This window comes from Crotalus tigris, unplaced genomic scaffold, assembly GCF_016545835.1.
Source record: "Crotalus tigris isolate CLP2741 ecotype Arizona unplaced genomic scaffold, ASM1654583v1 scf7180000021626.135803, whole genome shotgun sequence".
NCBI classification, from domain to species: Eukaryota; Metazoa; Chordata; class Lepidosauria; order Squamata; family Viperidae; genus Crotalus; species Crotalus tigris.
Window position 1 is genome coordinate 2,507 of NW_024098599.1, and position 72,089 is coordinate 74,595.

General features: G+C 39.4%; 1 protein-coding gene across 1 annotated transcript; it reads right to left on the minus strand.

The window, feature by feature from the left end:
* Nucleotides 1–10,224: 10,224 nt before the first annotated feature.
* Nucleotides 10,225–23,691, minus strand: LOC120296850 (vomeronasal type-2 receptor 26-like). The gene is made up of 4 exons (XM_039318877.1): nt 23,614–23,691; nt 15,799–16,026; nt 11,564–11,690; nt 10,225–11,147 (listed from the first exon to the last, which is right to left on the minus strand). Exons 1-4 carry the CDS (start codon nt 23,689–23,691, stop codon nt 10,225–10,227), a joined length of 1,356 nt encoding a protein of 451 aa, XP_039174811.1.
* Between the last annotated feature and the right edge of the window lie 48,398 nt (nt 23,692–72,089).

A 72,089-nucleotide genomic window follows, 5' to 3' on the forward strand; every position in this document is an offset into this window, starting at 1 on the left:
AATTTGAAAAGTCCTGAAGAGGGTCATGGAAGAATCTCTCACAAACTTAATGACCTGTCTTAATTTGACAAATAATAAGAAATAAACTTATATGAGAAATGTTGAATTTCTAAGAATTTTGATTGGTAATGACATCCATATTTAGTCTTCCTCACTTCCTTGAGCTGATGGCAAATATATTCCTTGGTAGCATTTGCTGTCCTTTTTCAATTATCTCTGTGTTGCATTGCCATTGGAGAATGGTGTCCTAATTCTCCATGTATAATAAATGTAGTCACAAATGAAGGCCAATATGTGTGTCCCGGGATAATATTGCAGGATCTAATCTGGGTCATTCTTTGGGACCCGAGGTTGTATTCCAAGCTTTTGGACTTGTGTTGGAACCCATTTTCTAGGAACTTCTCTCTAACACAGTATGTGCTGTTCTGTGTGTGGTATTTATAGTGCCTGTGGTAAGTGGCTTTTTAGATGTTGATGGCTGGCTTTTAAGTCATTAGCGTGTGCTGCCCAGCCCTCACCTTTTAAGTACTAGGCTAAATGTAAATCATCATTCCTAATGAATGATCAGGGGACCGTTCCCAGGCTTCAATCACTTCCCTGGCTATTTTTGTGCCTGCTCGTCCAACAATCTTAAAAGTTGAAAATTGAATGTGTATCCTTGTCCATTGCAGTGTGAGGCTACCAATGAGTTTGGGGCTCCTCATCTGATGAATGTCAGGAATTCATGCAGGAGAAACAGTCCTGCATGAACTAGAACACCATATATTTCATAACTACATATCTAAATTCTGGTACTGCTATGTGGATGAGATATTTGTCCTCATCAAGAGAAATACACTTACAGATTTTCATACCATACTGAACTCCATCCTCCCTAATATACAGTTCACAATGAAGGAAAAACAACTAGGCAATTATGATTTTTAGATGTACTTGTAAACACAGAAGATGGAAGCCTAGAAACTAGAGCTAAATGTCTATGGAGATTCTCGTTATCCAGGTCATAGTAATCCCAAAAATTCTTTTTTACAAGGCAACTGGACTATGCTATTTTTCTTTGAAGATGTTTCACTTCTCATCCAAGAGGCTACTTCAGCTCTTGGATGAGAAGTGAAATGTCTTCAAAGAAAAACAAGAAAGTCCAGTTGCTGCATGAAAAAGCATCTTTGGGATACCTAGAAACCACAGTTTATCACAAGGCCACCAATGTTCCACAATTTTGAATTTTAACAGCAACCATCCACTGTCACACAAAAAGAGTTGCATCATAATACTATAAGGCAAGGTGAAAAGCCACTGGAGTAACCAGCAAGACAAACAGCTGGAGAGCAGGTAGCTACATGAACAATTCAATCAGAATGGGTGCCCACAATCATTTGTCATAAGATTTCTGTGCAACACAATGGGGAGAAAAAGGAAGAAAGAAGGTATAAGACCGACCACATGGCACAGCCTGACATACAGTATATCCAAAGCATTTCATAAGCAGTAGAATGAAGCTTCTGAGATGTGCAAGGGGGCATTCCCACCACAGAGGCTACCATACTAGAACAAATTATACCAATCAAGGAAGCAAATGCAGGTGTGGTGAGTGCAAGACTTGGGGTGATGGTCAGTTTTAGTAGATGTCCAATTAATCTCTCCTATTCTGTGATGAGCAATACAATGGGATAGCACATTCGTTCAATCTTGCCTGTATTTCAAAATGCATAAGCATCAGTGCCTGCTGAAAAGCTATTCACTTCTCTAAAGCAGGAAATTTACTATACTTTTCCAAAGCACATCACTTGAAAAAACCACTGTATCAAAATGGCCAGCAGCTGTCCCCAGATTTTTGAATTGGCTATGGGAAGGAAAAACTGTGAGTGGCAAGAGAAACATGCCCTGCAAAACTCCAGGGAGATGGGATGTGTAGGTTAGGCTGAAGTGGTGAATAGATATGCTGACCGTTTTCATGCTTTGGTTCTGAAACTGATTCAACCATTGACTAAACAGTCAGATAAACCCATTAGTGGGAAAGTCCTCTGGACCCAGATGGTCCATAACCCCAGCCAGCAAAGCTCTCTTTCCCCACAATCTGAAAGTATAATGTAGAATTGAGAATTGCTTCATTTTTCCAGGATACAAAATTGTTCTAACATCATTAGGAAGATTTCAAATGACTTTGGAACCATTCTCAGTTTACTTCTTTAAAATTCCAGAAATTGAGAAAATATCACCATTTTAGTTGTTTTTTTAAAATTCACCTGCTTAAATTTGGGATTCCATACAATGTCAGTTGTATTAATGGTGAGGTCTTCCTTCTGAGAACTCTGAGGTTCAATATGTCCAACTTGGATCTTCTTAAAGGATCGATTGGGGAAAGTAATCAAGTTGATGATATCGTATGCTGCTGCCAGATTTCCATTCTCATTGAAAGCTATTTCTTCCCCAGCACTATTGTTGAAATGGAGTTTTGTCAGAAATAAACGAAGCTAAAAGATAAGAGAGATAAGTGAGAAATTATGCTAATAGTAGGCAATAGGATTTACAGTTCCATTCTGTGATTTACCAAATGGTGCTGAGCTTGATTATTAACATTTGAGTTAATATTTTTTTATGTTCAAAGGCATAATTCTACTTTGCAGGAATATGTTCATATTTTTTAAGTTTAAGTAATTAATACAGATTTTGTCAGATAGATTGCTCTTCCAAATTTTGCATTTCATGAGACAAAAATTATTGCTAAGAAATATAATAGAAAAACAGAATATTAGAATAACAGAATTGGAAAGGACCTTGAAGGTCTTCTACTCCAACCTCTTTCTCAAGTTGGAGACCCTAGATCAATGATGGCGAACCTTTTAGAGACCAAGAGCCTAAATCGAAACCCCAAACCCACTTATTTATCGCAAAGTTCCAGGGGCGCATCAGCATTGTGGTGCCCTGGGGGGGGCAGGTAGACGCTTCTGAGTGCCACCTCTGCCATTCAAAAACCAGTGGCGCAAAAATGGGTCACCGTGGGGCATGGTGCAAAAATGGCCTCTGCCACGCTGCGGGGTACAGATACAAAGTGCTGCACCATGCAAGAATGAGGCAGGGCTAGTGAATATCATGCAGGCACTAGCCACACCTATTTGTAGCACATGCATGCTCACGGCCCCATGCATGCACGCATGCATGTAAAATACTTCCCCCTCCCTTTTCTTCCAGTCCACCAATCGACAATGGTTTGTGACCTCTGTTCTACCACTTCTACTTCAGCTTGCAAGTTGGCTTCTTCGCCTGCTTTGTGCTGGGTGGGGGTCCTGCTCTGGGTGGTGGTGGCAGTCTGATGGACCTGCTGCTGGCATTGGCAGCGTGTGTGCCAACAGAGAGGGCTCTGAGTGCGACCTCTGGCACATGTGCCATAGGTTCGCCACCACTGCCCTAGATCATTTCAGACAAATGCCTGTCCTATACCAGACCTCCCCAAACTTTCCGAGTTGGCAGCCCAGAGGGAAAGGAGGAGCAGAGAAATGTGTGAGTGTGCGTAGGCATGGACAAACAAGCACGTGCATGACAGCGGCACTAGGACCCACACACCTGCAGCCGTGCTGTTTCATGCCATCTGCACGCCTGTGCAAGCAGGATGCTAGGGGCTGCAAATGGGCTGCTAGTGCCCATGCGCATGCACAAATGGGTGGCTAACACTTGCATGCATGCACAAAAGGCCACTAGCACCTGCGTGACACTGGCAGGAGCCCTAGCGCTCCCACATTCGCCAACCATTCCTGCAGTTGGGTGACTCAGAGACCGCAGGCCAGTACCGGGTCATGGACCACAGGTTGGAGACCCCTGTCCTATATTATTTCAGACAAATGGTTGTTCAATATCTTTTTAAAAACCTCCAATGTTGGAGCATCCACAACTTATGGAAGCAAATCATTTCACTGATTAATTGTTCTAAATGTCAGGAAATTACTCCTTAGTTTTAGGGTGCTTCTCTCCTTGATTATTTTCCATCCATTACTTCTTATTCTGCCTTCAGATGCTTTGGAGAATAGGTTTGTGGCAGCACATTATATATAATGGATGTCACCATATTTTTGGGAATTCTGTCCCAGAAAACATGATTAAGAAGTTCCATTGTGGGACTGAAAATATCTACACCAAGCATATCTTAGAGAAAGACAAGTATTTTCATCCTATACTACCCCTGAATCCAACTTTATTCCATTATTATTATTATTATTATTATTATTATTATTATTATTATTATTATTATTATTATTATTATTATTATTATCGATCATCGCACAGACTAATTCTGGCTGCACAAGATCAAGCCTTAAGGACAAATGCATACAAAGTCAAAATTGAGAAGACAGCAACAGACAGTAAGTGCCGCCTATGCAAAGAAGCTGAAGAAACAGTGGACCACTTGGTAAGCTGTTGCAAGAAGATTGCACAGACTGATTACAAGCAACGGCATGACAAAGTAGCAACAATGGTGCATTGGAAGATCTGAAAAAAATATCATTTGCCTGTAAGCAAAAACTGGTGGGATCATAAAATAGAGAAAGTCATAGAAAATGAAAAATTAAACTGCTCTGGGACTTCAGAATTCAAACAGACAAGCACCTGCAACATAACACCCCAGACTTAACAATTGTCGATAAGAAAGACAAAAAAGTCTGGATAGTGGACGTGGCAGTGCCTGGAGACAGCAGAATAGAAGAGAAAGAACTGGAGAAGATACCAAAATACAAAGACCTACAAATAGAAATAGAAAGACTGTGGCAAAAGCAAGCAAGGGTAGTACCAATAGTAATAGGCTCCTTGGGTGCAATCCCAAAACAGCTGGAGCACCACTTGAATACAATTTGCATTGACAAATTCGCTATTAGTCAATTGCAAAAGGCGGCCTTATTAGGAACTGCTTCCATCCTGCGACGATATCTGTAATACCATCAAACATCCCCATCTGCCTATCCCAGGTCCTGGGTAAGGACTCGATAGGTAGACAAAATGCCAAATCCAGTCTGAACATCTGGCTGACTGTGCGATGATCAATAATAATAATAATAAAGTTGGAAGGGAACTTGGAGGTCATCTAGTCCAACCCCCTGCTCAGGCCTTTGCAGTTCGTCCAATTCTGTTTCTGTGAATACTTTATTTCATATTATAAATCTGCATTGAGTTGCTAGTCTCTGTTCTGTTATTTCTGATTCTGGATGTTGTTTTTTCCAGAACTGGTGCATTCGTTTTTGATATCCTCTTCTTGTTGGACTTGATCTGTAGTAACAGATCATTATTTCTTTGTTTTCCATCACTGTGTATCTGCGACGGGTAAACACCTTTTCTTCCAGTAGTTCTGCAGCTGCTGGCCCTGGTTGCTCAGCCAACAATCCTAAGTCCTGTAACCAATTTTTCACCAGATATCCAGGAACTCCAATATCTAGCGTGGACCTTTTTAACCCGGGCAACATCCGAGCCGGTATGGCATTCTGAAATTTACGTCTCACCATATTTTTTAGGGAAGAGACACTCTTTGTCTGACTCCTCTGATGAGACCTGTCCAGTGAGGTTGAACCTCTGGCATAGCTCTCATCTTCCTCAGAGTACACAAGCTCCACAACCACGTCAATGTAGTGCCTCACTGGGGGATTATTATTATTACCCCCCAGTGAGGCACTACCTTGACGTGGTTGTGGGGCTTGTGTACTCTGAGGAAGATGAGAGCTATGCCAGAGGTTCAACCATACTGGACAGGTCTCATCAGAGGAGTCAGACAAAAGAGTGTCTATCCCATAAAAAAAATATGGTGAGACGTAAATTGCAGAATGCCATACCGGCTCGGACATCGCCCGGGTTAACAAGGTCCGCACTAGATATTGGAGTTCCTGGATATCTGGTGAAAAATGGGTTACAGGACTCAGGACTGTTGGCTGAGCAACCAGGGCCAGCAGCTGCAGAACTACTGGAAGAAAAGATTTTACCCGTCGCAGATACACAGTGATCACACAGTGATGGAAAACAAAGAAATAATGATCTGTTACTACAGATCAAGTCCAACAAGAAGAGGATATCTAAAACGAATGCACCAGTTCTGGAAAGAACAACATCCAGAATCCGAAATAACAGAACAGAGACTAGCAGATCAACGCCGATTTATAACACGAAATAAAGTATTCACAGAAACAGAATTGGACAAACTGCAAAGGTTTAACCAAGGCAAAGAAATCAAAGCCTTACCAGAAGTAATTCACAATGTAGAGGCAAATCAGGGGGAGTTGGCAGTGAAGGAATCTAGCAGAGATATACAACTGTTCTCATTTGGAAACCAGGCACCTCTTCCTCGGGAAGAACAAAACCCTCTAACTAAAGAAATAAAAGAATTGAAACAAAGAATAACTGAGCATCTAGATATTAAAATATCATGCTAGATATTTTTGACAAGGGTTCTTTTTCTTTTTACATACAAAATAAAAAAATAGAGGAACAATATTGTTAAAATTAAACTTAGCAGGTTTTATATATGATCAGATTAATTCTTGTGTAGCAACAGCCACATGAAAAAATAGGAATCTACAAGGCTACATTCAACAGCTATATTCTAGCACCTGACTAAGAGAGATTTATAAATAAGAATCATGCCTAAACCAGTTTTGATTCTCATCTACAGTGGAAAAATTTTAATGTGAATCTCTTGAATTCAATCACATTAAAAAAAAACCTGAAAGGTTTCTTTCAAAAGAGTACTTGCTTTCCACGCAAGGATCCTTCTGGGTGTTCCATAAAGTGGAGAAAAGGCAATTCAGGATATATAGTAGACACAAATTCTCCAATGATTATACCATTGGAGAGGACAGGGAAATTAAGCTTAAAATGTCTTTTGTCACCACACATGGGGTTAAAGGTCTTGCTGAAAGAAGCCTGGAGGATAAGGACAGAGAGTAGAAACACATGGCAAAGTCTGTGAGTCCTTTTGAATGCCAAAGGAATTTGGCTTCAATCACAGCAGTGCAGGCACATATTCATCACAGCACTTAGCCTGCAACAATGAAAGAGAGTCTCTTTATGCATAACTAAAGTTGTAGATTACAATAATTATCAACTGAGTGATTCATAATGCAACCTACTGAGCCTCATGAAGTTGTTGTTAATAGTAAAGTTAAACTGTTAAGTGTTTAAGTGTTCTGTGCTTTCCCCCCAAAAGAAGTTTAATTAATTAATTCTGACAATTATGAGGTAGTCAAACCCCTTTCCCAAAGCTACTCAACTATTTTTCCAGTTGAAGAAATTGTATGTTCCAAGCCCATCTCTTGGCTACTCCTCATCAAGCAAGCAAGAAATGATCTTGGGGTCATAACAGATTTGGGGAACCGAGTCTTGCTTTCCCTATCCAAAGAAAGCAATGCTGGTTAGAAGAGGAAGAGATAGTTTAATAGTCAGATAAATTCTCCCTTCTCCTCTCAACAATGTCCTAATTCATAAAAAATACTTATTTCTTCTGCCCATCGCTTTGCTGAAATGGTCATATTGGAAAAAGAAACTCTATAGTTTTATTAGAACTCTCTTCTAATAAAAGGCCAATTGGATGAACTGTGGAGAATGGAGGCCACTTTTTAGGCACCTGCTACTTAACTCATTAAAGTTGGGTGCGGCTGTTCCCTCCCCCTGGACTCCTGGGCAACTTCCTGTCTCCATTTTTTCCTGTTCATTGTTGAAAGAGACAGATAGAGCTGCTGACTACTGCTCTATCATGGTGGCTGAATAGTTGTCTGGAAGGCTTTGATCTTGATGCACTTTGAAAGAGGTGGTGAGTTTTGAGAGAGGGATCTCATGCATCGGTGCCTGAAGCAGTGGAAAAGAAGAGGCTTGGTCCTCTATCAAAACTCACCATCCTCTGTGAAGGATGAGGAACGGCAATTCTTCTTTCAGCTTGAAATTAGGTTCACTATGACTAAACCATATTTCTATAGGTCCATCAGGTTGGTCTTATAGTCACTGTTTTTCTAAAAAAAAAAAAACCTTCTTAAAATGGCAAAGAGATATATTAGGTAGGCACGTTGCTTTATATTATTCCAAACTCTTACATTGCTTTTATTGAAAAAAGAAATACAGAAATTTCAGTGGCTTTAAAAATGGCATATATGGAATAAATCATGCATTAAATACAATAGAAATAATAACATTAAAATAAACCAGTTTAATTTTATCACTCAAAAGCTTAGTGATCATACAGATATAGTTGTATAATTTTTTGCATAGCAGCAAAGTGCTAGTTTGACCAGTCCCTTCTCTTAGGAATTAGTTTCCATGAACGAATGAAGTAAAGTATATAGTGGTACCTTGGTACTCAACTGCTTTCAAACTCATCAAATTTGGTAGTCAATACATTTCGACATGAACATTTTGTGCTGGTATTCATTGTTTGTTTGATGCACAAGCTTGAACTTCTTGGCATTGGCTGCAATTATTCCTTATGAGAAAACATTGTTTGGTACTCGTTGTTTTTAGTCCTCATCATGCTTCCCTGAACAAATTAACAATGATTACTAGGGTACCACTGTATTTGTCAGTTGTTAGTTTGATTTTTTTTGAAGAAATATAAAGAATAATTATCTCTTCTTCTATTCTTTTCATTTTTTGAGAATGCCACTATACTGACACATATTTCCACTTTGTCACGTAAACACTCATTTTATCTTTAACATGTTAGAATGGAAGATTTCAGCATCTTACCAAAAGATAAAGTAGAAGCACAGGAGAGATGTAAAGATGTTCTACAATTTGGCCACATCTAAATAGCTAATGTCATTGAGGGGTATAGTGACCTAGAGGTAGAGCTCTCTTCTCATAATCAGGAGGCTGTGGGTTTGATCCTATGCGTAGTGGCAGATATTTCTCTCTCTGGGCACAATGAGTAATTGTCTGCTGTGAACTCTGCATAGATATCAGGAAGAGCATCTGGCCAGTAAACACTTGAGTTCCATTCAGTTACCTCAACTCAACCCTGATGCAAGGGATTGCAAGGTTGTTAAAAGAAAAAAATTAGCTAATGTCATTATATAGAGCAGGGATGTCAAACTGCCGGCCCCCGGGCCAGATGCATGCTAGCAAAACCGCACCCACCCCATTACCGGCAATGGAAAAATAGTCACAATATGTCATGACATGTCATGTGATGTTGTGAGTTTGACACTGCTGATATAGAGGAAAGATATATTAACTGATTTTAAGATGTTTGTTCTCCAGCTTCATGTTTATATTTGTACTGAAACTCAAGGAGTCACAAATTAGTGGCAAATGAGGACCCAGATTATTGGGGGCAATATGCAAGTGATGCTTACATGGTAAACTGTGCAGAGAGTGCTGAAATTGCTATGGAGCTGTATACAAGTTGTTGCATTCAAAAATGGAAGAAGACATCGATTCCTGAATAAAATATAGCTATCAAGCTATGAAGCTATTAAGTCAGGCCATCCTAATTACTTCTGTACATGAGGAGATTTTCTGCCTGGGTATTTCAACAAAATAGTGATTTGTTATTAGCAATGTCACTAATAAAATCTATATAGCTTTATAACTTTATAGCTCTTTTTATAATAGAGTGTAGCATTCTGAGGCATTTGCAGTTTTCAAAATTTTGAATCTGATCCCCATCCCCTGAAATTTAAAATATGATATAAAAAGAAAATATGTTGGAAAGAGGACACCAATAAATACATGACTATAAATCATATTAGCATTTTATTGTAATATAATATAAAGAAGATAATATCTTATTTAATAAATAAGACTAGTTTTGGACATCCTAGCCACTATATTTCTGAGTGTAGTTTTCCATTTATGGATCATAGACAAAGACGTCTTCATCCAGAAAAAAGAGTGCACATTTTTCTTGGTTATTGCGTGTTTGTGAAGTTTCTTACATTAAGAGCCCTGGTGGCATAGTGTTAGAAGACAGTATTGCATACAAAGTCTGCCTACAGCCTGGAGTTTGATCTTGACGAGGCTCCAGGTTGGCTCAGCTTTCCAATCTTCTGAGGTCTGTAAATGAGGACCCAGATTGGTAAGGGCAATATGCAAGTAATGCTTACCTGGTAACTGTGCAGAGAGTGCTGAAATTGCTATGGAGCTGTATACAAGTCTAAATGTTGCTTTCAAAAATGGAAGAAGACATCTATTCCTAAATAAAATTCTTTGACCAATCATCTGTTATGTTTTCTTCAGCCAAACTAGGAATTAGGGCAGCATTTACACTGCACTTGAAACCACACTAGTCTTTTTCCTAACTAGCTGCTCTCTGGTATTCAGCTCTGGTCTCAGCATGATAATATAGCACTTGGGCATAAAAATGCAACCTAATAAGCCACCACTTGAGGCCAAGATAGAGAAGACCTCCACAGCCACCATGGATTTCCCCTTAGTGCTTAAGTAGGTGGGCACAAAGGAGACCCAAACACTGCAGAAGACCAGCATGCTGAAGGTGATGAGTTTGGCTTCATTGAAACTGTCAGGCAACTTCCGGGCAAAGAAGGCCACCACGAAGCTGATGAGGGCCAAAAGCCACATGTAGCCCAGCACAACATAAAACATGATCTCTGAGCCTTCGTTGCATTGCACTAAGATCTCATCCAATTGGGAATGCATGTCCAACTCTGGGAAAGGAGGAGAAAGGATCAACCACACAGCACAGATGCTTGCTTGAATAAGTGAGCAAAACACAATGACTGAGACAGACAGCCTTTTCCCTACCCACCACCTCATGCGGTTTCCTGGCTTTGTGGCTATGAAGGCCAGAACCACAGTGATGGTTTTGGCTAACACACAAGATACTGCAATGGAGAAGACAACTCCAAAAACTGCTTGCCGGAGGAGACATGTGACTATCCCTGGGCATCCGAGGAAGAAGAAAGAACAGAGAAAACACAGCAGAAGTGAGAAAAGCAAAGTGCAGGTGATATCCCAATTGTTGGCTTTGACAATGGGAGTATTTTGGTGGCGGATAAATGTCCCCATCACAACAATTGTGATTACAGCAAAAGAAACAGCAAAGCTAGTCAGGATTTCTCCCAGGAATTCTTCGTAGGATAAGTAGGCAATAATTTTGGGAATACATTGATGGTTCTTCTCATTTGGATATTGTTCTTCTGGGCACCTCTCACATTGCTTGGAATCTAAAAACCATAAATACACATTGAATTGATATTAGGTTTTAACAATTATTCCTTGCTGAAACAGTTTTTGGAATCTTCACACATAAAAGTATGGTTGTATTCTGAGCAAGTTTCCATATTACCACTTGACTCTGATAAGTAGAATTGGCTTCATATAAAGAAAATAAACCTCTTTCAAAAATTGTGCCTTAGGAAAATCTTTTTAAAAGTTTATTTAATATGCCATGTTTCTTGAAGATGAGATTACACACCTAAATAAAGAAAAGCTTCTATTTAAAAAAGGAAGAAAGAAAACAAGGCAGGTGAGAGATCCCAATCAATCTATTCTTGTGTTTAAAATTATATTAAAAAACCCAAACTTGATTAGAGAATAATGTATTTTTAAAGAGATATTACAGTAGATCTCTTTTTCTTACCAACCATGGTGGAAATGCTTCCCTCTGAACATTGGACACAGTCATAGCAGCAAACCTGTTTCCCCTCCTTAATTAATTTCCGGTACCCAGGATAGCAACTTTCTACACAGGTGGCAGAAGGTGGTGTCTAATGGGAAAAGGAAGAATAAATAATTAAGAAGAATTATAATCTGGCTTTTACTCAATCAGTCAGCAGTCATTCTCTGTAAATAAATCCTAAAGCAGTCATTTTCTTGTAAGTTCTTTAATGCAAAATTTTGAATTCCTAGAACTTATTGCTAGATTCAGTCAGAATAGAGGTAAAAATCTGAACAGTGTTCTAACTGCTATTGAAAATTTGGATAAAAATCCCTTCACAATCCTTACATCACACATAAGAGAATTTGAAATGTCCTGAAGAGGGCCATGGAAGAATCTCTCACAATCTCTCTCGATTATGGGGTGCCTCAGGGCTCGGTCCTGTCCCCCCTCCTTTTTAACATCTATATGAAACCGCTGGGTGAGATCATTCAGCAACACGGGGTGAGGTATTATCAGTATGCGGATGATACCCAATTGTATATCTTCACCCCGTGTCCTTTCAGTGAAGCAGTCGACGTGATGTGCCGGTGCCTGGAAGATGTGAGGGTCTGGATGGGGGTGAACAGGTTTAGACTCAACTCTGACAAGACTGAGTGGCTCGGGTCTTGCCCCCCAAGGGTCATCCTGATGGTCCATCAATGGTCCTGGGGGGGGTAAACATACCTCCCTCAGTGCAAGTATGCAACTTGGGTGTCCTCCTGGACTCACAGCTAAATTTGGAACAACATCTATCGGCTGTGGCCAGGAGGACCTTTGCCCAGGTTCGCCTGGTGCACCAGGCCTTATTTGGACCGGGAGGCTCTACTCACGGTTACTCATGCCCTTGTCACCTCAAGATTGATTTACTGTAATATGCTCTACATGGGACTACCCTGAAGAACATTCGGAGGCTGCAGTTGGTTCAGAATGCAGCCTCGAGAGCGATTGTCAGTGCACCAAGGTACACCCACGTGTCACCTATCCTCCGCGAGCTGCACTGGCTTCCTGTGGGCCTCCGGATGCAATTCAAGGTGTTGGTTATCACCTTTAAAGCCCTTCATGGCTTAGGACCAGGTTACTTACAGGACCGCATACTGCCGCATATTTCCCAGAGACTGGTGAGGTCCAACAGATTGGGCCTCCTTTAGGTCCCGTCGACCAGACAATGTCGGCTGGCAGGCCCTCGGGGAATGGCTTTTTCTGTGGTGGCTCCGAAGTGGTGGAATAAACTTCCCCCCGAGATTCGAATTACTCCCACCTTGCCGGCCTTCAAGAAAGCAATTAAAAGTCTCCTGTTCTGGCAGGCTTGTGGTTGATGTCCCAGGGGGGGATGGGACACGATTGGGACATGCTGTATGAATGCACTCATTTTTACTGTTATATTTATTGTTTTAATTTTGTATGCCACCCTAAGTCCCTAGAGATTGGCTGGCATATAATTTTTATTAATAAATAAATAAATAAATAAATAATAAACTTAATGAGCAGTCTTAATTTGAAAAATAATAAGAAATAAACTTATAGGAGAAATGTTGAATTTCTAAGAATTTTGATTGGTAATGACATCCATATTTAGTCTTCCTCACTTCCTTGAGCTGATGGCAAATATATTCCTTCGTAGCATTTGTTGTCCTTTTTCAATTATCTCTGTGTTGCATTGCCATTGGAGAATGGTGTCCTGCTTCTCCATGTATAATAAATGTAGTCACAAATGAAGGCCAATATGTGTGTCCCAGGATAATATTGCAGGATCCAATCTGGATCAGTCTCTGGGACCCGAGGTTGTATTCCAAGCTTTTGGACTTGTGTTGGAGCCCATCTTCTAGGAATTTCTCTCTAACACAGTATGTGCTGTTCTGTGTGTGGTATTTATAGTGCCTGTGGTAAGTGGCTTTTTAGATGTTGATGGCTGGCTTTTAAGTCATTAACTTGTGCTGCCCAGCCCTCACCTTTTAAGTACTAGGCTAAATGTAAATCATCACTCCTAATGACTGACCAGGGCACCAGGCTTCAATCACTTCCCTGGCTGTTTTTATGTCTGCTTGTCCAACAATCTTAAAAGTTGAAAATTGAATGCAGTGTGAGGCTACCAATGAGTTCGGGGCTCCTCATCTGATGAATGTCAGGAATTCATGCAGGAGAAACAGTCCTGCATGAACTAGAACATCATGTATTTCATAATTACATATCTAAATTCTGGTGCCGCTATGTGGATGAGATTTTTGTCATCATCAAGAGAAATGCACTTAAAGATTTTTGTGCCATTCTGAACTCTATCTTCCCCAACATACAGTTCACAATGGAGGAAGAAACAGCTAGGCAATTACCATTTGAAAACACAGAAGATGGAAGCCTAGAAACCACAGCTAAATGTCTATGGAGATTCTCAGTCATGCAGGTCATTATTATCGCAAATACTTTTTTATGAGACAATAGGACTCTGTTGTTTTTCTTTGAAGACCTTTTGCTTCTCATCCAAGAAAAAGCAATAGTTGCTTGCATAGCTTTATGGGCGGGATTTCTAACTTTTTATTGGGGAATTGTTATGTATGTATCCAGACTTGGTTTCACTCTTGACCATGCCGATACTTTGGAACTAATAAACATGTTCTCTAAGGAAGTTTCAAGCCTTGGAGTTCTGCTTTATTTGTCTCTGTCTCGGGACCATGACAGAATCATTACAGAAACAGTCCTGGGTGAGCTAGAACACCATTCATTTCAGAACTACACACCTAAATTCTGGTGCTGCTACATGGATGAGGTATTTGTCATCATCAAGAGAAATACACTTACAGATTTTCATACCATACTGAACTCCATCCTCCCTAATATACAGTTCACAATGAAGGAAAAACAACTAGGCATTTGCGATTTTTTGATGTACTTGTAAACACAGAAGATGGAAGCCTAGAAACTAGAGTTAAATGTTTATGGAGATTCTCAGTTATCCAGGTCATGGTTATCCCAAATATGCTTTTATACAAGGCAACTGGACTTTGTCATTTTTCTTTGAAGACGTTTCACTTCTCATCCAAGAAGCTTCTTCAGCTCTCGGATGAGAAGTGAAATGTCTTCAAAGAAAAACAAGAAACTCCAGTTGTTGCATGAAAAAGCAACTTTGGGATACCTAGAAACCATAGTTTATCACAAGGCCACCAATGTTCCACAATTCTGAATTTCAACAGCAACCATCCACTGTCACACAAAAAGAGTTGCATCAGAACACTATATGGCAAGGTGAAAAGTCACTGGAATACCCAGCAAGACAAACAGCTGGAGAGCAGATACCTACAATTCAAGCAGAATGGGTGCCCACAATCATTTGTCGTAAGATGTCTGTGGAACACGGTGGGGAGAGAAGGGAAGTTATAAGACCAACCACATGTAACAGCCTGACATATATCCAAAGCATTTCACAAGCGGTAGAATGCAGCTTCTAAGATGTACAAGGGGGCATTCCCACTGCAGATGCTACCATACGAGAACAAGTTATCCAAATCAGGAAAGTAAATGCAGGTGTGGTGAGCGCAAGACTTGGGGTGATGGTCAGCTTTGGTAGATGTCCAATTAATCTCTCCTATTCTGTGATGAGCAATAAAATAGGATAGCACATTAGTCCAATCTTGCCTGTATTTCAAAATGCATAGTATCAGTGCCTGCTGAAAAGCTATTCACTTCTGTAAAGCAGTAAATTTACTATACTTTTTCAAAGCACATCACTTGAAAAAACCACTATATCAAAATGGCCAGCCGCTGTCCCCAGATTTTTGAATTGGTTATGGGAAGGAAAAATTGTGAGTGGCAAGAGAAACATGCCTTACAAAACTCCAGGGAGATGGGATGTGTAGGTTAGGCTGAAGTGGTAAATAGATGTGCTGACCTTTTTCATGCTTTGGTTCTGAAACTGATTCAACCATTGACTAAACAGTCAGATAAACCCATTAGTGGGAAAGTCCTCTGGACCCAGATGGTCCATAACCCCAGCCAGCAAAGCTCTCTTTCCCCACAATCTGAAAGTATAATGTAGAATTGAGAATTGTTTCATTTTTCCAGGATACAAAATTGTTCTAATATCATTAGATTTCAAATGACCTTGGAACCACTGTGAGTTTACTTGTTTAAAATTCCAGAAATTGAGAAAATATCACCATTTTAGTTGGTTTTTTATAATCCACCTGCTTAAATTTGGGATTCCATACAATGGCAGTTGTATTAATGGTGAGATCTTCCTTCTGAGAACTCTGAGGTTCAATATGTCCAACTTGGACCTTCTGAAAGGATCGATTGGGGAAAGTAATCAAGTTGATGATATCGTATGCTGCTGCCAGGTTTCCATTCTCATTGAAAGCTATTTCTTCCCCAGCACTATTGTTGAAATGGAGGTTTTTCAGAAATAAACGAAGCTAAAAGATAAGAGAGATAAAGGAGAAATTAATGCTAATAGTAGGCAATAGAATTTACAATACTATGCTGTGATTTACCAAATGGTGCTGAGCTTGATTTTTAATGAACTTCCTAACATTTTAGTTAATATTTTTTTATGTTCAAATGCATAATTCTACTTTGCAGGAATATGTTCATATTTTTTAAGTTTAAGTAATTAATATAGATTTTGTCAGATAGATTGCTCTTCCAAATTTTGCATTTCATGAGAGACAAAAATTATTGCTAAGAAATATAATAGAAAAAAAAGGAATATTAAAATAATAGAATTGGATATGGTGGAATATTCAAAGAATTTTTAGAAGGAGGGTAAAATTTACCCCACAATTGTTTTTATTAGGTATTGTTACAGATTGTGATACTAAAGATATCACATTGATGTTAAATTTAATCACAGCTGCAAAGTTGTTAGTAGCACAATGTTGGAAGAAGGAATCTTTGCCTACTTTGCAAGAGTGGCTTTTTAAAGTTTCTTATCTGGTGGAAATGGCAAAGATTTCGGCTTTCCTGAAGGATCAATCTCAAGAGAAGTATGTTGTGGTATGGAGGAAATGGATAGATTTTATACAACACAAGATGGATATTAAAAAATATTATTTAGCTTTTTAATAACTTATATTGAAAAGCCAATTTTCTTGAAAAGCCAAATATTTTATTATTATTATTATTATTTTCTTCTTTCCTCTTTTCTATTTCTCTTTTTTATATATATATATATTTTATCTTTAATTATTTTATAACTTGTTTAAGTAATGTATTTAGATTTGTTTATAGTTTTATCTCTTATATTGAAAAGTTAATTTCTTTTTCATGTTTTTTATGTATTTCCTTTTTTTTCCTTTTTGGTATTTATGTCTTTTTTTTACATATATATTGTCAATTATTTTGTAATTCGTTTAAGTAATGTATCTAGATTTATTTATATTTTATATTTTTCTTAAGATTTTTTTGAAGAAACTCTAATTAAGCCTATATCCAGCTCTGGGATAGTCGGGGGAGGAAAGGGGAGGGTTGGGGAGGGATGGGGAAAATTGTTTTGTTTTTGTATTGCAAAATTTTAAAAATTTTCAATAAAAAAAAGAATAATAGAATTGGAAAGGATCTTGCAGGTCTTCTACTCCAATCCCCTGTTCAAGTAGGAAGCCCTAGATCATTTCAGACAAATGCCTGTCTTATACCAGAGCTCCCTATTCTTTCCAGGTTGGCAGCCCAGAGGGAAAGGGAAAAGCAGGGAAATGTGCAAGTGCGCATAGGCATGGACAAACAAGCACGTGCATGACAGCGGCACTAGGACCCACACACCTACGGCTGTGCTGTTTCATGCCGTCTGCACGCCTGTGCAAGCAGGCTGCTAGGGCCTGCAAATGGGCTGCTAGTGCCCATGTGCATGCACAAATGGGTGGCTAACACTTGCATGCATGCACAAAAGGCCACTAGCACCTGCATGACACTGGCAGCAGCCCTAGCGCTCCCACACTCGCCAACCATTCCTGCAGTTTGGTGACTCACAGACCGCAGGCCAGTACCGGGCCACGGACCACAGGTTGGAGACCCCTGCCCTATACCATTTCAGACAAATGGTTGTCTAATATCTTTTTAAAAACCTCCAGTGTTGGAGCATCCACAACTTATGGAAGCAAATCATTTCACTGATTAATTGTTCTAAACTCCTTAGTTTTAGGTTGTTTTTCTCCTTGATTAGTTTCCATCCATTACTTCTTATTCTGCCTTCAGATGCTTTGGAGAATAGGTTTGTGGCAGCCCATTATATATAATGGATGTCCCAGAAAACATGATTAAGAAGTTCCATTGTGGGACTGAAAATATCTACACCAAGCATATCTTAGAGAAAGACAAGTATTTTCATCCTATACTACCCCTGTCTCCAATTTTATTCCATTATTATTATTATTATTATTATTATTATTATTATTATTATTATTATTATTATTATTATTATTATTATTATTATCGATCATAGCACAGTCAGCCAGATGTTCAGACTGGATTTGGCATTTTGTCTACCTATCGAGTCCTTACCCAGGACCTGGGATAGGCAGATGTGGATGTTTGATGGTATTACAGATATCGTCGCAGGATGGAAGCAGTTCCTAATAAGGCCGCCTTTTGCAATTGACTAATAGTGAATTTGTCAATGCCAATTGTGTTCAAGTGGTGCTCCAGTTGTTTGGGATTGCACCCAAGGAGCCTATGACTATTGGTACTACCCTTGCTTGCTTTTGCCACAGTCTTTCTATTTCTATTTGTAGGTCTTTGTATTTTGTTATCTTCTCCAGTTCTTTCTCTTCTATTCTGCTATCTCCAGGCACTGCCATGTCCACTATCCAGACTTTTTGTCTTTCTTATCAACAATTGTTAAGTCTTGGGTGTTATGTTGCAGGTGCTTGTCTGTTTGAATTCTGAAGTCTGGCAAGAAGATGCCTTTGAATGGCGGGAGGGTCCTGTGATATGCGAGTGTTGGGACACGCTGGAGTGTGCCTTGGACATGTGGCGAAAAGATGAGGCCTTTCCAGACACATGGGATCGATCTGCGTGCGGCCATTGTGATGGTGCATGTGAACAGCGGGAAACTTCGGACTCGGCTCTGTTGACCGGTCTGCCTTTCTGGTGAGGTTCGGGCTGTGGGGAACCATGTGAGCTCACTAGAAGCTTCTTACGTTCCTCGTTTATTAGCCTGAGGCTTTGCATCTCGCTGTCGACTCTTAGGTCTCTTAACTGTTCTTGAATGTCCTTGAGTTGCTGTTCAGAGTCCATCCATTGCACGTAGGCGTCTTCCTTATCTCCTTCCACTGCGTGTGCCCGTTCTGGGGAGAGTTCCTCCTTCTGTTCATGGTAGAGTTTCTATAATGCCTCCCAGCTTCGTTCATGGCGCCTGTGGATGATGTGCCATTTCTCCATCAGATGTGAATGCATGGCTATTATTATTATTAATATGGATGGCTATTATTATTATTATTATTATTATTATTATTATTATTATTATTGATCATCGCACAGTCAGCCAGATGTTTAGACTGGATTTGGCATTTTCTCTACCTATCGAGTCTTTACCCAGGACCTGGGATAGGCAGATGTGGATGTTTGATGGTATTACAGATATCGTCGCAGGATGGAAGCAGTTCCTAGTAAGGCCGCCTTTTGCAATTGACTAATAGCAAATTTGTCAATGACAATGGTGTTCAAGTGGTGCTCCAGTTGTTTTGGAATTGCACCCAAGGAGCCTATGACTATTGGTACTACCCTTGCTTGCTTTTGCCACAGTCTTTCTATTTCTATTTGTAGGTCTTTGTATTTTGTTATCTTCTCCAGTTCTTTCTCATCTATTCTGCTGTTTCCAGGCACTGCCACGTCCACTATCCAGAATTTTTTGTCTTTCTTATCGACAATTGTTAAGTCTGGGGTATTATGTTGCAGGTGCTTGTCTGTTTGAATTCTGAAGTCCCAGAGCAGTTTAATTTTATCATTTTCTATGACTTTCTCTATTTTATGATCCCACCAGTTTTGCTTACAGGCAAATGATATTTTTTGCAGATCTTCCAATGCACCATTGTTGCTACTTTGTCATGCCGCTGCTTGTAGCCAGTCTGTGCAATCTTCTTGCAACAGTTTACCAAGTGGTCCACTGTTTCTTCAGCTTCTTTGCATAGGCGGCACTTACTGTCTTTTGCTGTCTTCTCAATTTTGACTTTGTATGCATTTGTCCTTAAGGCTTGGTCTTGTGCAGCCAGAATTAGTCCCTCGGTCTCTTTCTTCAATTTTCCTGCTCTTAGCCCTTGCCAGGTCTTGTTATTATCTGCTTTCCCAGCTATTTTTTTCATGTATTGGCCATGTAGTGCTTTGTCTTCCCATGCCTCTATTCTGTTCTTCATTTGGTCTTTCTTGTAGGCCAGTTTGATCTCTCCAGTAGTCAGTAAGCCTTCCTGATATACTATTTTCAGTGCATCTTCATCATTGTTCTTCAGATATTCTTCCAAAGCCATTTTTTCTTTCAACCATCTGATGTACTTGTAGCATTCCACGCCCACCTATTTGTCTTGGTAGATAAAGTCTTTTCTGGTCTTCATATCCATTGCTTTTAGTTCTGCTTGAGTCCAGTCCACCATTCCAGCTGTGTACCTAATGATTGGAATTGCCCAGGTGTTGATTGCCTTTATGGTATTTCCTCCATTGAGTTTGGACTTTAAGATCTTCTTTACTCTCTTGATGTATTCACAGCTAATCTTTTTTTTGACTTCAGTATGCTTGATGTTGTCAGCTTGAAGGATACCCAAGTATTTGTAGTAATCTTCCTCATCCTGACTCTTAATGTTATTTTCGTGGGGCATCTTGATTCCTTCAGTTTTCACTGCTTTTCCTTGTTTGATAGTAAGTGTGGCACATTTGTCCAAGCCAAACTCCATAACAATATCTTGGCTATATATACGGACAGTGTTGAGCAGTGATTCTACTTCAGATGATGTTTTTCCATACAGCTTCAGATCATCCATGTAAAGGAGATGGGATAGTCTGGTAGATGTTTTTGATGTTTGATAGCCATGTCCTGAGTTATTTAGTATTATTGACAAAGGAAACAGTGCAATAACAAATAGTAATGGTGACAAAGAATCCCCTTGAAATATTCCTCTCTTGATATTAACCTCTCCCAGTCTCTCCCCATTGATCTGCAACTGTGTCTTCCATTGTGCCATCGATCTTTGCACAAACTTTCTGATGTTTCTACTGACAACTGTTATTTCTAGGCACTTGATTATCCAGTCATGTGGCAGAGAGTCAAATACCTTTTTGTTATAACTGCAGCTGTGCTGTACATTAGTTGGTTTGTTTCTTGCAGTGAATTGGTGGTTATACTTGATATTGCAGTATTTGCATCTTTTAATGCTTGTGCTAGCTGTTTCTTTGGAACAAGCTTCAATGCAGGCAGCCTTCTTCTGTTGTTTTTGTGCTGTTCTAGATGCTCAATTATTCTTTGTTTCAATTCTTTAATTTCTTTAGTTAGAGGGTTTTGTTCTTCCTGAGGAAGAGGTGCCTGGTTTCCAAATGAGAACAGTTGTATATCTCTGCTGGATCCCTTCACTGCCAATTCCCCTTGGTTTGCCTGTACATTCTGAATTACTTCTGGTAAGGCTTTGATTTCTTTGCCCTGGGTAAATCTTTGCAGTTCGTCCAATTCTGTTTCTGTGAATACTTTATTTCATATTATTGTTATTATTATTATTAATATTATTATTATTATTGTTGTTGTTGTTGTTGTTGTTATTGTTATTGTTATTATTATTATTATTATTTAGAAATTCCTCCTTCTCTCTACTTTAGTGAATTTTTCTTCTGCTACTCAACCAGAAAGTGCTACAAAAAAGGTAGTCTTTTTCTGGATTTGAGAATTTTGGGAACTGAAGATTGGAAAGGGAGCAGAAAGCCCCTGGGAGAAAAATTACTTCCATATATCTAATGTGATACCTAAAATATAGAACAATACCTAAAAATATAACAATATGGCAACAAGAAATAAGGAATAAGCAATTTCAGAGATTACCACCAAGCGTCTAGACAACTAAAAATTATAAACAGCAATTTTAAATTTTTAGATATGTAATTCTTCTACTCTAGAGGAATAGCTTAATGAAGAACCTGATAATGTTACTTGTTGTATGCCTACCTGTGAGATGTAAGCGATCAGGAATCAGAACAGTACTACAATTTTATTTCCTGCTATCTATACACGAGACTCTGAACTACTAATGGCCAAGGTGAATTTTGTAAAAATTGAAATTAATATGTTATTATGGCTACATTCCCATTAAAGTAGAAGGCACTATAACTCACTTGCCAAGGTTGGACTTTCAGAAAATTCCACTTCTCTCTATTGCCCGTTCTCTTCTGCCTGGCTCTGGATGAATACATAGCATGGAGACTATGTGCTACAGCATACACAGCATTGTAAATATTGTAGCTCTGGCCAGACATCTCCATTTCAAAGACAGTTCCAGGGAGACTCTGCAGATCCTCTTTCCCAGTGCAATTTCCTTTGCCTGATGCATACATTTTGTACATTGGAAATGAACAGATAAATGCAGCACTCCAGAACACATATAGGAAATATGTTTTAGAATGAAATGGATTTAGGTTCTCAAGGAACCTTTGAAAACCTGGTACCATATTTGTGTGTAGGGCAAAAGACAAACTGCCATTGAAGGACAATGCTGTGAATTTCTGGGACTCAAAGACGGACGTCACATCCCATAGAGCACTTATGATCCAAACCCTCTCCATGGGGAGCCTTCTCTTAATTTCATACCATTCAAGAATTACTCGTAAGGCTTCTATAGATTGCATGTCCCCATAAACAACTATTACATTGGTTTTACTATACATTAAGAAAAGTGCTATGTTAGTTAGATTATTCTTCCGGAATGTACTGAGTTCGTAATTTATCAGTCTTGGAATAAATTGAATAAAAGAAATGCAAATATCTCTCTGAATTAATTTTGGCCTCAGAATTCTGAAAAATCTCTCTCCAGTGGTGTCTTGTGGGATGAGAAGGCCGATCCAATTCCACCCAAAATGTTTCAAGAGCTGAATAATCCCAACATAGTGAAGGTTTTCATTAGGAGTCATCCAGAAGAAAGAAGGAAACTGCATTTTATCACTCAATGCAAGGTCAAAAGAGCCATAACTGAGCTGCAAAGAGTGAATAATAATGATGTACTTTTAGACTAAGTATTGCTTCTGCAGACACATCAAAAAATGGAAGTAAGTACATTTCTTTTGGATACTGTTTTTCCATAGAAAATCTTAATGGGAAAGACAAATACTAAACCTGAGGCTCAACAAATCTTTCCTCAGAGCTTTTGCAACCAGACCATCATTAGCATTCCATTCAACACTTTTTAGACAAAAATCATCTCAGTTTTTGATTGTGCTAACCAGAAATAGAGAGGAGAGAGGAAGGAGTAACAAGAGAGGAGCCTTATTCATTAAGGACCTGACAGTATCCGAGAGTATTCATCTGGCATTTTATATTATAAGGTTAAGATAACTAGTGCTTTACTGATAAATGTATTTAACATTGTTGTGGCATTTATAGAAAGAGAAGAAAGTAAAAGAAGTTGAGGCATACCTAGAAGATGGAGAGACAACATCAGACACACTATTACAGCATCAATTAGCAATGGTTGAGTCCACCAGAAGAGCAAGAACCAGAATTTTGTATCTCTCTCAACACCCGAAGAAGAAGAAGAAGAAGAAGAAGAAGAAGAAGAAGAAGAAGAAGAAGAAGAAGAAGAAGAAGAAGAAGAAGAAGAAGAAGACAGAAACAATCATACCTACACCATTTCTTACAAATAAAATATGATGTTTGTGCTTATTAAGAATTAATTGATACATTACATTTCTCTGGGAAAATAAATAAATAAATAAAACTACCCCAAATCAGCTCCCCAATATTGCAGCTGTTTTTGAGGGGTTCTCTCCACTTTTAACCACCACTCTTTCCTTTCTTGTGCATTTATGTGAGCCCGGATACCTACCTGTGGAATTTTGTAGGCATTTAATATGTTGGCCATCTGTATGGTGTTTTGAGAAGGGAGATCACCAATGACAGCCATGATGTTTTGCTCCTTTCCCCTCCTGTAATTGAGGGGACAATGGCCTTCAACAAAGAAAAGAGTCAAAAGGTTCGCAGAGGCTTTCAGTGCTTGAAAAGCATTGTCATAGACCTTGGAGACCAAGGTGATGTTGGGTAACAAGTTCTCATTCATGTTGATCTCCTGAATGGCAAAACTGAAGGCTAGGATATGCTGTAGGTTTTTAGGCAACGGCCTGCAAGAAGAGTTTCAGTTAGTTCTACAATCTTAGAAAGTGACAAGGATTGGATTTAGATAGACTTCTTGATAATGCTTTTCTCTTTGCCTAAAATGATGTATTTGTCTGCTTTAATGAGTATTAGGGAAGTGAAGAATGCACCCATATTCTGAAGCATTGTTTTAAAAAGAATAAAACCCTCATTCTTAAATTTCAGTAGTTAAGATATTCCAGAGGTGGAGGAAAGCATGGAATGAGGAGCTAAGTTGGAATATCTGAATGTCACTTGAGGATCATGTGGGCATCTGTGCATCATACTTTGAGAAGTTTAAAACAGGGTTTTAATGCAATTAAAAGGATTATTTCTTATGTGTAGCATAGCAATGAAATTGGAGGGCAAAAACTGATGAATTGTCCCAACTGTTAAGACAATCCAAATACTCAAAATGTACTGTAACATTTGATCACACTCATATATTTAAAAATGACCCACCTTTCTATGCCTTAAATTACTAAGGAGACATACTGTATGATAAATATAAATCTCAAGCAACCATAATCTATTTAAAATAAAAGTCTTGGTATATATAAGTGTTTGCAAATAAGGAATAAATGATAAAATCCTAATGACATCGTTATATATTATGAGAATCATAGATATATATTTATAAATTTTATTAAAATACCATGTTAGATATTTTTGACAAGGATTCTTTTTCTTTTTGCATACAAAATAAAAAAAATAGAGGAACAAGATTTTTTTTATGATCAGATTAATTCTTGTGTAGTAACAGCCACATGAAAAAATAGGAATCTACAAGGCTACATTCAACAGCTATATTCCAGCACCTGACTAAGAGAGATTTATAAATAAGAATCATGCCTAAACCAGTTTTGATTCTCATCTACAGTGGAAAAATTTTAATGTGAATCTCTTGAATTCAATCACATTAAAAAAAACTTGAAAGGTTTCTTTCAAAAGAGTACTTGCCTTCCACGCAAGGATCCTTCTGGGTGTTCCATAAAGTGGAGTAAAGGCCATTCAGGATATATAGTAGACACAAATTCTCCAATGATTATATCATTGGAGAGGGCAGGGAAATTAAGCTTAAAATGTCTTTTGTCACCACACATGGGGTTAAAGGTCTTGCTGAAAGAAGCCTGGAGGATAAGGACAGAGAGTAGAAACACATGGCAAAGTATGTGAGTCCTTTTGAATGCCAAAGGAATTTGGCTCCAATCACAGCAGTGCAGGCACATATTCATCACAGCACTTTGTCTGCAACAATGAAAGAGAGTCTCTGTTGGTTTTATGCATAACTAAAGTTGTAGATTACAATAATTATCATCGGAGTGATTCCTAATGCAACCTACTGAGCCTCATGAAGTTGTTTTTAACAGTAAAGTTAAACTGTTAAGTGTTTAAGTGTTCTGTGCTTTCCCCAAAAAAGAAGTTTAATTAATTAATTCTGACAATTATGAGGTAGGCAAACCCCTTTCCCAAAGCTACTCAACTATTTTTCCAGTTGAAGAAATTGTATGGTCCAAACCCATCTCTTGGCTACTCCTCATCAAGCAAGCAAGAAATGATCTTGGGATCATAACAGATTTGGGGAAACGAGTCTTGCTTTCCCTATCCAAAGAAAGCAATGCTGGTTAAAAGGAGGAAGAGATAAATTCGCCCTTCTCCTCTCACAATGTCCTAATTCATAAAAAATACTTATTTCTTCTGCCCATCGCTTTGCTGAAATGGTCATATTGGAAAAAGAAACTGTAGTTTTATTAGAAAACTCTTCTAATAAAAGGGCAATTGGATGAACTATGGAGAATGGAGACCACTTTGTAGGCACCAGCTACTTAACTCATTAAGATTGGGTGTGGCTGTTCCCTCCCCCTGGACTCCTGGGCAACTTCCTGTCACCATTATTTTTCCTGTTCATTGCTGAAAGAGACAGATAGAGCTGCTGAATACTGCTCTATCATGGTGGCTGAATAGTTGTCTGGAAGGCTTTGATCTTGATGCACTTTGAAAGAGGTGGTGAGTTTTGAGAGAGGGATCTCCTGCATCATTGCCTGAAGCAGTGGAAAAGAAGAGGCTTGGTCATCTATCAAAACTCACCATCCTCTGTGAAGGATGAGGAACAGCAATTCTTCTTTCAGCTTGAAATTAGGTTCACTATGACTAAACCATATTTCTATAGGTCCATGAGGTTGGTCTTATAGTCATTGCTTTTCTAAAAAAAAAAAAAAAAACTTCTTAAAATGGCAACCAAAGAAGTATATTAGGTAGGCAAAAACTTACATTGCTTTAATTGAAAAAAGAAACCCAGAAATTTCAGTGGCTTTAAAAATGGCATATACATAGTAAATCATGCATTAAATACAATAGAAATATTAACATTAAAATAAACTAGCATAATTTTATCACTCAAAAGCTTAGTGACCATGCAGATATAGTTGTATAATTTTTTGGGTAGCAGCAAAGTGATAGTTTGACCACTCCTTTCTCTTAGGAATTAGTTTCCATGAATGAATGAATGAAGTAAAGTATATGGTGGTACCTTGGTACTCACCTGCTTTCAAACTCATCAAATTTGGTAGTCAGTACATTTCAACATGAAAAATGAACATTTTGTGCTGGTATTCATTGTTTGTTTGATGCACAAGCTTGAACTTCTTGGCATTGGCTGCCATTATTCCTTATGAGAAAAAAAAATTTTGGTACTCATCGTTTTGAGTCCTCAAAACGATGGTACTCACAAGTAAATTGGTCAATTCATTAAAACCAAAATAATTTAGAAAACCAAAAGAGAACTAAAACAGAAGCATACATGATGTAACAACAGAGATAAACGAGTAAACACAACCAGCATTTGAAACTGCAAAGAAAAGCAAGTGAATGTTTTTAGAAGAATGTTGAGAGAATGGAGATACCTTGTAAAATATTTAAAGTGAATTAGAAATTGAGAGTCCAGATGCACCAATGAGATGCTGATTTAAAATTGATGCTAAATTTAACACCATGGGGAAAGTGGATAATTTAATCCAGGACTTTTCAACCAGTGACATGGGTACCACCTGTCATAAATTGGCACCTGGCAGGTGGTACACGACCATCCTATAGAAGTGGTAGCGGGGGAGGGAAATGAGCTGAATCGGTGGATGCACCGCACAAGCCTAAGGGAGAGATGGCTGGAGATGCAGAGCTGTCAGGGCTCAGCGGAAGCGCCAGGATCAGTGCCGCTTTCCAACTGATTGACACTTCTTTGGGGCTGTCAGGGCTCAGTGGAAGCAACAGGATCAGCGTCAGGCTCCAGCTGGAGCTCAGCGCTGATCCTGGTGCTTCTACTGACCCCTGAAGAAGCACCAATCAGTTGGAAAGCAGCACTGATGCTGGCACTTCTGCTGAGCCCAGAAGAAGCACCAATCAGCTGGAATGTTGCAGCATCTCCAGGGTCGTATGATTTACATTCAGATGCTTGGCAACTGATTCATATTTATGATGGTCACAGTGTCCCAGCAGAGGGGGCAGGGAAATAAAAACCAAACACCCCACCCCACCCCCACTGCCAATCCTCAACAGAAATGCTCCCAACAATGAAAACCTCAGATAGGAGGAAGAGCACCACCGGGCGGGCAGGTAGGTGTCTTGCTCGGCTGTGGCTTGGGGAGCACTTTTTCAGTGCCATTGTAACTTTGAACAGTCACTAAGTGAACTGTTGTAAGTCAAGGACTACCTGCACTTTATCACTTTTTTCTTTCTTTTTTTTTTTTTTTTTGGTCATCAAGTTTTTGACACCTTGCTAGGCAACTGGTGGTACTCGGATGTTGACATATCCTAAAAGTGGTAGAATGGGTGAAAAGGTTGAAAAGCCCTGATTTAATCCATTCTGGGTTGGCTCCTTCTCAAATTAGCAAAAACAACCAGAGATTTAATCCCACTATCAGAAGAAGAATAAACAGTAAGGACTGGCTACTTCTCCCAAATGAGTAAAAAGGCCTAAATTGCTTGTAGCTGGAGTGTTCCAGAAAAAGTGTAAGTTAGTTATGATTTAGGTAGAAATAAAAAAGTGATGAACGGACTATAGCCTAATTTCTTTGAAACAAAATATTTATCCACGTCATTCAAAAATGGGAGAAGTGAGTCTCTGGAGAATGAATTTGATAGGCAGACTTGTAGTTTCTCAGGGAAAAGGAAAAAAAAATCCTTTCTGTCATCTTACATAGTTTAGACAGAATGGAATGAGTCCCTGGTTTCAGACTCAGATGAAAAATATTGCTGTTATGGTTAACCATCCATGTTCTGGCTGGATAAAACCTTTTCGATTCTTGATGTACTTCAAAAACACTAATTTTCAGTACTGCATCATATCTCAATTTAAATGTCATATCGCTGATGTTCCAAGTGACTGTTACTTTTCGTTAGAGCAGTAACCTATTTCTCCTTCCCTCTAGCTTAATTCATTTTTGTGACAAGTCCACTTTAACAATAACGTTGGAGATGAAATATTTCTTGATTAAGAGAGGGATTTAGCGATAGGCTATGACCTCATCAATTTGATGACATTTCCCAATCAATCTTTCCAGAGAGTCCAAGTTGGAAGAATCGATCCCAGTTTTCAACTTGGAAAAGAATTCATCATTAATACAAGTGCGTTATGTGGAATCCCACGTTTCATCAGGTTGGAACTGTTATATTTTCTTACGCTTAATATCAGTATCATTTGAGTGGTAATCTGGAGAACAACAAGGAAATTTGTTGAGAGAGCTGAATTTAGAAAATATATTGGGGAAAAAGAAAAATGCAGAAAGAGTTACCAATGGCAGATAGTTGCGAAATTAGGAATCTTTCTAAGATATTAATAACCTGATTCATAATTTCTAAAATCTATCTGTTTCAAATGTATGTAATTCAGAATTATCAGCGATAGGAGAAAACTATATTCTTAACAGAAGGTGCCAAAATCTACCTGTGTTGAGAGCTGCCATCCTGGACAAAGCAAACTAATTCAGCAGGGGAAACAAATCTGTTGTTATGATTGCATTCCGTGTCCTTCAGGGAGGATAACAACACAAATGGGTAAGTGTAAAATTCAGATCTATCTAGGAAAACATCCAGAAATTTTCCATTTTGTGCTTTCTCTCTCACATACATCTAATGACTTTATTATGGTTTATGATCTTCAATAGTATATTCAAAGACTATTCTTTGTGCTTTTAAATCAGGGACCCCAACCCCCAAGGTGTGCCTATTCAGAACTGGGCCATGCAAATGGTGTGCAGGCATATGTATGAACACGTGAATCTCCATTTGTGTGAGCTTTGTGCACCTGCTGCTCATGCAAATGGAGCTGTGTGTGCTCACCCATTGCTTGTGCATAACTATTCTCTCTCCCCACCACTGCCGGTGCTGTTACTGTTCCAGAAAGCTGAAAAGATTGGGGACCATCATTTTAAAAGACTTTTGTAGAGTTCAATACTAACTTTTTTTACATCAAATAATATATAAAGAGCAGGAAGTATGAAAACTATTAGTACAAAGTTCAAATAATGAATTTATGCTTGTGATCTTCAGATGCAGATGAATGTGAGTCTTGCCAAGAAGAACAGTATCCTAACACAAATCAACAAGAATGCATTCCTAAAGTAATGACTTACCTGTCCTATAAAGATGGCCTGGGAACAGCTCTGACATCTTTGGCACTTTTTCTTTCTCTGACCACACTTATTGTGATGGCAATCTTCAGGTTATACTCGAACACTCCCATTGTGAAAGCCAACAATTGGAGCATCACATGTATCCTGCTCACCCCTCTGCTGCTATGTTTTCTTTGCTCCATCTTCTTCATGGGAAGACCTAGCAAGGAAACCTGCCTTTTAAGGCAGGCTGTGTAGTGGCCAAAACGATCACTGTGGTTCTGGCTTTTGTGGCTACAAAACCAGGGAACAAGATGAGGAAATGGATGGGAAAGAGGCTAGCAATCTTGGTTATTGTGCCTTGTTCTTTGATTCAGATTGCCATCTGTGCTGTTTGGTTAGTGAACAAGCCCCCTTTTCCAGAATTAGAGAAGCATTCCCAAGTGGGTGAGATCTTAGTGAAATGCAGCGAAGGCTCAGAGATGATGTTTTACATTGTGTTGGGCTACATGGGTCTTCTGGCCATTGTCAGCTTCACAGTGGCTTTCTTTGCCAGGAAATTGCCTGACAGTTTCAATGAAGCCAAGTTCATCACTTTCAGCATGTTGGTGTTTTGCAGTGTTTGGATTTCCTTCATCCCCACCTACTTGAGCATCAAGGGCAAATTGATGGTAGCCATGGAGATTTTCTCCATCTTAACCTCTGCTTTTGGTTTATTGAGTTGTATTTTCCTTCCCAAATGCTATATTATTATAATACATCCTGAATTAAATAAAAAGGAGCAAATGGTAAGGAAAAGGAATGATTGATACTGCATAAGAAGAATCTAAGATTCGTAGCTTCAAAATAAAGGCACAATGCCAGCGTAGACGTAATGCAGACAATCTCTGAAAGATTCTAAGGTGAGATTGGCTCATTTGTTAGCTGAAAAATTGAGAATGGTTGAAGGCTAATTGTGTGCTTTTTCCTGAATAAAGATACGTTCTTCATTTTGTTTAATATATATCTTATTAAAAACTTTAAACTAACATAAAAGCTAACATTAAGAAAAAAGAAAAGAAAATATAATAGAGCAGAAACAAAAAATAAAAATAAATTTAAAAAGGAGCTTCAGGTTTTTTTTTTGTTTCAATGATTAAATGAAAATTATTGATCAAATTAATAATAATGGAAATTGGCCAAGATTCTTTGCAAAGCAGATAGTTGGTGGCTCTATTAAAGAAATTAAGTTCAATCTTGAGATATTTTGCTTTATGTTCACACTAGGAGGTGATTGCTATTAAAATTAATCTAATCCCACAAAAATAAAAGAAAATCCAGAAAGATAAGAGTCTTTTGCTTATATGGTTCAGGTCTTCTTTTTGGGAAAAAGGCGGGTGAGGCAGGAGAGTTTTGCATAAACGTTTCTGGTGTGCCATTTATACTTATTGCTGATTTGGGATCCAATGCTCATTATCAGTTGGTCTATTGCAATGGTTCTCAACCTGTGGGTCGGGACCCCATTTGGGGTCGAATGACCATTTCACGGGGGTCACCAAACAACGCAGTCTGCCATTTTCTCCATCAGGATGGATGTAGACTCCACTGATTGGGTAATTTAATCCCACCTGCTCAGACTAAGACAAAAAAATCTGCCACACCTCCTTCTGGGTGTGGCTTCCCAGTTTTGTCTTAGTCTCGTGCTCAGACAAGAGGCTTTTTAGAAGGCTCCCAGTTTAGCTTGATTCTTCCTTTTCTTCTTTTAGACTATTCAAATTGAAATTGGTTACCTTTAAATTAGAATAATTTGGCTTTCACTTCCAAATTAGGAATCCTTGGAGATTGCGTTGGGGGGGATAGGGGCTTTGCCCTTCCTCCTCTGCAGCCCTTTGGGCTTTGAAAGGGGGAGGCTGCAGACTTCGTTCGGAGGGGAGCTCCCGTTCTGCCGATCTGTAGCCTCTTTACAATTCCGACGATCAGCTGAGCAACGGTGATCAGCTTTCGGCTCGGAGACCATTTGCTCGCGTCGAGACCTTGAGGGAGAATTCCTGACTGCAGCTTCGCAGCGGAGGCTGCGCTTCTTGAAACTTGTGGGGGCTACTCCAGGTGTGGGCCTTGGCTGCATTTGAGCAGACCAAGGTGTTTTTATCTGGCCCTAAGGCCTAGAAGGAAGAGCAAAGAGATTCCTTTGTTAACCACCTGTTTCTCAGTTTAGCCAGTGACCTTTTGTCACAAGGCCTGTACAGACAGTATTAGAACTCTGTCTGCTGTTCTTGCCATTGCCTTCTGTTCAGAGCGAGGATCGGTTTTCCATCTCTGACTGTGATCTGCGTGTTGGGTCCTCCCCCCATTTCTAGGTACAACTGTCCAGGAATACCTAGACTGCAATGGCAGACAGCTCCTCGCCCCAGCTTCTCAGTCCAGTGTCCCCCCCCCCGCTCAAGCAAAGCGCAGATCAGAAGAATTGGACGTGGGGGGGGGAAGAAAAAAGCTAAAACCAAACATTTGTCTTCCAAAGATACTTCCAAATCAGCCGAGCGAGAGGCCACAAGGAGACACTTAGCATTGGAGAGAGAATTCTCCAGGGTACAAAGACTCAGATCCAGTGGGACTGAAGCGGTTTCCCCCACCCCACTGGATACTCCTTTGTCAGAACCTCAATTTGAATCATCTCAAGATGCCCCAAGGCCTTGGTCTCCTTGGGGGGAAACCGAGCAGGTTGGTCCTCCTCACTCCTCTTCTTCATCAGCACACCAACCACCTGAGACCAGGTGTGCCTCAACAGAGGTTGGGGCCAGTTCCAGGGACCAAAGGGAAATGTGGTCCCAGGCTCAATTTCAGGCCTTCATGCACCACGCTTTCAGGCAGTTTATGTCATCAACTGAGAGTAGCCAGGTGCAGTCCCATCCTACTCCTCCCGCATCTATTCCCCCACCTCAGGTGGAGCGTGACACTAGACCTAGCTCTGCTGTTTCAGAAACATCCTCACAATTAGGGGAGGAGGGATCAGTGGAACTGGGAGTACCAGACACTCCCTTGTCAGAGGAGGGGGATCCAGCTCCTGAGCAGGTGACCTCTTCCGGTCTTTTTGATCCATCTATTTTTCGGTCACTCCTCATAAGGGCCATTGACACGGTAAAACTTACCTCAGCCCAGGAGGAGACACCTTCTTCCTCAACAAACCGGGAAGCCAACCCTCTGTTTGCAGAAAAGGTCAAGGAGGAACCAACCAGATAGATGGTCCCAACAGGATTTCTGTAGGCCGTCATTCCGTCCCAGTGGTTCCTGGAATTTGAGACAGCCCTTTTGGGCAGGGCAGTCCTGGGAGATCAGAGCCATAGAAAGGGTTCCTCAGGAACAGATCGGGAAAGGGTTCTACTCCATCCTGTTTGTAGTTCCCAAAGCCTCAGGTGATTGGAGGGCGATACTGGACCTAAAGGGTCTAAATTACTTCCTCATTTACAGGAGGTTCAAGATGTAGACCCTAAAGTCCATCTTGGCAAGTATCAGAAAGGGGGATTTCCTTTCCTCCATCGACCTGACAGAGGCTTATTTACACATTCCGATCATCCAGGAACACCGCAGGTTTCTGCAGTTCTGTTACGCACACAAACACTACCAGTACTGGGCTCTCCCCTTCGGCCTATCCTCGGCCCCGAGGGTCTTCACAAAAATCTTGGCCGTGCTGGCGGCTCATCTAAGGATGATACCCGTATGGGTACAGTGCTACCTGGATGACATACTGATACAGTCCAAATCTTTCCAATCAGGGCAGTCGGACCTGGCAACTATTCAAACACTTCAGGACCATGGGTTCTCCATGAATTTCAAAAAGAGTCACATCACACCCACAAGACGTCTGCTCCATCTAGGAGCTCTGATAGATTCCAGCCTATGCATGGTATATCTCTCCTAGGAGCGCCAAGTCGGTATCCAGAAGCTGACACTGCAGATCCGAAGGGAAAAAAGAGTACCCCTGGTACAATTATCCCAATTCCTGGGGAAGATGGTCTCATGCTTGGGCATCGTTCCTTGGGCCAGACTGCACTCCAGGAACCTCCAGTGGTTCCTTCTTCCCTTTCAGAAACGCAACATCAGCGCCTCCAACAGGAAGGTCAGGGTTCCCCATCACACTCTGTCCTCCCTCCTATGGTGGACCTCATCCGCCTTGTCCAAGGGCACTCTGTTCAAGGAACCCACCAGGATTACCCTCACCACAGACGGCAGTCTGTTCGGTTGGGGCGCTCATCTTCTGAACCACTTAGCCCAGGGTCAGTGGTCCAGTTCAGACCTGGCTCATAATATAAATTGGCTGGAGCTCAGGGCCATCTGGCTCTCCAAAGGTTCTCCCCCCTCATATCAGGGAAACACGTATTAATCCTGACAGACAACATTGCGGCCAAGGCTCACATAAACAAACAAGGGGGCACCCATTCTTGGACACTCATGCAGGAAGCCCAGGCCATAGGGCTGTGGGCAGAGTCCAACCTGAGGTCCATCAGGGCAGAGAACATATCAGGGGAGGCAAATCAACAGGCAGATTCCCTGAGCAGGGTTACAGTGGACCTGTTCCAGGAAATATAACGTAGGTTCAGACAGCCCATCCTAGATCTCTTCGCCTCTCCGAACAACACACAGCTCCCCAGATTTTTTTCCAGGTTTCCGGCAAGGGGGGGCGGAGAGAACGGACGCCCTCTGGAGCAGATGGCCGGAGGGCGTACTTTATGCATTCCCTCCTCTTCCATTAATACAAGCGACGATTCGCAAGCTCATCCAGGAACAGGCAGAGCTAATTTTAGTGGCTCCATATTGGCCAAGACGCCCGTGGTTTGCCGACCTGATGGACCTGTCACTTTCGCCTCCATGGAAGATTCCCCCAGACCGAGTAGCTCTCAGCCAGGGGAACCTCCAACATCCGGATCCACAGTGGCTCCAATTAGCCGCTTGGACTTGAGCGGGAGAGTCTGACCAAACAGTCTTTCTCCTCTGGGGTTATTTCTATCATCCAGGCCTCGAGGCGTCCCTCGACCAACAGGATCTATGATGCCACCTGGAGAAGTTTTTGCTCTTGGTGTACCAAAAAGCGGCTTTCACCGCTCGCTGTCTCCATCCCAGATATATTAGATTACTTACTTGAGGGGTTAACTAGAGGTCTGTCAACCAGCACCATACGTAGGCAGATAGCAGCCTTGTTGACGGTTCTCACCTGTGACAACCAGGTTTTCCTGTCCCAACATCCAGCAGTCAGTGCCTTTTTCAAGGGTGCGGCCATTGTAGGGCCACCCACGGTTCATCGTTATCCATCCTGGGACCTATCTAAGGTGTTACAGGCTTTAACGTCCTCTCCATTTGAACCTCTGAAAGTTTGCTCCCTTCACTTCCTTACATTGAAGGTGGCCTTCCTAGTGGCCATCACGTCGGCCAGGAGGATTTCAGAATTGGCGGCCTTGTCGGTCAGGGAGGACTGGTGCACGTTCCATGAGGATAGAATGGTCCTCAGGTTGGATCCTGCATTTGTTCCAAAGGTCAATACAGGGTTTCACCGCTCGCAGGAACTAGTCCTTCCTAACTTCTGTCCTAACCCTTCCCATCGTCTGGAGAGATGGTGGCATATGTTGGATGTGCGCAGGGCTCTGCGCCATTACATTAAACGAATGTCCTTTCAATCCTCTACTATGGGTCGGAAGGTCTCTTCTTCCACCATTGGTCGGTGGATTAGGACGTGTATTTCCAAAGCTTATATTTCCCAGTCCCTTCCGGTACCTTCACACATTACCGCTCACTCTACACGTAGTGCCGCTGTCTCAGCGGCTTGGTCTACCCAGGCATCACTCGAGGAGATTTGCAGGGCAGCGACATGGTCCTCTCCTTCCTCATTCATAAAACATTATAGGATAGATCAATTTGCAGCAGCTGAGGCTGCTTTTGGTAGGAGAGTCCTACAGCAAATAGTGGGTTCTCAAGGGTCACAGGCCTAGACTCCCTCCCTATAGGGACATGAGCGTCTTTGGTATGTCCCAATCAGTGGAGTCTACATCCATCCTGATGGAGAAAAGAGCATTGTCTTACCTGAACGCTTTTTCTCAGCAGGATGGTGTAGACTCCACACCCACCCTGTTAGTGTTAGTCTAGGCCTGTGTCTTTCTTTTTTGTTTGGAGCCTTGCGTCTGGAAGCTTCGCCTCGACAAAACTGGGAAGCCACACCCAGAAGGAGGCGTGGCAGAGTTTTTTTGTCTTAGTCTGAGCAGGTGGGATTAAATTAGTAGACTCAGTGGAGTCTACACCATCCTGCTGAGAAAAAGCGTTCAGGTAAGACAACGCTCTTTTTCCCCCTTTTCCTTAGCTGTGCTACTCTCTTTTATTCTATTGTCTTTTGAAAGCCAATAGAATAGACTCTCTTGAATAGAGTCTAATTCTATTGGCTTTCCAAAGCCAATAGGAATTGTCCAGGCTGTCTCTGCCATGCTGAGCCCGCCAAAAGTCCCATTCTGTAAATGGTGCTGCACCAGTTGAGTAGTCCTCGACTTATGACCGGTTGAGTAGTCCTCAACTTACGACCGGTTGGGGGTCGCGGCATTAAAAAGGCTGAGAACCACTGGTCTATTGCAATGGACTTACTTGGAACTGCCCTTCAAAAGCATTTGGAAGCTGTGTCTGGTTTGCGGTGCAATTGTATTTGTCATTTTTTTATTATGAGTATACTGGCCCACATTAAAACTGAAATTCTGTTGCCTGCTCTCAAAAGAAAGTATATATCTATCCATACACATGCATAACACATATATACACGTGATATACAGTGGGGCAAAAAAGTATTGCCCCACTGTATATCATATATACACATGATATACAGTGGGGCAATTGTGCAAGTTCTCCCACTTAAAAAGATGAGAGAGGCCTGTAATTGTCATCATAGGTAGACCTCAACTATGAGAGACAAAATGAGCAAACAAATCCAGACAATCACATTGTCTGATTTGGAAAGAATTTATTTGCAAATTATGGTGGAAAATAAGTATTTGGTCAATATCAAAAATTCATCTCAATGTTGTTGTTGTTAATTGCGAAGTCGTGTCCGACCCATCGCGACCCCATGGACAACGTTCCTCCACGTCTTCCTGTCCTCTACCATCTTCTGGAGTCCATTTAAATTCACACCTACTGCTTCAGTGACTCCATCCAGCCATCTCATTCTCTGTCGTCCCCTTCTTCTATTGCCCTCAATCTTTCCCAGCATTAGGCTCTTCTCCAGTGAATCCTTCCTTCTCATTAGGTGGCCAAAGTACTTGAGTTTCAACATCAGGATCTGGCCTTCTAAGGAGCAGTCGGGGTTGATCTCTTCTAGCACTGACCGGTTTGAACGCCTTGCAGTCCAAGGGACTCGCAGGAGTCTTCTCCAGCACCATAGTTCAAAGGCCTCAATTCTTTGGCGCTCAGCCTTTCTTTTGGTTTTCACAGCCATACATTGCAACTGGGAAAACCATGGCCTGGACTATACGCACTTTTGTTGGCAGGGTGATGTCTCTGCTTTTTAGAATGCTGTCTAGATTTGCCATAGCTTTCCTCCCCAGGAGCAAGCGTCTTTTAATTTCTTGGCTGCAGTCCCCATCTGAGGTGATCTTTGAGCCCAGAAAAATAAAATCTGTCACTACCTCCATTTCTTCCCCATCTATTTGCCAGGAATTGAGAGGGCCGGATGCCATGATTTTGGTTTTCTTAATGTTGAGTTTCAAGCCAACTTTTGCACTCTCCTTCTTCACCCGCATCAAGAGGCTCTTTAGTTCCTCTTCACTTTCTGCCATTAGAGTGGTATCATCTGCATATCTTAGGTTGTTGATATTTCTCCCGGCAATCTTAATTCCAACTTTTGATTCATCTAGCCCTGCCTTTCTCATGATGTGCTCTGCATATAAGTTAAATAGGCAGGGCGACAGTATACAGCCTTGCCGGACTCCTTTTCCAATTTTGAACCAATCAGTGGTTCCGTGTTCGGTTCTCACTGTTGCTTCTTGACCCGCATATAGGTTTCTCAAGAGACAAATGAGATGGTCTGGTACTCCCATCTCTTTAAGAACTTGCCACAATTTGTTGTGATCCACACAATCAAAGGCTTTTGCATAGTCAATGAAGCAGAAGTAGATGTTTTTCTGGAACTCCCTAGCTTTCTCCATGATCCAGCGTATGTTGGCAATTTGATCTCTAGTTCCTCTGCCTCTTCGAAATCCTGCCTGTACTTCTGGTAGTTCTCGATCCACATACTGCTGGAGTCTAGCTTGTAGGATTTTAAGCATAACTTTACTAGCATGTGAAATGAGTGCAATGGTGCGATAGTTTGAACATTCTTTGGCATTGCCTTTCTTTGGAATTGGAATGTAAACTGACCTTTTCCAATCCTGTGGCCACTGTTGAGTTTTCCAAATTTGCTGGCAAATTGAGTGTAGCACTTTTACTGCATCGTCTTTTAAGATTTTGAATAGCTCAGCTGGAACACTGTCACCTCCACTAGCTTTGTTGTTGCTCAGATTTTCTAAGGCCCATTTCACTTCACATTCTAGAATGTCTGGTTCGAGGTCAATGGCCATCTCATTGTGGTTATCTGGGATGTTAAGCTCAGTTCTTGTATAGTTCTTCTGTGTAGTTTTGCCATCTCTTCTTAATCTCTTCTGCCTCTGTTAGGTCTCTGCCATTTTGATCCTTTATCATGCCCATCTTTGCATGAAACGTTCCCTTCATATCTCCAATTTTCTTGAAGAGATCTCTGGTCCTCCCTATTCTGTTTTTTTCTTCTATTTCTTTGCACTGTTCATTTAAGAAGTCATTCTTATCTCTTCTAGCTACTCTCTGGAATTCTGCATTCAATTGGGTGTATCTTTCTCTTTCTCCCTTGCCTTTCGCTTCCCTTCTTTCCTCAGCTATTTGCAAAGCTTCCTCAGACAGCCATTTTTCTTTCTTGCATTTCTTTTTCTTTGGGATGGTTTTAGTTGCTACCTCTTGTACAATGTTGCGAACTTCCATCCATAGTTCTTCAGGCACTCTGTCTATCAGATCCAGTTCCTTAAATCTATTTGTTACCTCTACTGTATCATCTCAATACTTTGTTATATATCCTTTGTTGGCAATGACAGAGGTCATTTTCTGTAAGTCTTCACAAGGTTGGCACACACTGTTGCTCGTATTTTGGCCCATTCCTCCATGCAGATCTCCTCTAGAGCAGTGATGTTTTGGGGCTGTCGCTGGGCAACATGGACTTTCAACTCCCTCCAAAGGTTTTCTATGGGGTTGACATCTGGAGACTGGCTAGGCCACTCCAGGACCTTGAAATGCTTCTTACGAAGCCATTCCTTCATTGCTCGGGCAGTGTGTTTGGGATCATTGTGAAAGACCCAGCCATGTTTCATCTTCAATGCCCTTGCTGATGGAAGGAGGTTTGCACTCAAAATCTCACGATACATGGCCCCATTCATTCTTTCCTGTACACGGATCAGTCGTCCTAGTTCCTTTGCAGAGAAACAGTCCCAAAGCATGATATTGCCACCCCCATGCTTCACAGTAGGTATGGTGTTCTTTGGATGTAACTCAGCATTCTCTCTCCTCCAAACACGACGAGTTGTGTTTCTACCAAACAGTTCTACTTTGGTTTCATCTGATCATAGGACATTTTCACAATCCTCTTCTGGATCATCCAAATGCTCTCTAGCAAACTTCAGATGGGGCCGGACATGTACTGGCTTAAGCAGGGGGACACGTTTGGCACTGCAGAATCTGAGTCCCTGGCGGCGTAGTGTGTTACTGATGGTTGCCTTTGTTACATTGGTCCCAGCTCTCTGCAAGTCATTCACTAGGTCCCTCTGTGTGGTTCTGGGATTTTTGCTCACCGTTCTTGTGATCATGTTGACCCCACGGGGTGAGATGTTGCGTGGAGCCCCAGATCGAGGGAGATTATCAGTGGTCTTGTATGTCTTCCATTTTCTAATTATTGCTCCCACAGTTGATTTCTTCACACCAAGCGGCTTGCCTATTGCAGATTCAGTCTTCCCAGCCTGGTGCAGGTCTACAATTTTGTTTCTGGTGTCCTTCGACAGTCTTCATCATAGTGGAGTTTGGAGTGTGACCGTTTGAGGTTGTGGACAGATGTCTTTTATACTGATAACAAGTTCAAACAGGTGCCATTAATACAGGTAATGAGTGGAGGACAGAGGAGCCTCTTAAAGAAAAAGTTACAGGTCTGTGAGAGCCAGAAATCTTGCTTGTTTGTAGGTGACCAAATACTTATTTTCCACCATAATTTGCAAATAAATTCTTTCCAAATCAAACAATGTGATTGTCTGGATTTGTTTTCTCATTTTGTCTCTCATAGTTGAGGTCTACCTATGATGACAATTACAGGCCTCTCTCATCTTTTTAAGTGGGAGAACTTGCACAATTGGTGGCTGACTAAATACTTTTTTTGCCCCACTTTTTTTCCCATATAGTGGAAAGAGGAAGGTTGAGAGTTCACAAGGTTGATACTATATGGAACAAAAGTGAGACTGAATCTGGATGTTCTGTTTTGGATACCCAGAAGCCTCCTCCCAGAAGGTAACAAGGAAAACAGGTTATGAAATGGATGTGTAGTGTCCCAGACAATATTGCGGACCCTGATCAAGCAATGCTTATATGCTATGTCCTGGATTGAAGGAAGGGAACTGCCAATAATCTTTTCTGCCATCCTCACCATTCTCTGCACAGTACTGCTTCCAAACCAGACTGTAATGCAATATGACAGGATGCTCTTAATCAAATGTTGGTTGTCATTTTTAAACTGCTACATGATACATAGTAATGTGCAGGGCTGCCTGTTTTCAGTGGTGTCACAGTTCTGGCAGGTTGGGAAATTCTGGATCCATTTTGTGAAAGAATGATACCGAGTGGGATCCTGGACATATGTCTTCTGTACTGTGAAGCTTCTTTCCAAAATTCAGATGGTCCCAACCATGTGGACTTTCTAGAAATCTTGAAGACTTGGTTCCTTCTTCAGTCATTGGGGCTAGAATATTGGTGGAGTCCTTTAATGGAGATGGAAGTTTTTTTATTCTTATATGCCTTGTAAGAGACTCAATTGACTTTTAAATGATGTTTCCAATGGTGTTTATATTTTGCTTTTATATATATTTTATTAGTTGCTCAGATATATTTGTGTATGGATGGGAAGCTATATAAATTTGCTAAATGAATACAGATTTAAATACTAACAGGATTAGATACCTTGTTCTATTCATGTGACAAAGCATTAAGAATTATATTGAGAGTTTGGTTACTACTTTTCAAGGGAAGACTCCTAAAGTTGGGCAAAGATTTTTTAGAGCAGGATGGGACAATCTGGAGAATGATGGATATTTTGGTAGAAAGTTCAAGATCCCTGTTTGCGTGCAGTGTTGACAGGGTCCTAGAATGCTCCTTCTCAGCTCAGTGAAAGTATTCTCTTCCCATCTCTGAACCTGCATACCTTTCCCCCAGTATGGAGGAGGACACAGATAAATCCATACCGTCTAAACAATGGACAGGCATGGTAATGGTGGGGTTATACAAGCCAGATCTCTCTATCCTGCATTGTCATATGCACCTGCCTTCTCACAAGTCCTCTGCTGATGGAACTGCTTTTGAACATAGGCTTAACACATTTCTTGAATTGGAGACTGACTCAGAGGCCTGGGGTTTGAAATAAGCATTTAGTCAAGTAGCCAAGAAGAGCCAGGCAGCTTCCATTCTTCTGAAGTTACCTTATAGGATGAGCGATGAAGCATGCCAGGTTTTTTTCTTCAATAAAACTGGTAGTGTTTGTTGTATTTTCAAAGAAATGGTAAGATTGTCCTTTGAAGAACTTTTGAGTGCATTTTTGGCTTCCTTAAGTCTTTCTCTTTCCTTGGTCACAAATGAAGTAGGTCAGTAGAAAACTATTTTAGTCTTCATGATCTGTTCATTCCTTCACATCAACAATTGTGCTTTGAAGAGTCAACTTGCACTCTTTTCCACATCTGATATCCATGCCCAGATAGATAGCTCATACGATTATGTCTAATTAGATGAAGTGTCTAATTGGGATCATCAATGTCATGGTGGCTTTCTTGGCATGGACATTGCCTGATAGTTAAATTATGCCAATCTGTGAATGGAAAACCCTTCCCCCTTCCATTATATACTTAACAATAGACATATATTTCTTTTTCTTTTCACTGAGACTGGCACATAATCAATTGCGTATATTCAGAATCTCATTTATTTGGGCATCTGAAATCTACCTTTGTAGGTTTCTGTGCTATGTAGGGCTATTATAGAGAAATCACAGTTGGCCTTTTCCCTCATTTACCTGCCTCAAGATGAGATGTGCAGATGGTGTATTTTTGATTTAATTATCACTTTTTTTCCTCATCAAGCATATTGTACTTTTGATTCTCAATATCTATTTTTCTATTGAAAGAAAGCCACATCCTCTGTGAGGATCCTATCAGCATCTTTTCTTTGTTGGTGTATTTTTTTATTAGATTTATAAGGCCACCAACTCAAACAATGTAACACTAGGAGGAATAGAATAAAAAACAGAGAAAGCAATAAAAATGACTCCTTCATGACATGGGGCCAGGCTATTTTATGGACCGCCTCTCCCTGATTACATCAGGTCACCTCATCAGATGTGCTAGAGGATGCATGCTGTGGGGACCATCAGATAGGGACATGTATTTAGTGGTTTCTATGAAATGTAACTTCTCTGCTGTGTTATCCGGCTTATGGAACATTCTTCATCCCTAAAATTAGATGAGCTCTATCCTGTTTAATTCCTGAAGGCCCTGAAGAGTTGATTATGTCATCAGACCTGGGGCTCTCAGGGATTGGGAGACATGTGTAGATGGCTCTATTGCTGAGATGGCTAGTTTTACTCTCCCTTCACCTAGGATTTGCATTTCTGTTTTTATATTTACTGTTCATATGATTTGTATATATATTTCTACCTGTGGTTTTTATCTGTGGTTTTACCTCTGTGTTGTGCATCACTGAGATTTCCCTTCCATGTGTGGTGGGTAGCTTTATAAATTCAATAAAAAATAAATAAAATAAGGGACAAAATGGCAAAGAAAGTGTGTTGAAAATATAATAAAATTGCGTAAATATTGTAAGCTGAAGTAAAATTGCTAATAACAAATCACTATTTTGTTGAAATACCCGGGCAGAAAATGTTTCCACAAGTAGAGAAGTAATTTGGATGGTCTGACTCATCATGTTTTATATCAGAGCATAACATTCTGAGGTGTTGGCATTTTCCAAAATTTTGAATCTGATCCCCATACCCTGAAATTTAAATTATGATATTAAAATGAAAATGTGTTGGAAAGATACATAAATACATGACTATAAATCATATTAGCATTTTATTGTAATTTAATATAAAGAAGACAAAATCTTATTTAATAAATAAGATTAATTGTGGATATCCTAGCCACTATATTTCTGAATGTAGTTTTCAATTTATGGATCAAAGAAAAAGACGTCTTCATCCAGAAAAAATAGTGCACATTTTTTCCTTGTTATTGCGTGTTTGTGAAGTTTCTTACATTAAGAGCCCTGGTGGCATAGTGTTAGAAGACAGTATTGCATACAAAGTCTGCCTACAGCCTGGAGTTTGATCTTGACGAGGCTCAAGGTTCGCTCAGCTTTCCAACCTTCCGAGGTTGGTAAATAAGGACCCATATTGTTGGGGGCAATATGCAAGTAATGCGTAAACCGTGCCGAGAGTGTTGAAATTGCTATGGAGCTGTATACAAATCTATACTTTATTACTTTCAAAAATGGAAGAAGACATCTATTCCTGAATAAAATTCTTTGACCAATCATCTGTTATGTTGTCTTCAGCCAAATTAGGAATTAGGGCAGAATTTACGCTGCACTTGAAACCACACTAGTCTTTTTCCTAACTAGCTGCTCTCTGGTATTCAGCTCTGGTCTCAGCATGATAATATAGCACTTGGGCATAAAAATGCAACCTAATAAGCCACCACCTGAGGCCAAGATAGAGAAGACCTCCACAGCCACCATGGATTTCCCCTTAGTACTTAAGTAGGTGGGCACAAAGCAGACCCAAACACTGCAAAAGTCCAGCATGCTGAAGGTGATGAGTTTGGCTTCATTGAAACTGTCAGGCATCTTCCGGGCAAAGAAGGCCACCACGAAGCTGATGAGAGCCAAAAGCCACATGTAGCCCAGCACACCACAAAACATGGTCTCTGAGCCTTCATTGCATTGCACTAAGATCTCATCCAATTGGGAATGCATGTCCAGCTTTGGGAAAGGAGGAGAAACTGTCAACCACACAGCACAGATGCTTGTTTGAATAAGTGAGCAAAAAACAATGACTGAGACAGAGAGCCTTTTCCTACCCACCACCTCATGTGGTTCGCTGGCTTTGTGGCTATGAAGGCCAGAACCACAGTGATGGTTTTGGCTAACACACAAGATACTGCAATGGAGAAGACAACTCCAAAAACTGCTTGCCGGAGGAGACATGTGACTATCCCTGTGCATCCGAGGAAGAAGAAAGAGCAGAGAAAACACAGCAGGAGTGAGAAAAGCAAAGTGCAAGTGATATCCCAATTGTTGGCTTTGACAATGGGCGTGTTTTGATGGCGGAGAAATGTCCCCATCACTACAATTGTGATTACAGCAAAAGAAACAGCAAAGCTAATCAGGATTTCTCCCAGGAATTCTTTGTAGGATAAGTAGGCGATAATTTTGGGAATACATTGATGGTGCTTCTCATTTGGATATTGTTCTTCTGGGCACCTCTCACATTGCTTGGAATCTAAAAACCATAAATATGATCTTTAAAAATTCTACACATTGAATTGATATTAGGTTTTAACAATTATTCCTTTCTGAAACAGTTTTTGGAATCTTCACACATAAAAGTATGGTTGTATTCTGGGCAAGTTTCCATATTACCACTTGAATCTGATAAGTAGAATTGGCTTCATATAATGAAAATAAACCTTTCAAAAATTGTGCCTTAGGAAAATCTTTTTAAAAGTTTATTTAATATGCCATGTTTCTTGAAGATGAGATTACACACCTAAATAAAGAAAAGCTTCTATTTAAAAAAAGAAGAAAGAAAACAAGGCAGGTGAGAGATCCCAATCAATCTATTCTTGTGTTTAAAATTATATTAAAAAAACCCAAACTTGATTAGAGAATAATGTATTTTTAAAGAGATATTACCATAGATCTCTTTTTCTTACCAACCATGGTGGAAATGCTTCCCTCTGAACATTGGACACAGTCATAGCAGCAAACCTGTTTCCCCTCCTTAATTAATTTCCGGTACCCAGGATAGCAACTTTCTACACAGGTGGCAGAAGGCGATGTCTAATGGGAATTGCAAAAGAAAATAATTAAAATTGGTTATAATCTTTCTTTTACTCAATCAGTCAGCAGTCATTCTCTATAAATAAATCCTAAAGCAATCATATTCTTGTAGTTTCTATTAATGCAAATTTTTAAATTCCTAGAACTGATTGCTAGATTCAGTCAGAAGAGAGGTGAACATCTTCTAACTGCTATTGAAAATTTGGATAGAAATCCCTTCACAACTCCTACATCATACATAAAGGAATTTGAAATATCCGAAGAGGGTCATAAAGGAATCTCTCACAAATTTAATTTGAATAAAAATAAGAAATAAACTTATATGGGAAATGTTGTTGAATTTCTGAGAATTTTGGTTGGTAATGACATCCATATTTAGTCTTCCTCCCTTCGTTGATCTGATGGCAAATATATTCCTGCCTAGCATTTGCTATCCCTTTTCAATTATCTGTGTTGCATTGCTATTCAAGAGTGGTGTCCTGATTCTCTATGTATAGTAAATTTACTCACGAATGAAGGCCAATATATGTGTCCCAGGATAATGTTGCTGTTGGTCACTGGGACCTGAGATTTTGTATTCTGAGCTTTCGGACTTGTGCTGGAACCCATCTTCAGGGAAATTCTCTCTAGCATAGTATGTGCTGTTCTGTGTATGGTATTTATAGTGCTGTGGTAAGTGGCTTTTTAGATGTTGATGGCTGGCTTTTAAGTCATTAGCTGTCATTTGCTTGTGCTGCCCAGTCTTCACCTTCTAACTACTAGGCTAGATGTAAATCAGCACTCCTATTGACTGACCAGGGGTCTGTTTCCCAGGTTTCAATCACTTCCCTGGCTGTTTTTGTGCCAGCTTGTCCAACAATCTTAATAGCTGAAAATTGAATGTGTGTCCTTGTTCATTGCAGTGTGAGGCCACCAATGAGTTCTGGTCTCCTTGTCTGATCAATATCAGGAGTCTGTGAGCACTGCAACTGAGCAAGGTTACAGCCATTTTCCTGCTCATTGCTACATAGAATGGAGAGAGGAGGATGTTGCCCAGGTGTTTCTCTAGTCATAATAATCTTTTGTCCTGTGGGAACCAAGGTCATCAGTTGTTCCCGAGCCTGCAGGCTGGGCATTGTGGAAAAAGCCCACCAAATAGCTGCATTAGGGAATGTAGTTGCTTGCATAGCTTTATGGGTGGGATTGCGAACTTTTTATTGGGGAATTGTTATGTATGTATCCAGACTTGGTTTCACAATTGAGCATGCCAATACTTTGTAACTAATAAAAATGTTCTCAGAGAAAGTTTCAAGTAAGGAAGTAAATGCGTGTGTGGTGAGTGCAAGACTTGGAGTGATGGTCAGCTTTCGTAGATGTCCTATTAATCTCTCCTATTCTGTGATGAGCAATACAATGGGATAGCACATTAGTCCAATCTTGCCTGTATTTCAAAATGCATAAGCATCAGTGCCTGCTGAAAAGCTATTCACTTCTCTAAAGCAGTAAATTTACTATACCAGGGGTAGGCAACCTCGGCTCTTTTATGACTCATGGACTTCAACTCCCAGAATTCCTGAGTCAGCATAGCTGTATACATAGCATAGCTGACTCAGGAATTCTGGGAGTTGAAGTCTATGAGTCATAAAAGAGCCGAGGTTGCCTACCCCTGTACTATACTTTTTCAAAGCACATCACTTGAAAAAAACCACTATATCAACATGGCCAGCAGCTATTCCCAGATTTTTTAATTGGCTATGGGAAGCAAAAACTGTGAATGGCAAGAGAAACATGCCCTGCAAAATTCCAGGGAGATGGGATGTGAAGGTTAGGTGTTGTGGTAAATAGATGTGCTGACCATTTTCATGCTTTGGTTTTCAAACTGATTCAACCATCGATTAAACAGTCAGATAAACCCATTAGTGGGAAAGTCCTCTGGACCCAGATGGTCCATAACCCCAGCCAGCAAAGCTCTCTTTCCCCACAATCTGAAAGTATAATGTAGAATTGAGAATTGTTTCATTTTTCCAAGATACAAAATCTTTCCTAACATCATTAGGAAGATTTCAAATGACCTTGGAACCACTCTGAGTTGACTTGTTTAAAATTCCAGAAATTGAGAAAATATCACCATTTTAGTTGTGTTTTTAAAATTCACCTGCTTAAATTTGGGATTCCATACAATGGCAGTTGTATTAATGGTGAGGTCTTCCTTCTGAGAACTCTGAGGTTCAATATGTCCAACTTGGATCTTCTGAAAGGATCGATTGGGGAAAGTAATCAAGTTGATGATATTGTATGCTGCTGCCAGGTTTCCATTCTCATTGAAAGCTATTTCTTCCCCAGCACTATTGTTAAAATGGAGGTTTTTCAGAAATAAACGAAGCTAAAAGATAAGAGAGATAAGTGAGAAATTAGTGCTGATAGTAGGCAATAGGATTTACAGTTCCATGCTGTGATTTACCAAATGATGCTGAGCTTGATTTTTAATGAACTTCCAAACATTTTAGTTAATATTTTTTTGTGTTGAAAGGCATAATTCTACTTTGCATGAATATGTTCACATTTTTTAAGTTTAAGTAATTAATACAGATTTTGTCAGATAGATTGCTTTTCCAAATTTTGCATTTCATGAGAGACAAAAATTATTGCTAAGAAATATAACAGAAAAGCAGAATATTAGAATAACAGAATTGGAAACGATCTTGAAGGTCTTCTACTCCAACCTATAGCTCAAGCAGGAGACCTTAGATCATTTCAGACAAATGCCTGTCCAATCTCTTAAAAACCTCCAGTGTTGGAGCACCCACAACTTCTGAAGGAAAGCCGTTCCACTGATCAATTATTCTAACTGTCAGGAAATTTCCCCTAAGGTTTAGTAGGTTTTGTCCTTGATTAATTTCCAACCATTGCTTTTTGTTCTCCTTTCATGTGCTTTGTAAAATGGCTTGACTCTTTGTGGCTGCCCATGATATCTAATGGATATCATAACAAAACATATTTATTGGAATCCTGTCCCAGAAAACTTGATTAAGAAGTTCCTTTATGGCCTTTGCAGATTAAATCAGCTTACACCAAACATATCTTAGAGAAAGGTAAGTATTCTCATTCTATCATAACCCTGCCTCCAACTTCATTCCATTATTATTATTTTGCAGAAATTCATTCTTCTCTCTACTGCAGTAAATTGTTTTCTCTACTCAGCCCCAAAATGTTGAAAAAAAGGTAATCTTTTACTGGATTTGAGAATTTTTTGGATTGAAGATTGGAAAGAGAGCAAAAGGCCTCTGGGTAAAAAATTACTTCCACATAGCTAAAATAATATCTGTAAAAAAAAAATCAAAATTGCAACAAGGAATAAGCACTTTCAGAGGTTACCACCAAGTGTCTAGACAACTAAAAATTATAAAGAGCAATTTAAAATATATATTAGATACATAATTCTTCTACTCTAATGGATTAGCTAAATGAAGAACCTGGTATTGTTACTTGTTGCATGCCTACCTGTCAGGTGCAAGAAATCAGGAACCAGAATTGAGTTCATAAGTCGTACAAGTTTATTTCATTATACCTATAAATAGCAATATGAACTACTAATGGTCAAGGCAAATTGGTACCAAAGAAAAGTCAAGGGAGCGGGACTTAGGTCTTTTATGGGGGTATAGAGACACGAAACTGATGATGCATTTGACCCCACCCTCGGGCTCGGCAAGTAATCTTCTGTAATCTAAACAAAATTATGTTTTGTTCAACCAGAAACTTTCAGATAAATGCAGATGGGACTGGAGTAAAAATACACTGTTAATGAATGTTGTAAAAATTGAAATCAATATGCGATTAAAGCTACATTTCCATTACATTAGGAGGGACCATAATTCACCTGCCAAGGTTGGACTTTCAGAAAATTCCACTTCTCTCCTTTGTCCATTGTCTTCTTCCTGGTTCTGGGTGAATACATGGTATGGAGACCTTGCACTACAGCATACACAGCATTGTAAATATTGTAGCTCTGACCAGACATCTCCATTTCAAAGACAGTTCCAGGGAGACTCCCCTGATCCTCCTTCCCAGTGCAGCTTCCTTTGCCTTGTGCATATATATTGTACGTTGGAAATGAACAGGTAAATGCAGCACCCCAGAACGGAGGAAGGAAATACATTTTAGAGTGAAATGGATTTAGGTTCTCAAGGAACTCTTGAAAACCTGGTACCATATTTGTGTGAAGGGCTAAAGACAAGCTGCCATTGAAGGACAATGCTGTGAATTTCTGGGACTCAAAGACGGAAGTGACATCCCACAAAGCACTTATGATCCAAACCCTCTCTAATGGGAGACTGTTACTAATTTCATACCATTCAAGAATTACTCGTAAGCCTTCTATAGATTGCATGTCTCCATAAACAAGTATTACATTGATTTTACTATACCATAGGAAAAGTGCTATGTTATTTAGATTATTCTTCCGGAAGGTACTGGGCTCATAATTTATCAGTCTTGGAATAAATTGAATGAAAGAAATGCAAATATCACTCTGAATTAATTTTGGCCTCAGAATTCTGAAAAATCTCTCTCCAGTGGTGTCTTCTGGGATGAAAAGGCCAATCCAATTCCATCCAAAATGTTTCAAGAGCTGAATAATCCCAACATAGTGAAGGTTTTCATTAGGAGTCATCCAGAAGAAAGAAGGAAACTGCATTTTATCACTCAATGCAAGGTCAATAGAGCCATAACTGAGCTGCAGAAAAGGAATAATAATGATGTACTTTTAGACTAAATATTGCATCAAAAAATGGAAAAGTACATTTCTTTGGGACACAGTTTTTCCATAGAAAATCTTGATGGGTGAGACAAATACTAAATCTGGAGCTCAACAAATCTTTCCTCAGAGCTTTTGCAACCAGACCATCATTAGCATTCCATTCAACACTTTTTAGAGAAAAATCATTTCAGTCTTTGATTGTGCTAACCAGAAATAGAGAGGAGAGAGGAATGAGTAACAAGAGAGGAGTCTTATTCATTAAGGACCTGACAGTATCTGAGAGTATTCATCTGGCATTTTATATTATAAGGCTAAGATAACTAGTGCTTTACTGATAAATGTATTTAACATTGTTGTGGCATTTACAGTAAGAAGAGAAAGTCAAAGAATTTGAAGCACACCCAGAAGATGGAGAGACAATATCAGACATATTATTACAGCATCAATTAACAATGGTTGAGCACACCAGAAGAGCAAGAACCAGAATTTTGTATCTCTCTCAACACCCAAAGAAGAAAGAAGAAGAAGGAGAAGGAGAAGAAGAAGACAGAAACAATGATACTTACACCAATTCTTACAAACTAACTATGTTTGTGCTTATTAAGAATTACTGTGGTTGTAATAGTAATTGATACCTTACATTTCTCTGGAAAGATAAATAAATAAATAAAAACTACCCCAAATCAGTTCCCCAATATTGCAGCTGTTTTTGAGGGGATCTCTCCACTTTTAACCACCACTCTTTCCTTTCTTGTGCATTTATGCGAGCCCGGATACCTACCTGTGGAATTTTGTAGGCATTTAATATGTTGGCCATCTGTATGGTGTTCTGGGAAGGGAGATCACCAATGACAGCCATGATGTTTTGCTCCTTTCCCCTCCTGTAATTGAGGGGACAACGGCCTTCAACAAAGAAAAGAGTCAAAAGGTTCTCAGAGGCTTTCAGTGCTTGAAAACCATTGTCATAGACCTTAGAGACTAAGGTGATGTTGGGTAACAAGTTCTCATTCATGTTGATCTCCTGAATGGCAAAATTGAAGGCTAGGATATGCTGTAGGTTTTTAGGCAATGGCCTGCAAGAAGAGTTTCAGTTAGTTCTACAATCTTAGAATGTGACAAGGATTGGATTTAGATAGACCTCTTTGATAATGCTTTTCTCTTTGCCTAAAATGATGTATTTGTCTGCTTTAATGAGTATTAGAGAAGTGAAGAGTGCACCTATGTTCTGAAGCACTTCTTTGAAAAAGAATAAAACCTTCATTCTTAAATTTCAGTAGTTAAGATATTCCAGAGGTGAGGAAAGCATGGAATGAGGAGCTTTGTTGGAATGTCTGAATGCAACTTGAGGATCATGTGGGCATCTATGAATCATACTTTGAGAAGTTTAAAACAGGGTTTTAATGCAATTAAAAGGATTATTTCTTATGTGTAGCATAGCAATGAAATTGGAGGGCAGAAACTGATGAATTGTGCCAACTGTTAAGACAATCCAAATTCTCAAAATGTACTGTAACATTTGATCACACTCATATATTTAAAAATGACCCACCTTTCTATGCCTTAAAGTACTAAGGAGACATACTGCATGATAAATAGAAATCTCAAGCAACCACAATCTATTTAAAATAAAAGTCTTGGTATATAGAAGTGTTTGCAAATAAGGAATAATTGATAAAATCCTAATGATGTTGTTATATATTATGAGAATCATAGATATATATTTATATATTTTATTAAAATATCATGCTAGATATTTTTAACAAGGATTCTTTTTCTTTTTGCATACAAAATAAAAAATAGAGGAACAATATTGTTAAAATTAAACTTAGGAGTTTTTTTTTATGATCAGATTAATTCTTGTGTAGCAACAGCCACATGAAAAACCAGGAATCTACAAGGCTACATTCAACAGCTATGTTGTAGCACCTGACTACGAGAGATTTATAGATAAGAATCATGCCTAAAGCAGTTTTGATTCTCATCTACAGTGGAAATATTTTAATGGGAATCTCTTGAATTCAATCACATTAAAAAAAAACCTGAAAGGTTTCTTTCAAAAGAGTACTTGCTTTCCACGCAAGGATCCTTCTGGGTGTTCCATAAAGTGGAGTAAAGGCAATTCAGGATATATAGTAGACACAAATTCTCCAATGATTATATCATTGGAGAGGGCAGGGAAATTAAGCTTAAAATGTCTTTTGTCACCACACATGGGGTTAAAGGTCTTGCTGAAAGAAGCCTGGAGGAAAAGGACAGAGAGTAGAAACACATGGCAAAGTGTCTGAGTCCTTTTGAATGCCAAAGGAATTTGGCTCCAATCACAGCACTGCAAGCACATCTTCATCACAGCACTTTGCCTGCAACAATGAAAGAGAGTCTCTGTTGGTTTTATGCATAACTAAAGTTGTAGATTACAATAATTATCATCTGAGTGATTCATAATGCAACCTACTGAGCCTCATGAAGTTGTTGTTAATAGTAAAATTAAATTGTTAAGTGTTTAAGTGTTCTGTGCTTTCCCAAAAAACAAGTTTAATTAATTAATTAATTCTGATAATTATGAGGCAGGCAAACCCCTTTCTCAAAGCTATTCAACTATTTTTCCAGTTGATGAAATGTTATGGTCTAAACCCATCTCTTGGCTACTCCTCATCAAGAAAGAAAGAAAGAAATGATCTTGGGATCATAACAGATTTGGGGAGCTGAGTCTTGCTTTCCCTATCGAAAGAAAGCAATGCTGGTTAAAAGTAGGAAGAGATAATTTAATAGCCAGATAAATTCTCCCTTCTCCTCTCACAACCTCCTAATTCATAAAAAATATTTATTTCTTCTGCCCATCGCTTTGCTGAAATGGTCATATTGGAAAAAGAAACTCTGTAGTTTTATTAGAACTCTGTTCTAATAAAAGGGCAATTGGATGAACTGTGGAGAATGGAGACCACTTTGTAGGCACCAGCTATTTAACTCATTAAAATTGGGTGTGGATGTTCCCTCCCCCTGGACTCCTGGGCAACTTCCTGTCTCCATTTTTTTCCTGTTCATTGCTGAAAGAGAAAGATACAGCTGCTGACTACTGCTCTATCATGGTGGCTGAATAGTTGTCTGGAAGGCTTTGATCTTGATGCACTTTGAAAGAGGTGGTGAGTTTTGAGAGAGGGATCTCATGCATCGTTGCCTGAAGCAGTGGAAAAGAAGAGGTTTGGTCCTATATCAAAACTCACCATCCTCTGTGAAGGATGAGGAATGGCAATTCTTCTTTCAGCTTGAAATTAGGTTCACTATGACTAAACCATATTTCAATAGGTCCATGAGGTTGGTCTTATAGTCATTGTTTTTCTAAAAAAAAAAAACTTCTTAAAATGGCAACCAAAGAGGTATATTAGGTAGGCACCTTGCTTTATATTATTCCAAACTCTTACATTGCTTTAATTGAAAAAAGAAACCCAGAAATTTCAGTGGCTTTAAAAAATGGCATATACGTAATAAATCATGCATTAAATACAATATTAATAATAACATTAAAATAACCCAGCATAGTTTTATCACTCAAAAGCTTAGTGACCATGCAGATATAGTTGTATAATTTTTTGCGTAGCAGCAAAGTGCTAGTTTGACGACTCCCTTCTCTTAGGAATTAGTTTCCATGAATGAATGAAGGAAGTACAGTATATAGTGGTACCTTGGTACTCAGCTGCTTTCAAACTCATCAAATTTGGTAGTCAATACATTTCAACATGAAAAATTAAAATTTTCTGGTGGTATTCATTGTTTGTTACATGCACAAGCTTGAACTTCTAAGCATTGGCTGCCATTATTCCTTATGAGAAAACATTGTTTGGTACACTTCATTTTTAGTCCTCATCATGCTTCCCTGAACAAATTAACAATGAGTACTAGGGTACCACTGTATTTGCCAGTTGTTAGTTTGATTTTTTTGAAGAAGTATAAAGAATAATTATCTCTTCTTCTGTTCTTTTCATTTTTGGAGAATGCAACTATACTGACACATATTTCCACTTTGTCACTTAAACACTCCTTTTGTCTTTAACATGTTAGAATGGAAGATTTCAGCATCTTACCAAAAGATAAAGTAGAAGCACAGGAGAGATGTAAAGATGTTCTACAATTTGGCCACAACTAAATAGCTAATGTCATTGAGGGGTGGGGTGAAGTGACTTAGAGGTAGAGCTCTCTTCTCATAATCAGGAGGCTGTGGGTTTGATCCTATGTGTAGTGGCAGATATTTCTCTCTCTGGGCACAATGAGTAATTGTCTGCTTCGTACTCTGCATAGACATCAGGAAGGGCATCTGGCCAATAAACACTTGAGCTCCATTCAGTTGCCCCAACTCCATCCTGATGCAAGGGATTGCAAGGTTGTTAAAAGAAAAAAATTAGCTAATGTCATTATATAAAGCAGGAATGTCAAACTGCCAACCCCTGGGTTAGATGCATCCTAGCAAAACCGCACCCAGCTCAACTGCTTTGAAATTCATTGAATTTGATACTCAACACATTTTCATGTGAAAATCTTGTCTCAGTACTCATTGAGGTAAAACTTGTTGGTGTCAGCTGCTTTGTGATTCACTATATTATTCGAAATTTGTTTGGTACTCATTGTTTGGTATTCACTGGAACCAATTAAGGATAAGTGCCAAGGTACCACTGTATAAAACTGAAACCAGAAGATTTTATTTTAGAACTATTGGATGAAGAATTTGGAAAAGAAAATGGAAATTTAATACATATTTTGACAGCAGTAAGAATCCTATATGGGCAAAAATGGAAAGGCTTGTCAATTCCCACAGTGCAAGAATGAGGGAATAGAAGCATTTTATTGCTGATTTGTTTACTTACTCAATTTATAAGAGCCAGTATGGTCTAGTGCAGGGGTCTTCAAACCTGGCCCTGTTATGACTTGTGGACTTCAACTCCCAGAATTCCTCAGTCAGTGTGCCTGGTCTAGTGGTTAAGGCATCAGGCTAGAAATCAGGATACCATGAGTTCTAGTCCATTAAAGCCAGCTGGATGATCTTGGGCTGGTTGCTCTCTATCAGCCTATCACCTCACAGGGTTGCAGTTTAGGGAAAATAGGAGGAGGAAGATAGGTTGTATATGTTTGCCCCTTGAGCTGTTTATGAGAAAAGGTATAAATATGTGGCACAAATAAATAAATGTCACCTAACTCAAACAAAGTGACTTTGGGTGGTATATAATACAGAGTTTATGCTGAGATCATCTTCTTTGTCAACAGGGATTTGATGCCCTACAACTGCCATAATGATAGTGATTAATGGAAGGAAATTGTGAGAGGTAGAATATCGATGACTGCAAAGCCACTTCAGCTCTGACAACTTGTGCTTACTGCATAAAAGCCCTGCCAAAAGGTTTTTTTTAAAATATCACTCTTTGATCCGCATTTGACAACAGCACAATTATTCACTTTTATTTCCTGAATTTTTGATCAAGGTGCTGGTGCTTGTTTATCATGGTGGTAAGATTGGGGTGGGGCTTACCTCAAGAGCTCCTAGTTCTTTTTCTAATCTTCCTGCTTGCAAAGCTCAACCATTCCTTCAGAAAACATTTGAACCTAAAAGATCCTTATCAGCGAAAAGTTTCCACACACCCTTCAGATCTTTCAGATGAAATTATAATTGGAGAATTTGTATCCATGACACTTGGTAATTATAGGGAACAGAAGTTTAGGGAACATCCAATTTCTTCACCAGCACAAGCTTAGTAAGTGATTCTTCATTTTTATCTAAGGTGTCTCTGACCCCATAACATTTTTTCCTTAAAAAACCTTCAATGGTTTTTCATTCTTGGAAGATTCTTTTTGGGTCTGATGATCATTCTTACTTTCCCCACCTAAATGACTATTTCTAAATAATGATAGATCTCTTATTCTGCCTTCTAATTTTCTCCATGTTTTGACATTTTGTATGCCAAGCACACTTATAGCAGAAATTGAGGTGGGAGGCAGGTTTCAGCTATTAACTTTTGACTGAAAACATATGGGTAGTCTGTGTATGAAGATGGATTTGCTCAGAGCCCTAATAGTTCTCTCTGTACAATTTAGATCCTCTGGTAGACAATAAGGAATAAATAATAAGATTTAAAAATGTTAATTCCAAGATATTGTTTCATTTCTGGGGTATAGTACCTTGGGCAAGTTGAATGAGAGTAATTAGGAATTCTTACATCCCTAATTCCTTTCAAGAATTCTCATTAGAAACCCTGACAAAGTATGTAATATATTTAATAATATTTAATAATATACTTTGGATGTGTAAAGGGAGAAACAATTTTGTATATCCAAAGTATACATCCAAAATTTTGTGTATCCTTATATACTTTACCTGGAAGATTAGATCCTCTCTGTCTCTCTGTCTGTCTCCCCCATCTCTCTGATTTAAGAGCATAGTTTCTTTATGACATCTATAACTTGTATGAATTACACCATTGAGATATATAATAAAGTACAAAAGAAAAGAGTATCAATTTCAAAAAAGAAACCTAAAATATATAGACAGATATATAGTGTGTGCATTAATGACAGAAGAAAGAAACTTATTCACTTTGCTTTAGGGGAATATTTGAATCATTTATTTCAGAAAGAGTTTCCCATCATATAGAGAACGATATTCAGTTGAGCTCTATGGGCAAGCAATGATCTAAGCTACAAGTCACTTAATTATTAGCCCTTAAGATCTAACATTCAAAATTCTCTTGGCAGTCTAATCCCTAAAAACTACCAGCATGTCCTTGCTTTTCTTTTTGCCATTAAAGAAATCAATAAGAATCCCGATCTGTTACCCAACAACACATTAGGATCCAAGATTTATGACAATGCATACAATTCATGGAGAACCACTTGGACCACTTTCGATCTTCTCTTTCTAAGAAAAGGGGAACCACTCAATTATTACTGTATCACTGAAGAGGAAGTGATGGCCAACATTGGGGGACTCACCTCTGAAAATTCTATTCACATGGCCAACATCTTAAGTACTTACAAGATTCCTCAGGTAAATGTTTGGAAATAGGTATATAGAAGGAAAAGGAGAATAACTGTTAAGTCTCAGTGGTAAAGCTAAATTCTTCTATTGTTTGAACTGTCATTTTACATCTACTTCTAATTGAGGACCTGGCTTACTGCAAGCTTGAAATGTAAACTAGAGAAATCAAATTTCTTTCATATCCTTTTCACGAATTTCAAACTAAATGTACTGATTGATTGATTGATTGTCTGACTATGTGCCATCAGGTTGATGTTGATTCTTAGTGACCACATAAATATGAAAGCTACTTAACTGATATTTCTCATCTTCCAAAGGACTACCCATGATCTTAGTTCTAGTTAACCCTGTATTCAGCTCTGGGAAGAGGGGGGGAGAGTTTTTGGGAGGCTGGGAAGGTAGTGGGAGAGGGATTTTATTGTAAAATTGCAAAAACTTTTAATTTAAAAAAAAAGGACCACCCATGGGCAATGTAAGTGGGTCCATCCACTCACCAAACAATATACTAAAGTGGATTTTTAAGAATGTCCAGTAAATTTGTATCTAATATTAGCAGCCATTTAAAAAGAGTGTATACAAAATTGAATGTTTTTCTGTGATTTAAAATGTTTTCCCCAGGTTAGTTATGGCTCCTCTGACCCCATATTAAGAAAGAAAATTGGTTTTTCTTCTTTCTACCGAATGATTCCCAATGAAGCTTTTCAATACATGGGGATAGTTCAACTTCTGAAATATTTTGGATGGAATTGGGTTAGTCTAATTGTTTCAGATGATGAAAGTGGTGAAAACTTTCTTCAAACTCTGAGACCCAAGCTTCTACAAAATAATGTTTGCATAGGTGGGATACAGATGATCCCAATTCTGTCACTATTTTTATTAAGAGAGATACTTGAGAAAAAAATCCGTCAAATTCAATCTGTTATCTCCCAAAGTAAAATCAATGTGTTCCTTGTATATGGAAATGGCCAGTCTCTGGAAGGATTACAGATGGTTTTATACTCAATGGAATTTGGCCATAACAAGGCTCTGGAGAAGGTGTGGATCACAACATGTGAATGGGATTTCACTGCTCAGAACCCTGCCAGACAATTTAGCAAAAAATCCTTCAATGGAACCCTATCATTCTCACTCCATACCAAAGATGTGCCAGGATTTCAGAATTTTCTTGACAAAATAAATCCTCTGAAGTCTACATTTTATTTCCTGTCTGAATTCTGGACATCAACATTCTTCTGCTCACTCAACATCCATATAGTTTATGGACAGAAAATGAAGAATTGCACTGGGGAAGAGAAGCTGGAGAACCTTCCTGATTTTGTCTTTGAAATGGGGATGTCTGGTTGGAGTTATAGCATCTACAATGCTGTTTATCTTGTGGCACATTCTCTCCATGCTTTGTACTCCTGGAGGAAAAAACGGAGGGGAAGCAGGAATCAAGGCCAATGGAATCTCCAAAATGTTCCTCCCTGGCAGGTACTCACAAGTAAATTGGTCAATTCATTAAAACCAAAACAATTTAGAAAACCAAAAGAGAACTAAAACATAAGCATACCTGATGTAACAACAGAGATAAATCAGTAAACACAACCAACATTTGAAACTGCAAAGAAAAGAGAGTGAATCTTTTTAGAAGAATGTTGAGAGAATGGAGATACCTTATAAAATATTTAAAGTGAATTTGAAATTGAGAGTCCAGATGCACCAATGATATGCTGATTTAAAATTGATGCTAAATTTAACACCATGGGGAAAATGGATAATTTAATCCAGGGCTTTTCAACCAGTGGTATGGGTACCTCCTGTGGTACATTGGCACCTGGCAGGTGGTACATGACCATCCTAGAAAAGTGGTAGCGGGGGAAGGGAATGAGCTGAACTGGTGGAAGCACCGCACAAGCCTGAGTGAGAGATGGCTGGAGCGGCAGGGCTGTCAGGGCTCAGTGGAAGCGCCAGGATCAATGCTGCTTTCCAGCTGATTGGCGCTTCTTTGGGGCTGTCAGGGCTCAGTGGAAGCACCAGGATCAGTGCCAGGCTCCAGCTGGAGCTCAGTGCTGATCCTGGTTCTTCTGCTGAGCCCTGAAGAAGCACCAATCAGTTGGAAAGCAGCACTGATCCTGGCACTTCTGCTGAGCCCAGAAGAAGCACCAATCAGCTGGAATGTTGCAGCATCTCCAGGCTCTTGTGATTTACATTCAGATGCTTGGCAACTGATTCATATTTATGGCAGTCACAGTGTCACAGGGTCATGTGAAGTGACCAAAACCTGCTGCAACCACCCAGCAGAGGGGGGGGGAATAAAAACCAAACACCCCCCACCCCACCCCTGCTGCCAAACTTCAACAGAAATGCTCATGACAATGAAAACCTCGGACAGAAGAAAGAGCACGGCCGGGCGGGCAGGCAGGTGTCTTGCTCAGCTGTGGCTTGGGAGCACTTTTTTCAGTGCCATTGTAATTTCTAACAGTCACTAAGCGAAATGTTGTAAGTCAAGGACTACCTGTACTTTATCACTTTTTTCGTTTTTTGGGGGGGTCATCAAGTTTTTGACACCTTGCTAGGCGACTGGTGGTACTCGGTTATTGGCATATCCTAAAAGTGGTATAATGGGTGAAAAGGTTGAAAAGCCCTGATTTAATCCATTCTAGGTTGGCTCCTTCTCAAATTAGCAAAAACAACCAGATATTTAATTCCACTATCAGAAGAGGAATAAACAGTAAGGACTGGCTACTTCTCCCAAATGAGTAAAAAGGCCTAAATTGCTTGTAGCTGGAGTGCTCCAGAAAAGGTGTAAGTTAGTTATGATTTAGGTAGAAATAAAAAAGTGATGAACGGACTATAGCCTGATTTCTTTGAAACAAAATATTTATCCACGTCATTCAAAAATGGGAGAAGTGAGTCTCTGGAGAATGAATTTGATAGGCAGACTTGTAGTTTCTCAGGGAAAAGGAAAAAAAAATCCTTTCTGTCATCTTACATAGTTTAAACGGAATGGAATGAGTCCCTGGTTTCAGATTCAGATGAAAAATATTGCTGTTATGGTTAACCATCCATGTTCTGGTTGGATAAAACCTTTTCGATTCGTGATGTACTTCAAAAACACTAATTTTCAGTACTGCATCATATCTCAATTTAAATGTCATATCACTGATGTTCCAAGTGACCGTTACTTTTCGTTACAGCAGTAACCTATTTCTCCTTCCCTCTAGCTTAATTCATTTTTGAGACAAGTCCACTTTAACAATAACATTGGAGATGAAATATTTCTCGATGAAGAGAGGGATTTAGTGATAGGCTATGACCTCATCAATTTGGTGACATTTCCCAATGAATCTTTCCAGAGAGTCCAAGTTGGAAGAATCGATCCCAGTTTTCAACTTGGAAAAGAATTCATCATTAATGCAAGTGCCGTTATGTGGAATCCCACGTTTCATCAGGTTGGAACTGTTATATTTTCTTACACTTAATATCAGTATCATTTGAGTGGTAATCTGGAGAACAACAAGGAAATTTGTTGAGAGAGCTGAATTTAGAAAATATATTGGGGAAAAAGAAAAATGCAGAAAGAGTTACCAATGTCAGATAGTTGTGAAATTAGGAATCTTTCTAAGATATTAATAACCTGTTTCATAATTTCTAAAATCTATCTGTTCCAAATGTATCTAATTCAGAATTATCAGCGAGAGGAGAAAACTATTTCTTGTTCTATAGACTCTTTTTTTCTGGACAATATTAACAGATGGTGCCAAAATCCACCTGTGTTGAGAGCTGCCATCCTGGACAAAGCAAACTAATTCAACAGGGGAAACAAATCTGTTGTTATGATTGCATTCCGTGTGCTTCAGGGAGGATCTCAACACAAATGGGTAAGTGTAGAACTCAGATCTATCTAGGAAAACATACAGAAATTTTCTATTTTGTGCTTTCTCCCTCACATACATCTAATGACTTTATTATGGTTTATGATCTTCAGTAGTGTATTCTTATATTGATTTGTGCTTTTAAATCAGGGACCCCAACCCCCAAAGTGTGCCTATTCAGAACTGGGCCATGCAAGTGGTGTGCAAGCATATGTATGAACATGTGAAGCTCCATTTGTGTGAGCTTTGTGCACCTGCTGCTCATGCAAATGGAGCTGTGTGTGCTCACCCATTGCTTGTGCAAAACTATTCCCTCTCCCCACCACTGCTGGTGCTGTTACTGTTCCAGAAAGCTGAAAAGATTGGGGACCATCATTTTAAAAGACTTTTGTAGAGTCTTTTAAATAATATATAAAGAGCAGGAAGTATGGAAAATATTAGTACAAAGTTCAAATACTGAATTTATGCTTGTGATCTTTAGATGCAGATGAATGTGAGTCTTGCCAAGAAGAACAGTATCCTAACACAAATCAACAAGAATGCATTCCCAAAGTAATGGCTTACCTGTCCTATAAAGATGGCCTGGCAACAGCTCTGACATCTTTGGCACTTTTTCTTTCTCTGACCACACTTATTGTGATGGCAATCTTCAGGTTACACTCAAACACTCCCATTGTGAAAGCCAACAATTGGAGCATCACATGTATCCTGCTCACCTCTCTGCTGCTATGTTTTCTTTGCTCCCTCTTCTTCATAGGAAGACCTAGCAAGGAAACCTGCCTTTTAAGGCAGGCTGTGTTTGGTATCACCTTCTCTGTTGCTGTTTCCTGTGTACTGGCCAAAACGATCACTGTGGTTCTGGCTTTTGTGGCTACAAAACCAGGGAACAAGATGAGGAAATGGATGGGAAAGAGGCTAGCAATCTTGGTTATTGTGCCTTGTTCTTTGATTCAGATTGCCATCTGTGCTGTTTGGTTAGTGAACAAGCCCCCTTTTCCAGAATTAGAGAAGCATTCCCAAGTGGGTGAGATCTTAGTGAAATGCAACGAAGGCTCAGAGATGATGTTTTACATTGTGTTGGGCTACCTGGGTCTTCTGGCCATTGTCAGCTTCACAGTGGCTTTCTTTGCCAGGAAATTGCCTGACAGTTTCAATGAAGCCAAGTTCATCACTTTCAGCATGTTGGTGTTTTGCAGTGTTTGGATTTCCTTCATCCCCACCTACTTGAGCACCAAGGGCAAACTGATGGTAGCTGTGGAGATTTTCTCCATCTTAACCTCTGCTTTTGGTTTATTGAGTTGTATTTTCCTTCCCAAATGCTATATTATTATAATACATCCTGAATTAAATAAAAAGGAGCAAATGGTAAGGAAAAGGAATGATTGATACTGCATAAGAAGAAGCTAAGATTCCTAGCTTCAAAATAAAGGCACAATGCCAGGGTAGACATAATGCAGACAATCTCTGAAAGATTCTAAGGTGAGATTGGCTCATTTGTTAGCTGAAAAATTGAGAATGGCTGAAGGCTAATTGTGTGCTTTTTGCTGAATAAAGATACGTTCTTCATTTTGTTTAATATATATATTATTAAAAGCTTTAAACTAACATACAAACTAACATTAAGAAAAAAGAAAAGAAAATACAATAGTGCAGAAACAAAAAATAAAAATAAATTTAAAAAGGAACTTCAAGTTTTTTTTTGTTTCAATGATTAAATGAAAATTATTGATCAAATTAATAATAATGGAAATTGGCCAAGATTCTTTGCAAAGCAGATAGTTGGTAGCTCTATTAAAGAAAATAAGTTCAGTCTTGTGTACAAGAAGTTTATCGATTGAAATATTTTGCTTTCTGTTGACACTAGGAGGTGACTGCTATTAAAATTAATCCCACAAAAATAAAAGAAAATCCAGAAAGATAAGAGGCTGTTGCTTATATGGTTCAGGTCTTCTTTTTGAGAAAAGGCGGGTGAGGCAGGAGAATTTTGCATAAAGTTTTCTAGTGTGCCATTTATACTTATTGCTGATTTGGGATCCAATGCTCATTATCAGTTGGTCTATTGCAATGGACTTACTTGGAACTGCCCTTCAAAAGCATTTGGAAGCTGTGTCTGGTTTGGAGTGCAATTGTATTTGTCATTTTTTAGTATGAGTATACTGGCCCACATTAAAACTGAAATTCTGTTGCCTGCTCTCAAAAGAAAGTATATATCTATCCATACACATGCATAACACATATATACACATGATTGTGCAAGTTCTCCCACTTAAAAAGATGAGAGAGGCCTGTAATTGTCATCATAGGTAGACCTCAACTATGAGAGACAAAATGAGCAAACAAATCCAGACAATCACATTGTCTGATTTGGAAAGAATTTATTTACAAATTATGGTGGAAAATAAGTATTTGGTCAATATCAAAAATTCATCTCAATACTTTGTTATATATCCTTTGTTGGCAACGACAGAGGTCAAACATTTTCTGTAAGTCTTCACAAGGTTCGCACACACTGTTGCTGGTATTTTGGCCCATTCCTCCATGCAGATCTCCTCTAGAGCAGTGATGTTTTGGGGCTGTCGCTGGGCAACACGGACTTTCAACTCCCTCCAAAGGTTTTCTATGGGGTTGAGATCTGGAGACTGGCTAGGCCACTCCAGGACCTTGAAATGCTTCTTACAAAGCCACTCCTTCATTGCTCGGGCGGTGTGTTTGGGATCATTGTCATGCTGAAAGACCCAGCCATGTTTCATCTTCAATGCCCTTGCTGATGGAAGGAGGTTTGCACTCAAAATCTCATGATACATGGCCCCATTCATTCCTTCCTGTACACGGATCAGTCGTCCTAGTTCCTTTGCAGAGAAACAATCCCAAAGCATGATATTGCCACCCCCATGCTTCACAGTAGGTATGGTGTTCTTTGGATGTAACTCAGCATTCTCTCTCCTCCAAACACGACGAGTTGTGTTTCTACCAAACAGTTCTACTTTGGTTTCATCTGATCATAGGACATTTTCACAATCCTCTTCTGGATCATCCAAATGCTCTCTAGCAAACTTCAGATGGGCCCACACATGTACTGGCTTAAGCAGGGGGACACGTCTGGCACTGCAGAATCTGAGTCCCTGGCGGCGTAGTGTGTTACTGATGGTTGCCTTTGTTACGGTGGTCCCAGCTCTCTGCAGGTCATTCACTAGGTCCCCCCGTGTGGTTCTGGGATCTTTGCTCACCGTTCTTGTGATCATGTTGACCCCATGGGATGAGATGTTGCGTGGAGCCCCAGATCGAGGGAGATTATCAGTGGTCTTGTATGTCTTCCATTTTCTAATTATTGCTCCCACAGTTGATTTCTTCACACCAAGCTGCTTGCCTATTGCAGATTCAGTCTTCCCAGCCTGGTGCAGGTCTACAATTTTGTTTCTGGTGTCCTTCGACAGTCTTCACCATAGTGGAGTTTGGAGTGTGACTGTTTGAGGTTGTGGACAGGTGTCTATTATACTGATAACAAGTTCAAACAGGTGCCATTAATACAGATAATGAGTGGAGGACAGAGGAGCCTCTTAAAGAAAAAGTTACAGGTCTGTGAGAGCCAGAAATCTTGCTTGTTTGTAGGTGACCAAATACTTATTTTCCACCATAATTTGCAAATAAATTCTTTCCAAATCAGACAATGTGATTGTCTGGATTTGTTTTCTCATTTTGTCTCTCTTAGTTGAGGTCTAACTATGATGACAATTACAGGCATCTCTCATCTTTTTAAGTGGGAGAACTTGCACAATTGGTGGCTGACTAAAAACTTTTTTGCCCCACTTTTTTCCCATATAGTGGAAAGAGGAAGGTTGAGAGTTCACAAGGTTGATACTATATGGAACAAAAGTGAGACTGAATCTGGATGTTCTGTTTTGGTTACCCAGAATCCTCCTCCCAGAAGGTAACAAGGAAAACAGGTTATGAAATGGATGTGTAGTGTCCCAGACAATATTGCGGACCCTGCTCAAGCAATGCTTATATGCTATGTCCTGGATTGAAGGAAGGGAACTGCCAATAATCTTTTCTGCCATCCTCACCATTCTCTGCACAGCCTTTCAGTCTGAAGCAGTAATGCTTCCAAACCAGACTGTAATGCAATATGACAGGATGCTCTTGATCAAATGTTGGTTGTCATTTTTAAACTGCTACATGATACATAGTAATGTGCAGGGCTGCTTGTTTTCAGTGGTGTCACAGTTCTGGCAGGTTGGGAAATTCTGGATCCATTTTGTGAAAGAATGATACCGAGTGGGATCCTGGACATATGTCTTCTGTACTGTGAAGCTTCTTTTCAAAATTCAGATGGTCCCAACCATATGGACTTTCTAGAATCTTGAAGACTTGGTTCCTTCTTCAGTCATTGGGGCTAGAATATTGGTGGAGTCCTTTAATGGAGGTGGAAGTTGTTTAATTCTTACATGCCTTGTAAGAGACTCAATTGATTTTTAAATGATGTTTCCAATGGTGTTTATATTTTGCTTTTATATATACTTTATTAGCTGCTCAGATATATTTGTGTATGGATGGGAAGCTATATAAGTTTGCTAAATGAATACAGATTTAAATACTAATAGGATTAGATACCTTGTTCTATTCATGTGACAAAGCATTAAGAATTATATTGAGACTTTGATTACTACTTTTCAAGGGAAGACTCCTGAAGTTGGGCAAAGATTTTTTAGAGCAGGATGGGACAATCTGGAGAATGATGGATATTTTGGTAGAAAGTTCAAGATCCCTGTTTGCATGCAGTGGTGACAGGGTCCTAGAATGCTCCTTCTCAGCTCAGTGGAAGTGTTCTCTTCCCATCTCTGAACCTGCATACCTTTCCCTCAGTATGGAGGAGGACACAGATAAATCCATACTCTCTAAACAATGGACAGGCATGGTAATGGTGGGATTATACAAGCCAGATCTCTCTATCCTGCACTGTCATATGCACCTGCCTTCTCACAAGTCCTCTGCTGATGGAACTGCTTTTAAACATAGGCTTAACACATTTCTTGAATTGGAGATTGACTCAGAGGCCTGGGGTATGAAACAAGCATTTAGTCAAGTAGCCAAGAAGTGCCAGTCAGCTTCCGTTTCTCTGGAGTAACCTGATAGGATGAACAATGAAGCATGTCAGTTTTTTTCTTCAATAAAACTGCCAGCGTTTGTTGTATTTTCAAAGAAATGGTAAGATTGTCCTCTGAAGAACTTTTGAGTGCTTTTTGGCTTCCTTAAGTCTTTCTCTTTCCTTGGTCACAAATGAAGTAGGTCAGTAGAAAACTATTTTAGTCTTCATGATCTGTTCATTCCTTCACATCAACAATTGTGCTTTGAAGAGTCAACTTGCACTCTTTTCCACATCTGATATCCATGCCCAGATAGATAGCTCATACGATTATGTCTAATTAGATGAAGTGTCTAATTGGGATCATCAATGTCATGATGGCTTTCTTGGCATGGACATTGCCTGATAGTTAAATTATGCCAATCTGTGAATGGAAAACCCTTCCCCCTTCCATTATATACTTAACAATAGACTTATATTTCCTTTTCTTTTCACTGAACTGGCACATAATCAATTGCGTACATTCAGAATCTCATTTATTTGGGCATCTGAAATCTACCTTTGTAGGTTTCTGTGCTATGTAGGGCTATTATAGAGAAATCACAGTTGGCCTTATCCCTCATTTACCTGCCTCAAGATGAGATGTGCAGATGGTGTATTTTTGTTTTAATTATCACTTTTTTTCCTCATCAAGCATATTGTACTTTTGATTCTCAATATCTATTTTTCTATTGAAATGAAAGAAAGCCACATCCTCTGTGAGGATCCTATCAGCATCTTTTCTTTGTTGGTGTATTTGTTTATTAGATTTATAAGGCCACCAACTCAAACAATATAACACTAGCAGGAATACAATAAAAAAAAGAATAAGCAATAAACATGACTCCTTCATGATAAGGGGCATTTCACTTTCTTGCAATTGAATTTTGTTTTCAGTGGTCATTACATTTAAGTGTCTTGAATAAATAAGATAATAATGAAATACATGTATGACGAAGTTTGGGAATAAAGTGATGGGTGGCACCAAATTTTTTCATACAGTTGAGATATGGGAAAAAGACTGGAAATAAATTATTTGCATTGATATGTCCTGATGACAATTTTAAAGAAAACAAAACAAGTGTTTGCTTAAATTGAAGAATTATTTCCTATGTGGTGATTGAGAGGTTATGTTTGGGGAGAGGGGCGATGACAATTTCATCATTGGCTCAAGGGGGCGATTTGTTCAAAAAGGTTAAGAACCATTGTGCTAGAGGATGCATGCTGTGGGACCATCAGATAGGGACATATATTTAGTGGTTCCTATGAAATGTAACTTCTCTGATGTGTTATCCGGCTTCACCTAGGATTTGCATTTCTGTTTTTATATTTACTGTTCATATGATTTGTATATATATTTATACCTGTGGTTTTTATCTGTGGTTTTACTTCTTTGTTGTGCATCACTGAGATTTCCCTTCCATGTGTGGTGGGTAGCTTTATAAATTCAATAAAAAATAAATAAAATAAGGGACAAGATAGCAAAGAAAGTGTGTTGACAATATAATAAAATTGCATAAATATTGTAAGCTGAAGTAAAATTGCTAATAACAAATCACTATTTTGTTGAAATACCCGGGCAGAAAATGTTTCCGCCAGTAGAGAAGTAATTTGGATGGTCTGACTCATCATGTTTTATATCAGAGCATAACATTCTGAGGTGTTGGCATTTTCCAAAATTTTGAATCTGATCCCCATACCCTGAAATTTAAAATATGATATTAAAACAAAAATGTGTTAGAAAGATACATAAATACATGACTATAAATCATATTAGCATTTTATTGTAATTCAATATAAAGAAGATAAAATCTTATTTAATAAATAAGATTAATTGTGGATATCCTAGCCACTATATTTCTGAATGTAATTTTTAATTTATGGATCAAAGAAAATACGTCTTCATCCAGAAAAAAGAGTGCACATTTTTTCCTTGTTATTGTGTGTTTGTGAAGTTTCTTACATTAAGAGCCCTAGTGGCATAGTGTTAGAAGACAGTATTGCATACAAAGTCTGCCTACAGCCTGGAGTTTGATCTTGACGAGGCTCAAGGTTCGCTCAGCTTTCCAACCTTCCGAGGTTGGTAAATAAGGACCCAGATTGTTGGGGGCAATATGCAAGTAATGTTTACATGGTAAACCGTGCCGAGAGTGCTGAAATTGCTATGGAGCTGTATACAAGTCTAAATGTTATTCCTTTCAGAAATGGAAGAAGACATCTATTCCTGAATAAAATTCTTTGACCAATCATCTGTTATGTTGTCTTCAGCCAAATTAGGAATTAGGGCAGCATTTACGCTGCATTTGAAACCACACTAGTCTTTTTCCTAACTAGCTGTTCTCTGGTATTCAGCTCTGGTCTCAGCATGATAATATAGCACTTGGGCATAAAAATGCAACCTAATAAGCCACCACTTGAGGCCAAGATAGAGAAGACCTCCACAGCCACCATGGATTTCCCCTTAGTGCTTAAGGGGAAACACTGCAAAAGACCAGCATGCTGAAGGTGATGAGTTTGGCTTCATTGAAACTGTCGGGCAACTTCCGGGCAAAGAAGGCCACTATGAAGCTGATGAGGGCCAAAAGCCACATGTAGCCCAGCACAACATAAAACATGATGGCGGAGCCTTCGTTGCATTGCACTAAGATCTCATCCAATTGGGAATGCATGTCCAATTCTGGGAAAGGAGGAGAAAGGGTCAACCACACAGCACAGATGCTTGTTTGAATAAGTGAGTAAAAAACAATGACTGAGACAGAAAGCCTTTTCCCTACCCACCACCTCATGCGGTTCCCTGGCTTTGTGGCTATGAAGGCCAGAACCACAGTGATGGTTTTGGCTAACACACAAGATACCGCGATGGAGACGACAACTCCAAAAACTGCTTGCCGGAGGAGACATGTGACTATCCCTGGGCATCCGAGGAAGAAGAAAGAGCAGAGAAAACACAGCAGGAGTGAGAAAAGCAAAGTGCAGGTGATATCCCAATTGTTGGCTTTGACAATGGGACTGTTTTGGTGGCGGGTAAATGTCCCCATCACTACAATTGTGATTACAGCAAAAGAAACAGCAAAGCTAGTCAGGATTTCTCCCAGGAATTCTTCGTAGGATAAGTAGGCAATAATTTTGGGAATACATTGATGGTGCTTCTCATTTGGATATTGTTCTTCTGGGCACCTCTCACATTGCTTGGAATCTAAAAACCATAAATAAGATCTTTAAAAATTCTATATGTTGAATTGATATTAGGTTTTAACAATTATTCCTTCCTAAAACAGTTTTTGGAATCTTCACACATAAATGTATGGTTGTATTCTGAGCAAGTTTCCATATTACCACTTCAATCTCATAAGTAGAATTGGCTTCATATAAAGAAAATAAACCTCTTTCAAAAATTGTGCCTTAGAAAAATCTTTTTAAAAGTTTATTTAATATGCCATATTTCTTGAAGAAGAGATTACATACCTAAATAAAGAAAAGCTTCTATTTAAAAAAAGAAGAAAGAAAACAAGGCAGGTGAGAGATCCCAATCAATCTATTCTTGTGTTTAAAATTATATTAAAAAACCAAACTTGATTAGAGAATAATGTATTTTTAAAGAGATATTACCATAGATCTCTTTTTCTTACCAACCATGGTGGAAATGCTTCCCTCTGAACATTGGACACAGTCATAGCAGCAAACCTGTTTCCCCTCCTTAATTAATTTCTGGTACCCAGGATAGCAACTGTCTACACAGGTGGCAGAAGGTGGTGTCTAATAGGAATGGGAAGAATAAATAATTAAGAAGAATTATAATCTGGTTTTTACTCAATCAGTCAGCAGTCATTCTCTGTAAATAAATCCTAAAGCAATCATATTCTTGTAATTTCTATTAATGCAAATTTTTAAATTCCTAGAACTGATTGCTAGATTCAGTCAGAAGAGAGGTGAACATCTTCTAACTGCTATTGAAAATTTGGATAGAAATCCCTTCACAACTCCTACATCATACATAAAGGAATTTGAAATATCCGAAGAGGGTCATAAAGGAATCTCTCACAAACTTAATGAGCTGTCTTAATTTGACAAATAATAAGAAATAAACTTATATGAGAAATGTTGAATTTCTAAGAATTTTGGTTGGTAATGACATCCATATTTAGTCTTCCTCACTTCCTTGAGCTGATGGCAAATATATTCCTTCATAGCATTTGCTGTCCTTTTTCAATTATCTCTGTGTTGCATTGCCATGGAAGAATGGTGTCCTGATTCTCCATGTATAATAAATGTAGTCACAAATGAAGGCCAATATGTGTGTCCCAGGATAATATTGCAGGATCCAATCTGGGTCGGTCTCTGGGACCCGAGGTTGTATTCCAAGCTTTTGGACTTGTGTTGGAGCCCATCTTCTAGGAACTTCTCTCTAACACAGTATGTGCTGTTCTGTGTGTGGTATTTATAGTGCCTGTGGTAAGTGGCTTTTTAGATGTTGATGGCTGGCTTTTAAGTCATTAGCATGTGCTGCCCAGCCCTCACCTTTTAAGTACTAGGCTAAATGTAAATCATCACTCCTAATGACTAACCAGGGGACCAGGCTTCAATCACTTCCCTGGCTGTTTTTGTGCCTGCTCGTCCAACAATCTTAAAAGTTGAAAATTGAATGTGTATCCTTGTCCATTGCAGTGTGAGGCTACCAATGAGTTTGGGGCTCCTCATCTGATGAATGTCAGGAATTCATGCAGGAGAAACAGTCCTGCATGAACTAGAACACCATATATTTCATAACTACATATCTAAATTCTGGTGCTGCTATGTGGATGAGATTTTTGTCATCATCAAGAGAAATGCACTTAAAGATTTTCGTGCCATTCTGAACTCCATCTTCCCCAACATACAGTTCACAATGGAGGAAGAAACAGCTAGGCAATTACCATTTGTAAACACAGAAGATGGAAGCCTAGAAACCACAGCTAAATGTCTATGGAGATTCTCAGTCATCCAGGTCATTGTTATCCCAAATACTTACAATAGGACTTTGTTGTTTTTCTTTGAAGACGTTTTGCTTCTCATCCAAGAAAAAGCAATAGTTGCTTGCATAGCTTTATGGGTGGGATTTCTAACTTTTTATTGGGGAATTGTTATGTATGTATGTATCCAGACTTGGTTTCACTCTTGACCATGCCGATACTTTGTAACTAATAAACATGTTCTCTGAGGAAGTTTCAAGCCTTGGAGTTCTGCTTTATTTGTCTCTGTCTGTCCGAACCATGACAGAATCATTACAGAAACAGTCCTGGGTGAGCTAGAACACCATTCCTTTCAGAACTACACACCTAAATTCTAGTGCTGCTACGTGGATGAGATATTTGTCATCATCAAGAGAAATACACTTACAGATTTTCATACCATACTGAACTCCATCCTCCCTAATATACAGTTCACAATGAAGGAAAAACAACTAGGCATTTGCGATTTTTTGATGTACTTGTAAACACAGAAGATGGAAGTCTAGAAATTAGAGTTAAATGTTTATGGAGATTCTCGTTATCCAGGTCATAGTAATCCCCAAAATTCTTTTTTACAAGGCAACTGGACTTTGCTATTTTTCTTTGAAGACGTTTCAATTCTCATCCAAGAAGCTTCTTCAGCTTTTGGATGAGAAGTGAAATGTCTTCAAAGAAAAACAAGAAAGTCCAGTTGCTGCATGAAAAAGCATCTTTGGGATACCTAGAAACCACAGTTTATCACAAGACCACCAACGCTCCACAATTCTGAATTTCAGCAGCAACCATCCACTGTCACACGAAAGGAGTTGCATCAGAACACTATAAGGCAAGGTAAAAAGCCACTGGAGTAACCAGACAAACAGCTGGAGAGCAGATACCTACATGAACAATTCAAGCAGAATGGGTGCCCACAATCATTTGTCATAAGATGTCTGTGCAACACAATGGGGAGAAAAAGGAAGAAAGAAGGTATAAGACCGACACATGGCACAGCCTGGCATACAGTATATCCAAAGCATTTCACAAGCAGTAGAATGCAGCTTCTGAGATGTGCAAGGGGGCATTCCCACCGCAGAGGCTATCATACAAGAACAAATTATGCCAATCAAGGAAGCAAATGCAGGTGTGGTGAGCGCAAGACTTGGGGTGATGGTCAGTTTTAGTAGATGTCCAATTAATCTCTCCTATTCTGTGATGAACAATACAATGGGATAGCACATTAGTTCAATCTTGCCTGTATTTCAAAATGCATAAGCATCACTGCCTGCTGAAAAGCTATTCAGTTCTCTAAAGCAGCAAATTTATTATACTTTTCCAAAGCACATCACTTGAAAAAAGCATTATATCAAAATGGCCAGCAGCTGTCCCCAGATTTTTGAATTGGCTATGGGAAGGAAAAACTGTGAGTGGCAAGAGAAACATGCCCTGCAAAACTCCAGGGAGATGGGATGTGTAGGTTAGGCTGAAGTGGTAAAT

Coding starts and splice junctions, on each gene's coding strand:
- LOC120296850 (XM_039318877.1), bottom strand. CDS start 23,691: ATGGCTGTCATTGGTGATCTCCCTTCTCAAAACACCATACAGATGGCC. Junction 16,027..23,613: donor ATGCCTACAAAATTCCACAG/GTAGGTATCCGG, acceptor CTTATCTTTTAG/CTTCGTTTATTTCTGAAAAA. Junction 11,148..11,563: donor AAGCATTTCCACCATGGTTG/GTAAGAAAAAGA, acceptor TATGGTTTTTAG/ATTCCAAGCAATGTGAGAGG.